The 72,089-nt window shown below is 42.5% G+C and overlaps 1 protein-coding gene across 2 annotated transcripts; it reads left to right on the forward strand.

The window, feature by feature from the left end:
* Positions 1-6,912: 6,912 nt before the first annotated feature.
* LOC309348605 (nardilysin-like) lies at positions 6,913-51,847 on the forward strand. Of its 2 annotated transcripts, none has more exons than XR_014159488.1 (31): positions 6,913-7,273; positions 8,381-8,735; positions 9,948-10,029; positions 12,002-12,155; positions 12,837-12,910; positions 15,959-16,054; positions 17,384-17,506; positions 22,464-22,521; positions 23,238-23,311; positions 24,328-24,397; positions 25,284-25,361; positions 26,978-27,098; positions 28,023-28,081; positions 29,670-29,724; positions 29,902-30,006; positions 30,228-30,351; positions 31,125-31,211; positions 31,972-32,091; positions 33,302-33,353; positions 34,302-34,452; positions 35,365-35,492; positions 36,092-36,254; positions 36,448-36,479; positions 37,648-37,786; positions 39,025-39,072; positions 40,376-40,428; positions 41,693-41,776; positions 43,821-43,911; positions 45,333-45,421; positions 46,491-46,580; positions 51,630-51,680. XR_014159488.1 is itself a non-coding variant. In XM_081874070.1 (31 exons), exons 1-31 carry the CDS (start codon positions 7,077-7,079, stop codon positions 51,822-51,824), a joined length of 3,375 nt encoding a protein of 1,124 aa, XP_081730196.1. In that variant the 5' UTR covers positions 6,913-7,076; the 3' UTR covers positions 51,825-51,847. The 2 variants fall into 2 exon arrangements, 1 of the variants encoding a protein (XP_081730196.1); XM_081874070.1 differs by having other exon boundaries at positions 45,333-45,449; positions 51,630-51,847.
* Positions 51,848-72,089: the final 20,242 nt, after the last annotated feature.

Here is a 72,089-nt window from a genome sequence, read left to right on the forward strand (position 1 = left end):
ATCTGGCCTCTGTTGAAATTCACCAGGCCTGAATTTCACACAAAGAAAACCTTAGATAATGTTAAAACATGTTTACCACTAACTTTCTTTCATCCTTAAGGAAAAAAGCTTGATAAAAACTTTTCTTTATCTACTCTTAACGCTTTGATTACATCTCTTGCACCCTGACCTACAAATAACTTAAGGTATAACACTATCACTAATATTCAGCATCCATAAACTGCATTTCAAAGCACAAATTGCCTAAGGAAGCATACTGAATGTTAAAATGTGCACTACATATAAATTATGATAGGGTTTAGGGACAACGCTGTCAAATAAGTAGTGGGATTTAACTCAGTTGGTTCCCATTGAAGGGCAATCAGATGTCATCCAAATACTGGGAGTTTAACTGGCTTATGGCTGCCACCCAAGACTACAATGTGTAATAACAGGTTGAAAGTATTGATTTTCTGAAAACAGCCACCTCTTTGATATCTGTGACCTTTCTCTTGCTCTCGCTAGCCACCTTTCAAGACATTTCACAAGGAAAGCAATAACTCCATGAATAGAAGGCATTAGAAAAACAATTAAAGTACATTCATGCTTTCAACTACAAGCACTGCAAAAGAGTTGCCATTTTGCACATGGGGAAACAGCCAGATCTAAGGGGCAAACCTGTCAAAAGAATTCACTCTGAGGGCTGGTGTTGACAGGTTGCCAACAGTGCTGGCTCTCATGGACTAGTCAAGGCTTGAATTAAATAGCTGCCCTCAACATACAGTAGATTTAATTAATAACATTGAGGGTAAAGGAGAAAGTTGAGAATCACCCCACAAGAAATGAAAGAGTGCCTTTTAGAAAATATTCAGAAATTTGTTCCGTTCAGTTATGGAGTCACTACTGATAATAATAATAATAATAATAATAATAATAATAATAATAATTTATTATTTGTACCCCGCCCATCTGGCTGGGTTTCCCCAGCCACTCTGGGCGGCTTCCAACAGAGATGAAAAATACACTAAAATGTCACATATTAAAAACTTCCCTGATCAGATGTTTTCTGAATGTCAGGTAGTTGTCCATCGCCTTGAAATCTGATGGGAGGGCATTCCACAGGGCGGGCGCCACCACCGAGAAGGCCCTCTGCCTGGTTCCCTGCAACTTGGCCTCTCGCAGTGAGGGAACCGCCAGAAGACCCTCGGAGCTGGACCTCAGGGGGAGGAGACGCTCCTTCAGATATACTGGACCGAGGCCATTTAGGGCTTTAAAGGTCAGCACCAACACTTTGAATTGTGACAACAACTTAGCTAGAGGCAACAAATATAATTTCTACCACAATCAGTTAGTAGGGTCATAGGAAGCTGCCTTCCATGGAGTCAGAAACTTGGTCCATCTAGCTTAGTATTGTCTACACTGACTGACAGGGTTCTAGGCAAGAGCCTCTCCCAGATTTACCTGCGGACACCTAGGACTGAACCTAGAACCTCCTGCATGCCAGACATGTGCTGTACAACTGAGCCACAGCCTTTCCTAATGTGATGGTGACAATGTGATCCAGCATTTCTCCAGAGCCAAATGATGTTGACAGCCATGTTCACAGACACTGACAAAGAAGTCTTTATCTCATTTCTGTCTCTCAAACTTCTTCCCAAAGGGTCTTCTCATGTTATCCTCCCTAACTCTGCTGAATCAAGCCAGTGGCACATCTAGTCCAACATCCTGGTCTCATGGTGGCCACCCAAATTCTTATGTTGAACCCACAAGCATTCTGGTGGCTTACTGTGGTTCTTAGATTCATCTGACTGCTCTCCCACTCCCTGCAGCTGGAACCTAGTATGTGGCTGAAAACCTTGGGCAAGGAAGGATTGTCTATATTTTCAGAGCACCTTCGGAACGTCTCCAATTATGCACTTTTTTTTTGTCTGGTAGTCTCAGCTACTTGCACTTTTCTTTTTAATATCTGTTAAGTGTTATTAACCGTCACAACTTTGCTTTCATGCCCATTTTACTGAAACCAAACACAACTGGATACAAACAGGATAGTCATCCAAAAACTATATAAAACAGTTTGTTTTGGTTTTTTTTAGGTTTGCATTAAAATGAACTTTGGCTCGGAGCACTGCATAATCCAGGCACTCATACTAAACTTTCAGAATGTAAGCAAAATATAATGTGATCCATTATAGATAAATCAGGTTTTAAATTGGATTATCTTTTCTATGGGAAGATGCATTAGGAATATAAATTACCCTGTAAACCTCATTCCTACTTCTTCAGTTGGCTCTTCCACAGCACTGCTTATTCTTTGACATAAGTAGAGGTGATAATGGCACTATAAACCTACAGCGATTCTTTGCCAATGCTTCTTACTGACCTTGCTTGCTCACTCTTGTTTTCCTTCTCTTCCAGAACTGATAGCAGAGAATCTGTTGCTATTCATCACGCAACTGTAACGTGCCTTTTTCTGTTTGCAAAGCAGATATTGTCATTTAAAAACACACACAATGCATTTCTGAGGCAAATAATAAACATGCTCCAATGGTCTGCAATAACTTCTTGCCAGTTACCAATATTGCCTGGTTCCATAGGTGGAGGTGGTGGACAGGGTTGTGGTGGAGCAACTTCAAGGGTTCATGGATGGTCAGGGAGGATTTGGAGGAGCAATGGACAGAAGAGGCAGAACAGGGGCTCGGGAATGCTGAAGAGTCCCACAACCACCCAGAGACAGAGGAAGCGGAAGAGAGAACAGAGAGTAGCCAGGGAGAGCAAGGGCTCAGGGATGCTGAAGAGCCCTGCAACCACCCAGAGGCTTGGAAAGGAAGCTCTTTGTTGGCGCAGGAATCATAGGAAGCCACTCCCCGAATCTGACTCAATGGGTTCGGACGCGTAGCTCTGAACTGTAGCTGTTTCTTGTACAGTGGTACCTCAGGTTAAGAACTTAATTCTTTCTGGAGGTCCATTCTTAACCTGAAACTGTTCTTAACCTGAGGTACCACTTTAGCTAATGGGGCCTCCTGCTGCCGCTGCGCGATTTCTGTTCTCATCCTGAAGCAAAGTTCTTAACCTGAGGTACTATTTCTGGGTTAGCGGAGTCTGTAACCTGAAGCATTTGTAACCCAAGCTACCACTGTGTATATGTAATAAAGACTGTAAATACCACACTGACTGTGCCGGAGTGTAACTGCGAAGGGGAAACACCACCTTTACAATGGATAACACTGATTATCTGGATCCACCTTAGTCTGACTTCAGGGCTGGGTTGAGGATAGAATCAGGTTTGATCACTCTGGTGGATGACCTTTATTGAGAGAGAGAAAGAGCAGTGCAACCCTGTTACTCTTACCATGTATAATCGTATAAATTTGTAATATGTCCTCCAGTTCGTTGTCTTCTTCTTCTTCTTCTTCTTTCTAATAACCTAACCAACACCAAGCATGGATGGCTAGAGAGATATACATGTTGAAACCTCTGACATTTGTGTGGCTGCACTGAAGCCTACTGTACAGAGATAAGAACCACATTTGTTGCTCTGCTCATCCCTGGCCATCAGCCCCCAGAAGGCAGACCACAAGGAAACATGACCCTTATGCTGAAGAATGGTTCCTCACTACTGTGTTAGGCAAAGGCTACAAAAGAATGGACCTTTTCTGTACAGGTGTCCAAATGGTGGAACTATCTCCAGAGCCATAGTTTTTCGGTGCCTTCATTGTTATCTTTCTTTTTGGAAAACGTATTTATTAGAACATATGACATGTAACAATCACACAAAATGGAAATAAAACAATGTCTCCCAATATACTAACAAAGTTACATCAAAGTGTATATACCAAAACCATCACAGTTTTAGCAGACTACGGTGGTACCTTAGGTTAAGTACTTAATTTGTTCCGGAGATCCGTTCTTAACCTGAAACTGTTCTTAACCTGAAGCAACACTTTAGCTAATGGGGCCTCCCGTTGCCACCGCACAATTTCTGTTCTCATCCTGAAGCAAAGTTCTTAACCCAAGGTACTATTTCTGGGTAAGTGGAGTCTGTAACCTGAAGCATATGTAACCTGAAGTGTATGTAACCCGAGGTACCACTGTGTATATGTAGGCAAGAGGAAGAAACAAAAAATAATAATTTTTTCCCATGCATGGCAAACTACGGGTACACGGCAATTTTTATGCAGTCTTGGGGTAGCTCCATTGATTACACAAATAATGAGGCATATTGTAAAACAGAATAATTTTTTAGATACCCTATGGTGCATGTCCTGTTCACTCAAGCTTTTAATAATATTTATGATCTTTATTCAGACAAATTTTTAGATGCCAACCTTTTATAGTAATTTCTACTGCTTGCTGCTACCTTGTGTACTAATTTTCCTGTCTGGTTTTATGTGATTTTGATTGTTGTTACCCACCCTTAGATTATTTCAGATGAAAGGCAAGATATAAGTTTTTAAAGTTAAATTTAGAAAAACCCAAATCTCTCTTGAAGTAACTTGAGTCCGCCCCCGCCACTTAATGGATCCAAATGGTTTCCAGAGAGTGGTAGGGGATGCTTTATCCCATGTTGATGGCCTTTCAGTTGATTCCCTGGTGGCCCGCTGGAATGTGGAGTTAACCAGGGCTATTGACTGTTTGGCTCCGAAGCGCCCTCTCCGATTGCATGGAGCCCGGAGAGCCCCGTGGTTTTCCACGGATCTGAGGGCAATGAAACAATCGTTGAGACGGCTAGAGCGCCGGTGGCGGATAACTCATTCTGAAGCTGACCGGACACAGGTTAGAGCTCAATGTCGAGCCTACCAAGTGGCGGTAGCGACGGCGAAGAAAACTTTCTTCGCCGCCTCTATTGCATCTGCAGAAAACAGCAGCAGGAGACTTTTTCAGGTGGTCCGCAATTTAGCGGAACCACCTGCTACATCGGGGCCCAGTACGGGCCACATGATCTCCTGCAATGATTTTGCAAAGTTTTTTGCAGATAAAGTCGCTCAGATTCGGGAAGAGGTAGACGCCACCGTGGGAGCAGGGCCGGGGCGGGAGAGTGCTAGAGTCCTGTCTAGTCAAATTGCATGGGATCAATTCCAATCTGTTACCACCGAGGATGTGGACAGGCTGCTTGGACGAGTGAAACCAACCACCTGTCTCCTTGATCCTTGCCCATCCTGGCTTATAAAAGCTAGCCGGGAAGGACTGGGTGATGGGCTTCGTGAGGTGGTGAATGCTTCCCTCCGTGAGGGAGCCTTCCCAGACCCACTGAAAGAGGCGGTTATCAAACCACTTCTTAAAAAACCATCTTTAGATGCGGCCACGATGGCCAACTATCGCCCAGTCTCAAATCTTCCATTCTTGGGCAAGGTGATTGAGCGAGTGGTTGCTGAACAACTCCAGGCACGCCTGGAAGAAGCGGACCATTTGGATCCCTTCCAGTCGGGATTCAGGCCTCATCATGGGACTGAAACTGCCTTGGTCGCACTGGTTGATGATCTCCGGCGGGCCAGGGACAAAGGTGAGAGCTGTTTCCTGGTTCTGCTGGATCTCTCAGCGGCGTTTGATACCATCGACCATAACATCCTCCTGGACCGTCTTGAGGGGCTGGGAGCTGGGGGCACTGTCATACAGTGGTTCCGCTCCTTCCTCCTGGGCCGTGTTCAGAAAGTGGTGGTGGGGGATGAGTGTTCAGACCCCTGGGCTCTCACTTGTGGGGTGCCTCAGGGTTCTGTCCTCTCCCCCATGCTTTTCAACATCTACATGCAGCCGCTGGGAGAGATCATCAGGGGGTTTGGGCTGGGTGTTCATCAGTATGCGGATGATACCCAGCTCTACCTCTCTTTCAAATCAGAACCAGTGAAGGCGGTGACAGTCCTGTGTGAGTGTCTGGAGGCGGTTGGAGGATGGATGGCGGCTAACAGATTGAGATTGAATCCTGACAAGACAGAAGTACTGTTTCTGGGGGACAGGAGGCGGGCAGGTGTGGAGGACTCCCTGGTCCTGAATGGGGTACCTGTGCCCCTGAAGGACCAGGTGTGCAGCCTGGGAGTCATTTTGGACTCACAGCTGTCCATGGAGGCACAAGTTAAATCCGTGTCCAGGGCAGCTGTGTACCAGCTCCATCTGGTACGCAGGCTGAGACCCTATCTGCCTGTGGACTGCCTCGCCAGAGTGGTGCATGCTCTGGTTATCTCCCGCTTGGACTACTGCAATGCACTCTACGTGGGGCTACCTTTGAAGGTGACCCGGAAACTACAACTAATCCAGAACGCAGCAGCCAGACTGGTGACAGGGAGCGGCCGCCGAGACCATATAACACCGGTCTTGAAAGACCTACATTGGCTCCCAGTACGTTTCCGAGCACAATTCAAAGTGTTGGTGCTGACCTTTAAAGCCCTAAACGGCCTCGGTCCAGTATACCTGAAGGAGCGTCTCCACCCCCATCATTCTACCCGGACACTGAGGTCCAGCACCGAGGGCCTTCTGGCGGTTCCCTCACTGCGAGAAGTCAAGTTACAGGGAACCAGGCAGAGGGCCTTCTCGGTAGTGGCGCCCTCCCTGTGGAATGCCCTCCCACCAGATGTCAAAGAGAACAACAACTACCAGACTTTTAGAAGACATCTGAAGGCAGCCCTGTTTAGGGATGCTTTTAATGTTTGATGTATCATAGTATTTTAATATTCTTTTGGAAGCCGCCCAGAGTGGCTGGGGAGGCCCAGCCAGATGGGCGGGGTATAAATAATAAATTATTATTATTATTATTGAGGGCTTTTTATAAGTAAAAAACAAACAAACCTGTTCTTAACAAACCAACCAATTTATACATAGGTGACTGAATGAATGAATTTGATGTGTTTAGTTTTCCCCATTTCTTGTCTTATTTCCCTCACTACCCCTCATGGAATCATGGCTTGTTCCTTTATCTATGTCATAAACAGATGCTATCTCTCAAGAATCCAAGCATCCAACGGGGTCTGGGATGGATTGTATAGTCCTGGCAAGGAGGCTGGTTTTGGTATGGAAGAACAGAAGTTTCTGCAAGACAGTAACTAGGTGGGAAATTCAAGTGCAGGGTAGCTGGCAAGCACCTCGCAAATCACCTCAGAGCCACAGCTATGTCTAGAGGGACAAAGCCCGATGTGACTGAGAACTGCCCAGTCTTACGCCCACCGCAGCAGGGGAGACGGCAGGGGTGTCGAAGGACCCAGGCACAACAGGAAGACTCTGACGAGGAAGGGCACAAGCGCCGGGCCAAGAAAAACGCAGGGGACCCCGATATTGTGAAGTCCCCCAGTGACCACAAAGAATACAGGTGAATAAAGGGTCTGGAGAAAAGAGCAACCCCCCTCAAGAGGCCAACAGAACTGTAAATGTCCCAGTGTGTCCCAAGTACGTAAATAACCTAAAAGTACAGACTCGGTCACATAGTAAGTTTAAAAATTAAGAAGCAATTAAGCAATATCAAGGCATTCCCACCAGCATACCTGGCTAGTAGTGGCAATTTATTTTTGTAATGCAATGGTGGGAACTTGACTCCCAGGAAATCTGCATGAATTCCTATTATTGGGAAGTGGGTAGGCTGTGCTTAACTCAGTGACAATAGGCGAAGGTTGCCTGTTGCGATCTCGTGGAGAATTGTTTCCCATGTTCTTTTTGAGATGCTTCACTGCTTGGAGCTTGTAAGGAGATGTTGACAAACTGGAGGACATAATAGAGATTTATACAATTATAGATCATGGAAAGGGAATATTTTCCGTCTCTTTCACGGCACTAGAATTCAGGGTAAATAGATGCAAAACAGACAAAAAAGGGAAGACATTTGAATGACATTTAATCACCTAGTGCAATTTGTTGCCGCAAGATCTGATTATAGACTCTGGATTAGATATAGTATTTAAAAGGAGGGTAGATAAATTTATGGAGGACAGATCAGTTTTACTTAGGATATTAGGTAACTGGAACATCAAGGTTCAGAGACAGGCAAGCAACTAATACCAGTTGATGGGGTGGGGCAACAAATGAGAGGGGAGTGACTGTTGTTCTCATGCTCTGCTGGGGAGTTCCTGTGATTGTCTGTTGACTTCTGTTGCAAGCAGGACATGGTGCTGGTTGGAGACTTGGGCTGTGCTCACACTGACCCATCCCATAGTGCAAAAAAAAAAAAAAAATGTAGTTTTTCTCAACCCAGAATCGTTCATACTCATCCTCAACAGGCTGCTTTCCACAAAGGGTGGGTTTAGTTACTGGATAGGCATTTGAAAACCCTCTCCTTGACCAGATTATCCTTGCATTTTTCTCCCTGCACATCCCCAGGTTAATAGAGAAGGGAGCGGTGACTGCCATCTTGGTAAATGCACGCCCACATTGGGCAAAAAGAGAAATAGAAACGATAAAAATGCTCATGGAATTGCTTTTGCAGGTACATAAAATTAAGCAATGGCCTAAACGCTCTGCTGATTTCTGACTTATATATGGATGACTGCAATTCTTCTGAGGCGTCAGAAGAGGAAGACATGTCCTCTGATACGGACGATGGGAAAGACAGCAGCTTTGAGGACGAGAAGTATGGGAATGTGGAAGATTTTGGAGAAGTACCTGGAGGAAAAGAGGCCACTATTGAAGGTTATGGTAGAGTTCTAAGTGGTCTTGGTAAAAAAAGTAAACAAAAAGAGCGTCGTGAAAGCAGAATCAAAGACGAGAACGATGACTATGAAATTTATGAACAGCTAGTCAAGAAAGAAGAGGAAAATAAGATGGACAGCACAGAAAAGCAGGTACGTTAGCAAGCAGCGCAGCTGCATGTTGACCAGGCAACCTTTTCCCGAAGCTAAATATTTGACACACAACAAAAAGGGAAACCTGTAAGGTATGTTCAACAGGGAGGAGCAACAAATCAGTGAGTATACCTGTACAATACACATCTCTATGCAAGCCTCTTTTAGCCACATTTTTAATTTTTGTAGGTGTATACCTATATATTATTTGAATTGGCTCATACGACAGTGGTTTTTAACCTTTATTAATATATATTTTCCATTTTTAACCTGCCCTTCAAAATGAAATCTTTCCAAAGGCAGTTTACAAAATGGATAAAAGCAATAGTGATGAACAAGGAAAAGGAATATCACAGCACGTTTCATGGAGGAAAGGGCTATCAAAGTCATGGCTATGCTCCACCTTCATGGTCAGATGCAGTAATGATTCTGAATACCAGTTTCTGGAAACCACAGGAGGAATAAGGTTTTGAGTCCTCTATGAAAGGGGGAGAATGAGCTATACTTCTGACTGGATTGGATGGAGGGGCACTGCACAGAAAATTTTTCATAGAACTAATACTTACTTACACAATATGGAAAATACAGGTGACTACAAAGAGAATTTTGGTGTCAACAACAACATATTATATTACTTATACACCACCCATCTGACTGGATTGCCCCAGCCACTCTGAGCGGCTTCCAACATAATAAAAACACAGCAAAATATCAAGCATTATCCCAATCCAGGGCTGCCTTCAGAAGTCTTCAGAAAGTTGTGTAGTTCTTTTATCTCCTTGACATCTGAAGGGAGGGCATTCCACGGGGCAGGCACCACTGCTGAGAAGGCCTTCTTCCTGGTTCCCTGTAACTTCTCTTTTTGCAGAGAAGGAACCACCAGAAGGCCCTTGGAGCTGGAGACACACCTCACCATACACTGAAAGCACATTATTGCCCCTCCAACAAATCCTGGGAACTGTAGTTCTAGGCTAAGCTACAGCTCCCAGTATTCTTTGGGGGAAATAATTTGCATTCAATGTGCTTTAAATTTATGGTGTGAATGCAGCCTAAGTCTTGATCTGTTTTCTTTAAGATGGGGAAGCATTGTGATGGAACTGGAATTCTTTTATATTGGGGAAACATGCTGCTTTCTTTGTGATATAATGTCTATCCTCCCTCCCCCCCCCCTCTCTCTCTCTCTCTCTCTATATATATATATATATATTACAGTCTGCAGCTGCCCTTGCTGTTGGTGTTGGCAGTTTCTGTGACCCTGATGATTTACCTGGACTAGCTCATTTTTTGGAGCACAGTACGTAGCTACTTCTATATGTCTTTCTACCAAAAAAGAAAGCCACGGAAAAGATAGTCTATAATTTATTGGCCTGGGAGGCAGTTTTCTGGAATCAAAACACAATTATCAATATTTTCTTTTACTCACAGCTTGAAACTGATTTATAGTTTTATTTTAAAAGTTGATGAAATCATGGTTGAAAAGAATTAATAGATTAATAATAAATAAACTTAGCAGTTAATGGCCCAAAGAAAGCAATGTCTTCCCATAATCTCATACCCTCCTCAGCTTGGTGTCTCCAGATATTTCGGACTCCAGAGCCCACTAGCTCCAGCCAGTATGCCCAATGGTCAGGGATGATGGGATGTATTCCAACATCACATTAGATCAGGGGTCACCAACCTTTCTTGGCCCGTGGGCACACACAGTTCATAACCAAGGACACACAGCAAACCCACACACAGTTCATAACCAAGGACACACAGCAAACTATCCTGAAGTACAAAGCTTCTTCTGAGCCTCATTTCAGAGGTCTGGGAGGGGAGAAAACTTCTGTGTGTACTCTGTGGCACTGCAGGGGGAGGTTAAAACAGCAGGCACTTTCCCAGATTCTGTTGCTGCCACCAGATAAACTCATGGCTGAGGGGAAAGGCAGTCTGGAGGGCCCAAACAATGCTTGTGGGTTCTGCTACAGCACCTGGATCTTAGGAGCTGCCCAAGGTTCCAAGTGCTGAGATTGGCCTTGGATTCAGAGCAGAGTCTGCTCTGCAGTGACAACATCGAGCCAACAGTAAATTACACCGAGCAAGTTGGAGATGACTATTAGCAAAAACAGGATCTGCACTAATGAGCACTGCTGAAGAAATGCAACCTGTGTCGTTAATAACAATTGTGCAACCCCATACAGCACATAGGTGGCAATTATTCACACAATTAATAAATAAAATAAAAATAACCTGTGCTGTTAATAATGATTGTGCAACCCATACAGCACATAGGCAGCAATTTTTCACACAATTAATAAATAAAATAAAAATAACCTGTGCTGTTAATAATGATTGTGCAACCCGTACCGCACATAGGCGGCAATTATTCACACAATTAATAAATAAAATAAAAATAATAAATATCTGACGCTGCAAGTTCACTTTATTTTAGATAGCTTATAAGTTTTCATGGCACTTTGTAAGTAGTTGTCATATTCTCACAAATTTGATAAATGGTGAAAAATTGTTTTTGAACAAGAATATTAATTGTGTGGATAATTGCTGCCTATGTGCTGTCTGGGTCGCACAGGCCTAATGAGCACAGCAACTCATCTCCGGCAGGTCTTGCCCCGTGAAGCAATTGCTGAGATGGAAGCTCCATGCCCCTCACCAGCTGCCTAAGTCCCCTTCTCTCCAGGGTTTTCCCAAGAAACTGGAGACTACGGCAGCATGAAACTGACTTCTCCTCCACTCTCTTCATGCCTCTCCTGGTTCTGGGAGATGTGAAGGAAGGGGAGCTTGTTGCAGCAGGAGGGGAAGACACCCTAACTTCTTCACCAGATTGATTCACTTCTGCCTCTTGGCCTCCCTCCTCCCCTGCTTCAACTTCTGACTCTGACTCTGCACATCTCTCTGCCACAGACTCTCCCTGCTCACGGAGCCCTGTGACCTCTTCAGCTTCAGACACTTCCTCCCAGGGCTCTGAAATTTCTTCCCTTGGGGGTTCCCAGCTGGTTCCTCCCACCATTCCTCTGTGTCCAGCCAGTGTGTGACAGTAGTGTAATGACCCCAGTGTTATAAAACCATCCCCCCAGCCTTTGAGGTTTGCCACAATCAAGTCTTGCACTCCTTCCAATGTATCGCGAAAGCTGTTTGGCTTAAAGCAAAAAGATTCAGCAAGAGATATGCATGGGGTTCATTGAAATGATCAGCAGCAGTACATGCTCTGAGCATATCCCAGGATTGGAAGGCATGCACCCAATTTTTTCAATGTTTTCTTTCAGTGGTGTTTATGGGTAGCCAGAAATACCCAGATGAGAATGGGTTCGATACATTCTTAAAGAAGCACGGAGGCTCAGACAATGCTTCGACAGACACAGAGCGGACAGTCTTCCATTTTGATATCCAGAAAAAATATTTTAGGGAAGCCCTCGACAGGTAACTTTGCAACACAAAACCAAATAACAACCAGGAAGATGTACACTAGAGGAGTGGGAGTGAGAAGCAATGTGCAAAGTTATTAATGGTCATGATATGCAGTTCCCACTATCTGAACACAATGCATTCTCAGGAAACAGTTTGCGAGTTGAGCATTCTTATAACAAGTAACAATTTCCACTGATTCTTATGGGGAACTTTGACCCCCAAATGATGGGGGAGAGCAGGGAAACTCCAGGAAACCCTATGAAACCTTGCAAAATGCAACCATGGAAGAAAAGAAAAATGCTCTTATTTGTCCTATCTCTTCTCTTTCCTCCCCCCCCCCCCATGATTTTTGGCAAAACGATTGCCATATATAAGCAGAACACAAGAAATAAGACTTATTTGAGGCTGTTTATTTACAGTACTAAACTCAGGTCTGGCTGTTTGGATATCTGAATCTGTGGGGGACGTATAGCAAGGTTTGGGTACTAATTCCTCATGTTTGGATAAGTGAAATTTTGTATAACAAGTGTTTGGATAGCAGGACCAGTGTGTACTGGTAATTTTAAATGGTCTACTCTGAGTAAGTTACTTGAACTGTATATCCCAAGGGACTGTATATGCACTTTTGAAAACAGAATATTATAGTTCTGCTTTTCAGCACAGCAGAAACCCGATTTTCAATTTCTCTTGTAGATGGGCACAATTTTTCATCCAGCCACTGATGATTAAGGATGCAATTGACCGAGAAGTTGAAGCTGTAGATAGTGGTAAAACAAATGGGTTTGATCTAAATTTTTTATTGTTGATATTCTTGCAATTCTTAAGAGAAACGATCTCATCAAGTTTAAGTAGCATTCCTATCATGAAATTTGGATGACCCGTGTTTTATGTAACCACTTTATAAAAGTAATATTTAGATACAATGGCCACAATCCAAATATTTAAGCCTCCTTAAGCCCTTTGAAATAATGGTCTTAAGAGTGTTTAACTTTATGTTGGATTGTGGTCAATAAATTTTGAGAGTGTAATTTTATCAGTTCCCAGAGCATACCGAACTAGGTAATTAACTGTAAGGCTGCATTTCTAAGCATATCTTCAGGAAATAAATCCCATTGAATTCAGTAGGACTTTAAATGCATTCAGGCTATAAGTTGTTATAAAATGTGGAGATATGTCACTTTCTGGTGTGAGTTCACAATGTGTGTTAATTGTGAGGATGACATGGGTGATGGGCTAAGAGGAAAAGAGTGACTACCTTTGTCTAACTCTAGTCTTTTATGTCTGAGGTTAAATACAAAGCTTCACAAAGCACAACAGACAATGTGGGTTTCTCACTGTAGGAAAAATTATTTTCCCTCCAACCCATGCATCCTGGATTTTTCAACTGTGCTTCCAAACTTTAGATCTAATCTTCAGCTGTCTGATTTTGTGGATATATTCTCTTTAATTTCCGAGTCCTCATTTGTAAAGCAGGACTATTAATGGCCTACCTCTTTAGTCTGATAGGATTTTAGACCTGTAATCCCATTTAAAATTGGCCTTGCACACTTTGTGAAATATTCAACAGGCTGCAGTACAATCAGAGCGTAGGACAGGATCTGGTGCTAGACATTGCTGCGCCAGGCTCAGTTCCAGACCCCAGATTTTGTCCTGCATTCATATCATACTGCAGAGCATTGAATCTGGCTCCCTTTTTTTGCAAACTATTTTACACTGCACATCTATGCCTGCCTTCTTGTAGGGATAGAGGAGAAATTAGATCCTGTTTGCATTTAAAGGTGAATCTATCCAATTTGCAATTTTCTGAAACAATATGAGAATTGAAACACAGCCATCCTTTGAAATTTGCCCTTCTCCCAATTTTGTGATGTGGTTCTCCCAACCAATCAATGTTTACAAGAATGCATATACTGAGGAGAGTGTGCCTAAAAATGAATACATTAGTGAAATACAAAAGCACATTGCATTAGGGGAAATTACTTTTTAAAATGTGCATCTTATTCTAAACTGCATACAAAAATGTTTTTATTAGGAGATGCAGAGAAATGGTCATACTGCAGGCTCTAGCAGTTAGGCAGTTAAGAGCATGGCAGGTGACAAGAACAGCCATTACATATGGAAAAAAGGCCCTGGTATGTCAAGAAATAGAAATTTGGACAGGGAGAGGGTAGAAAGGAGGAAGCTGCTCACAACCACCTTGGGGACAGCCTTTTCCTACATACAAAACATTGTATGCCAGCAAATGTGTACAGAATGCTCAAAGGATGGTGTTTGATGAATGGCTGGATGGACCACACTTTCCTGCTTAGGATATAGCTGCAGTTCAGCAATCCACGTTTAGCAATCCAGTACGTTTCCAAGCACAATTCAAAGTGTTGGTGCTGACCTTTAAAGTCTTGGTCCTGTATACCTGAAGGAGCATCTCCACCCCATCATTCAGCCTGGACACTGAGATCGGGTGCCGAGGGCCTTCTGGTGGTTCCCTCATTGCGAGAAGTGAAGTTACAGGGAACCAGACAGAGAGCCTTCTCTGTAGTGGCGCCCGCCCTGTGGAACGCCCTCCCATCAAGGAAATAAGCAGCTATCCCACTTTTAAAAGACGTCTGAAGGCAGCCCTGTTTAGGGAAGTTTTTAATATTTAAAGCTGTATTGTTTTTAACACTCGATTGGGAGCCGCCCAGAGTGCCTGGGGAAACTCAGCCAGATGGGTGGGGTATAAATAATAAATTATTATTATTATTATTATTATTATTATTATTATTATTATTATGCAAAAAAGGCAAACTGGAGGATAGGTCTGAGTCAAAGCAGTGCTATACAGATGCTGGTTATCAGATACACAAAAGTTAGTTTTTTGTACCATTCTTACCATTAGGGAGTGCACCATAGACAAGATACCAGTGTGGACAGCAGGGGCGTAGCATGGGGCTGCCAGGGGGAGGGTGGCCGCAAGTGCACAATTCTTGTGGGGGCACAAACCAGGCCACCCCATGCAGGCAAGCCAAGCCCAGCCTATTGCTCCTCTCCACACGGCTGAGGTCGGCCCCGCTTTGCTCCATTGCGGTCACTCTGGCAGCATCAGTGGTGAGGGCTGGGCTAGCACCCCTTTCCGCTGCTCAGTGCACACACTGGCTAGACGCCAACAACCAACGCTACATCACTGGTAGACAGCTTTAAAAGGGGACTCGACAAATGTATGGAGAATATGGTGACCAATAGCTGCTGGTCAATATATTACCTCCACTATCAGAGATGGCTGTATCTTGCCTCCATTATCAAAGGTAACTGCATACCAGTCGCTAGGGAACATGAGTAGGAAAACACTGTTGTGCTCGCATCCTGTTTGGGCATTTGGTTTGCCACTGTGGGAACAGAATGCTGAACTAGGTGGGCCTTTGGTCTGATCCAGCAAAGCTCTTCTTATGAATTAAAGGGCCACTGTGATCTCTTCCTTTCCTTGCCACCCTGCTCATCCCATGGCACCATGTTGACATGGACCTAAAGGAGGAGAAGGCAATTACCGCAGCTCCCACAGCTTCCATTTTCCTTGTGGTGCTGGCTATTTCTGTTCATTTAATGGGCAGTGCCTCCCTTCCCTGGTGCCCTGGGAACTCCATGATTCAGCCCATCAGATGTATGCAGCAGAATGGTTTGTCTCTTTCCATCCCTCTCATTGTAGATGAGGTAGGTAGGTCAGTTCATCCGCTGCTGCTTCGTGTATGTGTGTTATTAGGCTGTCTCCTTGTCTAAATGATCTTATCACTGAAAAAGGTACTCTCCCTTCTGCTGCTTAATGTGTTCTTCAAAACAAACAGAATATCAAATAGCCAGGCCCTCTGATGCTAACAGAAGAGAATTGCTCCTTGGAAGCCTTGCAAAACAAGGACATCCTATGAGAAAATTCTTTTGGGGTAAGTATAATGTTGCGAGGTTCAGTTTAAAGTGTGGGGTTTTAGTTTAAAAGCATTAGGGAATTCTTGAGCTGTTGTACTTGAACAAAAGCCCTTAATTCTGGTTCCTTCCAAAGATCTTTGGCTGGTGGTTGGTTGTTGTTTTTTTCCTGAATTGCTTCATTTCTGCTTAGTTTGGGATTTAACCCAGCATGGCCCTGAAACGCAAGCCCTGGCAAACAAATTTAGCAGATTATTTTTGACCAGCTGATTACATGAAGTTGGCCTGTCAGCCCTGCAGAATAGCAGGTCAGGCAGCCATTACTCCCAGCCCTGACTTCATAGTGCATATTAACTCAGTATACATAAGACAACAGAGTGATTGAGTAGTGGGGGCACATTGTTACTGTCTATAACAACAACCTGGCATTGAAGAACAAAAATACTGTTCCCATCATGCCAACCCTGGACCTGGATGACAGACTAAATCCTTCTCTCCCCTATCACCCATGGGCCAATGACATGAGGTGTCCCGTTTTTGCCCATGTAGATGATCAGCTGATGTCCTACCTTTACAAACCCCATTTGGTCCAGTTATATCTAGAATCAGGTGTTGAACAGGCAGACAAGACTTGGCCAAATGACCAGGTGGGCTAAATGTGGAGGCCTGGTGAGCCTAATTAGGCTTTTGGGCCAGAGGTTCCCAACCCCTGAAATAGGGGAAGAGCCATAGTTGGAACAGATGCTCTGCCTGAAAATGGTCTCAGGTTCAGTCATTGGTGTCTCCTTGAGAAGGTTATAAAGGACTCCTATCTGAAATCCTTGAGAGTTTCTGCCCTTGGATTGCTAAAAGGACTGATAATCTGATTTACTGTATTTACCGTACTCGAGTCCAATGTGCCATCGAATCTAATGAGCACCTCAATTTTCAGAACCTTGAAACCAAAAAAGGTATTTGCTGGCAAATGTAAATGTGCCATCGAATCTAATGCACACCTTAATTTTGGCAACGTAATTTGGCCCAAAAAGGTGAGCATTAAATTCGAGTGAATATGGTATTATAAGAGAGCTGCTTAGGTTCCTGAGACATCTGGAAATATCCATAATTTGCCATTATTTGGGTGAGACTTGTTTATTAGGTGGAACTTCTAACTGAATGCAGTGTAACTGTCAAGATTGATATTCATGACTTGGGCTAATCATGCTAAAATAAAAAATAAAAAATAGATGCATGATTGGTCCTGGAGAAGCTTTTTAGGACTAGGATATCTGATTCACGAACATGCAAACTTAAAACCCTCACTGATTTCAAAGTCAGAAAGCAAATCTCTTCCCGTTAAAAATTTGCAGGTAATGCGGAGACACTTAAACATTCGCCGAAAAAGAACAGAATTAACACCTATCAGAGGCTTAGGGATTTCAGGACGCGTCACTACTCAGCCCACTATATGAATCTAGTTGTCCAATCTAGAGGTATAAAAATCTCCCTGTGCTGAACTATAAGTTATATATATGTGAGTATGCATGTCTGTTATACAATGCTATGTTAAGTTGTTGGTTGGGGGGGTGCACGTATGTTTGGAAGAATTTTGTCATGGTTCGTACGAGATCGCATATCATGAACTGTTTTGCTGACAATGACCGCTCCCCACTTAAAACGGGGGGCGCCTTTTGCGTGGACGCGTGCAGCCCTGGATCTGGAGTGGCCCCATCAGCATAGGCTTTGCCTTCCCCCAGGTGGGATACCTGGAGGTCCCCGCCTACCCCAGCGAGTTGTCCAATCCCACCTGGGGGAAGTGTTGCCAGGGAAACCAGGCCAGGTAAGGGGAGGGATTACCTGCCCACACAATAGAGGGTGGATCTTAATTGTTAATCCTCACTTGGCTCCAGAGCTTCTCCCACCCTACCCACCCTCAGTTAATGTCTTCTTTTGCAGGTTAACTTTTTTTTTTTTTTTCATAGGTTTTGCAGGTTAACCTGTCTCCACAGGTATGCGGGCACTGCTACGATAAGGTCGCTGTTAAAGGGCCGGAAAGGAATTTCCCTGCATTGGCAGGTTTCGCCTTTCCCGTAGCAAAACGTCACAACTTTGGCGGTATCAGGCCTTGGGCGGAATCCTTTAGTCCATCTTCCTCTTTGCGGCGGCGATACCAGGGTTCCCCGTTAAAGGGGTTTTTGAAGGGAGGCTTTGGCCGTACGCCGAAAGGTCGTCATTGCTCTCCCCTGCGGCGGCGTAACGGGGGCGGCTATCTCTGCTTGAACATATGTTCTCCAGAGCCGGCCCATCCCCCCCACACACACTGGATAACCCTGATGCTCCCTAGGTCCCCGGCTGGGGACTAGGGAGGGAGAACGCCCAATGCCTGAGCCAAGGTCTACCCACATTTGAAATTTAATAAAGTTGTGGCCAATTTAATCCCATAGCACGTTGTCTAGAGTCGTTATTCCACATGACGGGGGGACCACTCGGGATCTGGGGACTCCGCCTGTCCACGCAATGCAGCACCCAAGATAAGTAACTTTATGACTGCAGGGGTCACCTATGCCAGTACAGTGGTACCTTGGGTTACAGACGCTTCAGGTTACAGACGCTTCAGGTTACAGACCCCACTAACCCAGAAATAGTACCTCGGGTTAAGAACTTTGGTTCAAGATGAGGACAGAAATTGCATGGCAGCGGCACAGTGGCAGTGGGAGGCCCCATTAGCTAAAGTGGTACCTCAGGTTAAGAACAGTTTCAGGTTAAGGACGGACCTCCAGAACAAATTAAATTATTAACCTGAGGTACCGCGGGTGGCGTTGTGGGTTAAACCACAGTACCTAGGACTTGCTGATCGAAAGGTCGGTGGTTCGAATCCCCGCGCGACGGGGTGAGTTCCCATCATTCAGTCCCAGCTCCTGCCCACCTAGCAGTTCAAAAGCACCCCAAAGTGCAAGTAGATAAATAGGGACTGCACTCCAGCGGGAAGGTAAACGGCGTTTCCGTGTGCTGCGCTGGTGCTGGCTCGCCAGCTGCGGCTTAGTCACACTGGCCACATGACCCGGAAGCTGTCTTCGGACAAGCGCCGGCTCCCGGCATCTTGAGCGAGATGAGCGTGCAACCCCAGAGTCGGTCATGACTGGACCTGTTGGTCAGGGGTACCTTTACCTTTACCACTGTACATCCTTTGGCACCCACGAAAAATATCTCAGTGAATGGGAGACTGTTTGCTCTTCCTGCTCAGTTCATATTCAGACTGACTCAGCCCCTCCTACAACAAATACTTGCTCTTAAATAAGCCCACATTTCTTGAGATGCCTGGATTGGAAACTGACCCTCTCTTCTGTTCTGAAAGGGAAGATAGAGATGCAAAGTGCTTTTCTCTGTGTATGAACATGGCAGTGGGTGAAATATGTAATTTTTCCCATTGATGGAGGGGCGCCCATCGACACTATTTTGTTGTCCAGTCTATTCTTCTACTTCTTTCAGTGTGGCAGCCATTTTATATGATTGAGACATGGTTCACCCCAGGCCTTCCTGGGTTTATGATGTAATTCACTTTGGTGTAATTCACCAAAACGATATTTAAGCAGCTTACAAAGACTTAAAGATATGGTACATAGATAGATATGCATATAGAATGTACATACAGTGGTACCTCGGGTTAAGAATTTAATTCGTTCTTGACTTCCGGGTTGGCGCCATCGCCGAATGGCGGACTCCCTCCGAGCTCCGGAGGGAGCCTGCTCGGCAGGGGCTGGGTTCTACCGTGTCGGCGTCGCAGGGACCCTCAAAAACCATGGGCGCTGAAGGAGCCTTTTTAAAGGCTGCGGAGCGGGTGCCGGGGGGGTGTGGTGCTATGAGTCCTCCGCTTCCCCTACCGAGCGAAGCCGCATGCCATTTGGCGGAGAGCGCTGACTTCTTCCATTGAAAATTCGGATTAAAAAGAACAACCTGTGAGTAATTGGAAACTGGACTTAAAAAGGGGGGGGAATTAAATTCGGAGCGAGCGGGGGAGGTGCAAAAAGGAAGTCCGTCTCCCCCCTGTCGTAGAGGATTTAAAGCAAAGGATTTAACAACTAACATCGAGTGCTACCTTAGTTTGATAAAGTTACTAATTTCACGATGGAAAATTATAAGACTGGGCTGGAGGAGAAAAGTAGAACGTGAGCTAAAATGCAACCCCCCCCCCCGGGAACTGGGAGCGATCCGCGAGAGCGCCGGGAGAGGAGAAACAGAGGCTTTGACAGCTGTCAAAGGAGCTGACAAAGCTGAAGAATAAAAAGAGAACTTTGTTATGAGGACTTTGCCGGTTACATTTGTTACAAATTAGATATAAATTGTTTAAAACAAGGAATAATAAGTTACTTTGACTGTTGGGTGCGATCTGGAAGGAAACTGAGTTACTATAATCCCTCTAGAGGGGCTGTGGGACACTACAAGTATTGCTGGCATGGAATTTGAATTGGACTTTTTATCTCCTGGGAAACTGCAGAAATGGAACACTATTTTGTCTACAGAGGTCTCTACACTAAAGGAGACAATAGATTTATCTATTGAAGAATGGAAGGGACTTGACGTAAAGTTTTGTTCCTGAATAACAAAGCCTCTGTAGGGGATTTAGAAGCTTTTGGAATTGGAACATTTTTGCAGGAGAGCAGGAGAAGAGACTAGAGGAAAGTGAGGAGACAGAATAATAAGAACAACATGAACAACAAGAATTGGACAAAGCTGGAAGTGGGAACATTTGGGACATCCAGATTTGAAAGGTCTAAAGAAACAAAATTGGAGTTTTTACTCTTAAATACAGAGATCTGGATGGAAAAAATGGACCTTTTTGAGATAGAGTTTTTCCAAGATTGGATGCTCGAAACTAAAGATGATCAAAAAGACGGCAAAGACTATTAAAAAGACGGCAAAGTGGACTTGTGAAGGATTTCGGTCTAGATGTGGGATCTCCAGGATGACAACAGGCATTGATGGACATTGGGGAACACAACCGGGAAAGGGGGGAGGGAAATTTGGAATCCAAAGGGTGTTAAATTATATTTTATTCCTTTTTCTATTTTCTTTTATTTTAATCTGTTCTGCATATTAAAGAGGGGAACTCATGGAAGGGAGCGGGGTCGATTGATGGAAAAACATTCTTAACATTGGGTTAATTATAATAAGTTTAAAATTTGGGGTAAGAACTTGCTGAATCTATTTGAAGGAATTGGAATACAAGAGGGGGTGGGGAAGTCCTGGAAAGATGCTAATGAAAATAAGGTTATAAAATGGATGTTTTATTTCTTTTCTTTTATCTGTTATATTTGAAAATGTTCAATAAATATTATTTTTTTAAAAAAGAATTTAATTCGTTCTTGAGGTCCGTTCTTAACCTGAAACTGTTCTTAACCTGAGGTACCACTTTAGCTAATGGGGCCTCCCCTTGCCTCTGCGCAATTTCTGTTCTCATCCTGAAGCAAAGTTCTTAATCTGAGGTACTACTTCTGGGTTAGTGGAGTCTGTAACCTGAAGTGTCTGTAACCCGATGTACCACTGTATTTCATTTTATAAGCATTTGCACAAAATAAAACAATAAAACTAAAACGCAACAGTACTATGTAATGCAATAAAGTTCTAGAAAGGTAAAAAGCATAGCATCACACTTTCAAAATATTATAAGAGTCAGGGAAAGTCTGCTGGAACAGACAAATCTTCAATTGCTTGAAGTGTTCTCATGTTTAGTGTCTCCTGAACTGCAAGTTTAGTGTGGATGTTTTCAGTGGGTATCTTTCAGGGTTCTTAATCACACAGGGAGATTCCACGCACAGAAAGGGTTCCCTGCTATATCAATGTTTTTCATTTGGTGAGTAATGCCTGAATAAGAATAACTGAGAATGTTGCTGGTCTGATACAAAAGGCAAATCATAGGGTGAAGGTTTATTAGGTATAATGTGACTAGGTAGTTCATTGAGGATGAACATCAAAACAAAGTGTGGAAAAATTTGGGAGCTCCGGCAACTTTGCCATTTAGTTGATGCAAACATCTATGCATTGTGGGTTGTAGCAAACAAATTAATTGCACATGTGGAAGGTCTTTCATTTGTACAATGGAAATCCCCATCCATTGCCTTCCCTATCACCCCTCACCTGAAATGTGCTCTTTAGGCTTGGGGAAAACCCCATTGCAGATTTGAGATGGTGTGGGTGACGCACAGGAGGAAGAGGAATGAGAAGTACCATTGATGAGTGGAATTTGTTCCATCAGTGCAATGACTTCTTTCTACAGCCCCGTGTGTTCATAATATTTAAGAATGCTGCTTCAATGTTATCACCTTAACTTTGTCCTTGTGAGAACATATTGCTTTCTTTCTCCTCCCCTCCTCCTCCTCCTCCTCCTCCTTCTTCTTCTTCTTCTCTCTCTCTCTCTATCTCTATCTCAATATCTCAATATTTCTTTATTAGAAACTCTGGACACTTTGGAGAAATGGGTGACGGAAATTTTCTCACAGATCCCAAATAAGTAAGAAATTTTGTTGTTGTTCTTTATCCTAAAACTGTTGATGGCTTGCAAAATCTGATACTTTGTGACATATCAATGACATATCAATTAGAAATATAAAAGAGAAAGAATACGGTCAAATATTACTATGCATTCCTAAGATATAATTGTAAGGTGAAGTTTATGTGTAGCGTTGTTGTTTTTTACCAGTTTTATCCTCTTTATCATAGACCTTTACTTTACCAGATCTGTTTTTGTTGAATTCTGCCAAGCCAGGGAAGAGAATCAAAGAATTATATTAAGGGGAAGAGAACTAGATATTTGAGAAATAGATGGAAGTACTAGTAAAAGGTACTGATCCTTGACTTCCTTTTAATTAGAGATACAATAGAGCAAGGACAAACATTAGATTGGAAATGCTGGGTCTTCCACCAAACTTGTAATCAGTGTCAAGGAAATAAATTCCGTTCTGAGAACCCACTAAAGCAAAGGCTCAGATGTAGTCACAGCATCCCATGAAAATAATGTGTAATTAACTATGCAGTCTTAGTTCAATGCAAACCTGTGCATATCTACTCAGAAGCAAATAACATTGAATTCAATAGGATTTAGTCCCTTGTAAGTGTCTGTTGGGTTGCCACCTAAATATATAAATATTTGGAGGAGAGAACTGAGAGCAGGAATCAGTGGGAATTGCAATTTATTTATTTATTTATTGTTTCTTTATTGTTTTTAAGTGGATTACCCAAACCAACTTTTGGTCATCTGCCACAGCCATTTGACACACCTGCATTTCACAAGCTTTACAAAGGTAATTAGTCTCAACCCAAAAAAATTTATCGTTGGGAAATCTCAAGGGATATTACTTACCAAACTGAGGACCCATCTACACTGTTCAGTTAAAACATTTAAAATGTGTTGTAAAAATGTGACACCAGAAGGCAATGTAGAGCAGCAATCCATTGTCAATGGAAAATTGCATCAGAGCTACATTGCTTTTTAAAAAAAACCTTTACTGTCCCAGGATGGGTTACAACTACAGCTAAAAAAACAAGAAAAGTGTAAAAATAATTTAAAACAGGTCTCTATATTTTTTATAAAAAAAACAATACAAACATTTAAAACAATTACATATGGTTTTAAATAGTTCAAATATAGATGCAATGTGGGGTTAATATCTCTACTGACAAGACATATTGGAAGAAGAAGTTCTCCACTCAAAGTCCACCTCAGCCACAAGGTCACAGTGTGACCTTAAGGCAAGCTACTATCTTAGCTTCAGCTGTCTCTAATATGTCTCTCCTGTTTTGGTTTCTTCAGCCACAGCAGGCTCTGTAACTCTCCAGTGCCAGTGTGGTCTAGTGGTTAAGAGCGATAGACTCGTAATCTGGTGAACTGGGTTCGATTCACTGCTCCTCCACATGCAGCTGCTGGGTGACCTTGGGCTAGTCACACTTCTTTTAAGTCTCTCAGCCTCACTCACCTCACAGAGTGTTTGTTGTGGGGGAAGAAGGGAAAGGAGAATGTGAGCCGCTTTGAGACTCCTTTGGGTAGTGATAAAGTGGGATATCAAATCCAAACTCTTCTTCTTCTTCTCCAGTTGTTTGACTATGCCCCTGAAGGTGCACTCTTCCATTGCCTCCTGAGACAAACGGATGCCAACTTTTGGTGTTTTTTTACATGGCCTTATAACCTTTGGAAGTAATATGTGTGCATGTTTATTCCTCTCACCACCTCTTTCGTTTCCCTTGCCCGTTTTCTCAATGTCTGCTGCAAGAATAACCACCCATGTGAATGTTTGAAATTGACTCATTTCTCCTGCCTCAGTTGTTCCAGTGAAAGAAATACATTCTCTGAGCATCTCTTGGAGTCTTCCCCCACAAGAAAAGAATTATCGGTAAGAGATCATTTTAAACCTACTTCCATTTATACAACGCAGTAGTCAGACTGAGTCCAAACCAAAGGCCAGGCAGAACAGCTCTGTCTTGCAGGCCCTGCAGAAAGATGTCAAGTCCCGCAGGGCCCAGTCTCTTGTGACAGAGCATTCCACCAAGTTGTGGGCAGTACTGAAAAGACCCTGGCCCTGGTTGAGACCAACCTAACCACCTTGTGACTTGGGACCTCCAAAATGTTGTCATTTGTGGACCTTAAGGTCCTCCGCGGGGCATACCAGGAGAGGCAGTCCCGTAGGTACGTTGGTCCTAGGCCGCATAGAGCTTTAAAGGTCAAAACCAGCACCTTAAACCTGTCCCTGTACTCCACCGGGCCACCTGGTTCTGTATCATCTCACTGGCAGGCAGTAGCTCTTCAGGATTTCAGACAGGAATCTCTCCCCACCCTAAGTGGAAATGCCAAGGATTGAACCTAAGACTTTCTGCATGCAAAGCAGATGCTCTACCATTGAGCTATGGTCCTTCCCTTTATTGTCTATGAAGCTATTCAGCATATAACCATGCAATCCAGTTTGCCAGAATTGCCCAAAGTGTTCCTCAGTGCATAGCTGACAAGTCCATTTTGGCAAAACCATGGAGTTCAAACCCACCAAGTCCCTAGTTCCATGATCTGCTGTGCAAAAGAAAAAGGGGAAAGGATCAAATAACTCTTGGGTAGTAGTGTCGCAGTGCAACGCCGAGGTTCAGTACAACATTATTAAAAGTTGAAGAATGGATTGGTTAAGTTAAAGACAGATGATTAAAGAAGAGGAGACAAGTGTTGGAGTTAGGAGTTTAGGGGCAAATGTCAAACTTATTTAACTTATTTAATGTTTCCCCCAATCTTTGTAGGACTAAGCCTCTTCATTACCTCTCCTGGCTGGTGGGACATGAAGGCAATGGCAGTGTGCTCTCGCTTCTGAGGAAAAAGTATGTCTTGAAGATTTTGCTTTGTCAAGTTTGCACTGAAATGGGGTAATCTTATGTTGCGTGATGAAACAGCTAAACATGTCAAATTACCGGTATCCCTTTTGAATATTGAGAGGCAGTAAGGTGACTTACAGGTTCTGAGACACTTTGAGCTGTTTTGAGTATGCATAAATCACCTCTTCTCTGCTTTATTTGCTTTTAAACTTTCATCAGTTTTTAGGTTGTATTTTTGTTTTAATGGGTATTGAATTTGAATAGATATTGGTTTTTATATTGGATTCATAATGGATGTTGCATCCAGCTCTGTCACTGAAACCACAGCTCAGTTTGATGACAAAGAGGGTCTTTTTTCCAGCTTTGGTCAGCAAGACAGCTACAGCTGTTCCTTGATCAGGGTAGCTTGACCACAGTTGTCCAAGGATTTGGTAATCTCATGGTTGGAGTATTGCAATGTTCTCTGAGTGGGGCTACCCTTGAGGTAGATCTGGAGTCTGAAGCTGGTACAGAACACAATTACTAGGTTGCTTGTGGGGGCAAACTACCGCCAGCATATATTTCCTGCATTGCAGGGGGGTTGGACTGTATGGACCTCGGGTCCCTTCCAACTCTACACTTCTATGATATCTTGCTTGTGGGATTTGACTAGCTGCCAGTTTGCTGCAGGGGCAAGTTTGAGGTTTTGGTACTAACATAAAAGGCCCAGAACCAGGTTACTTGAGACACTGTTTTAGCCCTTATATACCCAGTAGGTCACTGCAGTCTGCAAGAGAGCTTCTGCTGAACAGGGCAGAGATTTCAGTGTGGTTGCCCCATGGCTTGCAGTGTAGCTGCCCCTCTTCTGTGGAATAGCATTCATGTCAAGATACCACAGGCACAGACTTTCTGCATTTTCCGGAAGCAACTGAAGATAGTTTGGTTCTGACAAGCCTCTCTTGGTTGATTAATGAATCTCTGCCATGGATGTCTATTTATTTTGCTGTTGCTTTTTAAAACATAAATGCTTTTTGTGCTTTTGCCTATTTGCTTTTGTTTTTGCTGTTGCTATTTTTTATTGTACACCACCTTGAGATAGGTAGAATGTGATTACGAACAATAATGTACAATAATAGCTTAGGGGTTGTTGTTTTTTTACTTATCAAACAGTTTAGAAATGCTTTTAAATAAAATAGTAATCATCTCAAGTTACCCACCTTACTGCTTGGGTTGATTTCCTGATTCTACAAATGATTATGTCTTTGTTAAAAATCACAAAGTCATTCTAGATCAATGCATTGCAAATCATGTTTATCAAATGACAAAGTTTTCTAGTAGGACGGGCTGCTGTGTGTGTGTGTGTGTGTGTGAGAGAGAGAGAGAGAGAGAGAGGGAGAGAGGGAGAGAATTGCAAATAAATTTGCATTTTGCACCTATAAGTACCTTTTTTGAGGATATTCAAGGTCATGGAAGATCACTTACCCTTTTATGTTATTTTTGAAGTGGCACACATTTCTAAAAGCAAAGCATCCTTAATTCCACCTCTCTTCCCAGTTCATTGTAACAGTAATGAACTCAAAGGTAAGATGCTTTAAAATGCAATGTGGTTCATCTGCATAATCATGGTTTAAATTTTGCAATAGATTTTGGGCTCTTGCATTATTTGGAGGAAATGGTGAGACAGGATTTGAACAAAACTCTACTTACTCCATCTTCAGCATCTCTGTGACTTTGACTGATGAAGGTTTTGAACATTTTTATGAGGTAAATTTCCCTTGTTATTTATTTACTTTTATTATTTACAAAACATGATGCAGCCCTGAAACAGACAGGCATCAGTACAAACAGACAGTACTATCAGTACAAAGGACAGAGGCCTGTAGCCAGCTAACTTTTCCCCAGAGTAGTTCCATAGAAATGAATGGAACCTAAATTAATATGACTAACTTGAATATGATTATTAAGGGGGGGGTTACAGAGTATAGTAAAAACAATAATTATGAAAATATAATTTGTAGATATTAAATATATATTGAGCATATAATAGATTTTGAGCCATTGCCACTGCTGCCCTGGAAAGTGTAGACAATACTGAGTTGGATTAGGCCAATGGTCTGACTTGATATAAGTTTGCTTCCTATGTTCTCATGTGAACAGCTGTTTGCACCAGGCTAATCCACACTTCCATTTGCCCCACTGCTTTCTCCCAGGAAAACCTGTTGTTTAGCGCCGCTGAATCAGCTTTTCTGCAGGTTGCTGTTTGTTCTGATTTATCGCTAAAGAGTAGGTTTTCCTGGGGAAAGCAGCAGGGCAAAGGCAAAATCGCTTGGACCTGTGCCTAAAAAGCATGAGGTAAGTGGGAAACTGCTTGGACTCATGCTTTCTAGGCACAAGACATGCGAAAGTGTGGCCCAGCCCTTCTTCACTGCAGATGACCTTGTTATGGCATTGATGTTCAAAGACAGGGCCAGGGGCACATTCCTGCTGCCCAGTCGTCATTTGATGCCCCCTTCATGCAAGGAATGCCCAAAGTAGGATAGTAAAGTATCATAGATTAGGTCTTTCGTTACAGTGCTGCCTTACATTTAAATGTACTGGAAAACGTGGACCTTCTGCTAAATTCTGTGAAACATTTTCTTGTAGGTAAGGGTAACCAGATGATGAACCATTTTCTTTTTCTGTCTTCAGGTTATTCATATTATATTCCAGTACTTGAAGATGTTGAGAAAGCATGGACCTGTAGAAAGGTGATTTTTTAAAAAGAAGTGCTAGAACCAAAGAAAGCTACTAGACACATTATACTAATCAGCAAAACTTACTAGGCTTATGAAATAAGGGGACAATAGTTACTCTGTTTCTGATGAGCAACAAATACTTATTATCCAATATATAATACGCTGAAGACAACTCAGAAAACCATTATTAATAACAATACAACCACACAAAATCACTCTGGGTCAATCCACTCTGGGCCTGTTGCTTCATATGCAAAATATTATACATTTGAAAATAAATATTTGCATAACCTCCTAGACCAATATATAGGTGAATGCAATTTTTCTTAGATTTTATCAGGGGTTCACTGCTGCTACAATCAGTATGAATACGTTTCTTGTAATATGAACGGAATTGGGCTACCTCCCTGATTTTGCTCTGGGTGCTGTCTGATTTCAAATCAGACTGAAGAAATCTTAGCCAACTTCTGCACTGTTTGCATTCTTGGTCGAACCAAGTTTGATTCTTCCAGGTTAAAATCGCACAGGGAGGTTTCGTGAGTGAAGGAAGCAAGTAGGCTAGAATTTGCTGGAAAGTTGAGAAATGATTCACATTCATTGTTAACAGCTGAGCTTTCAAGGCTAGGATCTCAGGGGAATTTAGGAGGACTTTTATGTCTTGCTCCAGATAGGTATCCCACTTCTTACGTCCGGGGGCTAAGATCAGTGGGTCCTGGAGGTGGAGTGAGCTGGGAAGCCCCAGCTGTGTGTGGAGGAAGGAGATGGCGATTGGAAGGTGGTCACTTTCGGTTCTATTAAACACATTGAAACAATATGCCTTATCATTAAGTGCCAAGGAGGACCAGATGTAGTCTATAACGCTTGCCCCTCTCGATCCTAGAAAAGTATAGAATCCCCCGGACCAGTCTTTGGGTGTGCCATGCAAGCTGTGCAGCCCGCAGTTTATAGTAAACTCCAGTAGTATGATGCTACTCTGACTGGGTAGTGTGTCCTAGACCTGGACCTGTTTTAATTCTTTCATTACCTTTTTAACCTAATGTGCCGAGCCTATTTGGGGGCCATTATATGCTTTATAAACATCCGCATTCTAGATTCCCGGCCCCGGCAACTAAATCTTTACATTATTGTCTTAGGGTAATTTAAATGTCATAACCCCAGTAATATCGCTTTGAATTTTGTTTGGTTGCTTGTCTATAGCATTTTTGTTTTATCCTGCTATGGCTGTATGCTAATGCAATAAAGGTTTGATTGATTGATTGATTGATTGATTGAGTATGAATAGGTCCTTTGTATATACAACTGAAAAAAGCTTAAACGTTTGTATGTATGGAAATTGCATGCATGTAGAATCTGTTCAGATAGTAGACTTGAACATATATAGATCAGGGGGGACACAATTTCATCCTCCAATATGCATCCAGTCTTTGCAAACAGATAATTGCAGCAGTTTTTAACCAATGTGGTCCGGTAGTCCCATTTCAACAGTATGAATAGTTAATGCAGACAAAACACCTTCTGCATGATATCTTACCTAGAAATTCAGTTTGACTATTTTCTTGAGAGTTAAGGATTAATATGGACTCAACTTGTTCCCTCACAGAATATGGAAAGACATTCAGAAGATTGAAGGCAATGAATTTTGCTTTCAGGAGCAGGTATTATCTATTCAATTTTCCAGTATTTTCTTGTGTCTATACTAATATTTTCAATATGTGACTAGTTTTGCATACTGGTGTTCACACATCCCAAACCTCTCCTGTTTCAGGGACTGCTCTCTAAGAGAAATCCTAACATTGTGATGATTTCCAAATCATATTTTGCTCATTTCCCAGGTTGATCCACTTGAGTATGTAGAAAATATTTCTGAATATATGCACATATTTCAAAAGGAGGACTTTCTGATAGGAGACCAGCTACTGATTGAATATAATGCTGAAGTAAGTAATCTCCATCTGTCTTTAGGAGGAAAGCTGTTATGTAGAAGCCACTTTGAAATTCCCTCATAGGATTAAAAAATGTGTTGGTAACTAGAACATTTCCAGACCTTTTTCCCAGTGGAGAAATACTTGTTATCAAACGTTTGAATTGTGTACTTCCCTGCCCAGAAGTTAGGAATGACTAGTTGAAAACAAACTGATACGTTCTATTATGTTTATAGGTCATTGCTGATGCCCTTAACCATCTCATCCCTCAAAAGGCAAACTTCGTTTTATTTTCTCCTTACCATGGGGGGAAATGTCCCTTGAAGGAGAAATGGTTTGGGACACAATACAGCGCAACAGGTAAAACAATGTAAAGTTTCTGTGATTTAAAACATGCCTCTGAAGCTTTTCGAGCTAAGGATTTTCACAACAAGAACATGATGTAGCTCAGCAAAAGAGCATCTGCTTTTTGTATGCAGAAGCTTTCTGGTTCACTCCCTGCTGTTCCAGGTTGAACTGTGAACATCTCCTGTCTGAAACCCTGGAGAGCAGCTTTCAGTCAGCATGGACAATACTGAACTAGATGAGCAATGCTCTGGCTCAGTATAAGTAGTTGTATTAGGTGGTAGCGCTGCTCTGGTTCGCCAGAAGCAGCTTAGTCATGCTGGCCACATGACCCAGAAGCTCCCTCGGCCAATGAAGCGAGATGAGCGCCGCAACCCCAGAGTCGGTCATGACTGGACCTCATGGTCAGGGGTCCCCTTACCTTTACCTTTATTATTACCTTCAGCACCAGAGATCAGATGCCTCAGAATACCAGTTCCTGGGGTGTCATGAGTACTATTCTACTCATGTCCTGCTTGTGAGCTTCCCATAATAATCTGGTTGGCCACTGTAACAACAGAATGTTGGACAAGACAAGCCTTTGATCTGATTCGATAGGTTTCTTCTCATGTTCTTTTAGGTGCCTAAAGCTTGTGTCGGCTTGCAGAATTACGCCAGTCTGAATTTAGGCCCAGTGTTGATTCAGTGCAGCGTCCTGGCTGTTGAACCTGGTTAACACTTGGCTTGGATGTCCCTCCAACTTACATTTTGTGATAGCAGAATAATGCCATTTTATGTCATATCCACAGAAATCGATGCATACTGGAGCACATTGTGGGACACTGATTTCATGCTGCATCCAGATTTACACCTACCGGAAGAAAATCAATTTATAGGTAAGCAGTACAAGAAGAGGATCCTGTTCCAACTGCACATCCTGCCTGAAGACAGTCTTGCAATTGCCTGGGTTGAGAACAAGCTTTCCATTAATACTGTTGTACGCAGAGGACTCTTTCCAGACCTTACCCTGAGTACATTTTGGTTGACGTGTCAGTACACTGTCACCTACTCCTGTGTTTTCAGCCATGTTCATCCAGTCATTAGTTGTAGCCTCAGTAATGGACTTGTATGGACTTCCATGGACCAGTCACAGCTGAAAGAACTCATATCACCAAAGGTCTGTTCAAACACAATACATTTCAAATTCAGACCTTTGGCTAAGGGTCATTGAGTGCATGCTTGGAGGAGCAGTTGTTGTGGCAATGCAGAGCTGCCCTCCAGCATTGCTGCAGGATGGTGGTGATGTTGGCGCTGCAAGGATGCTCCATCAGAGTCATTCAGAAGTCTCCTTGCTTGAAGATTGTCCTCCACAGGTTGGAGAATAATGAGAACAGTGACAGGAGGTGGAACTGACACGGTGGTTCTCACTGCCTCCCTCATGTCTTTGTTTAACTTCCAATGATCATGAACAAAAGCACAAAAGCCAGATACTTATTGTTACAAGTGTGGATCAGTGCTTTATGTCTCTGAACATCTTCAAAGGCAGGTGTAACAAGCACATATGCAGCAGTAACATAAGAAACTACCTTTATATCCAAGTGTTATGGATGAATGGTGTTCACATTTAGCAATCTGTTATTGTATCTCCCATGCTAGCTACAGATTTCACTGTGAAGAAATCAACCGAGCACAAAACAGAATATCCACACAAAATATTGGATACCAAACAAGGTTGTCTGTGGTACAAGAAAGACAATAAATTTAGTGTCCCGAAAGGTAAAACTCAGTATATTGCATTTATAAAATGGGTACAACCGAGGCATGTGGTGCACACACATTTACAAGTTTAGGAGAGGACTAGCTAAATATCGCTAGAAAACTTTGAATTTGTTTACTGTTAAATGCAATCAGCACTCTGGAGAGTTCTTATCATTCAAAGATTGTTACCAATGTACCCTTTGGGGAAACTGACAAGAAAGGGGTTTAAAAGGAGTGCTTCACAAGAAGCTAACAAAAAGTGAAGCTGAATTTGGTGTCTGTCCTCCTGCACAGTTGATGTGAGGTTGACTTGAGGATACACTTGCTAGTTGAACCAGGTCCAGCATACAGCTAACATGGCACATGAGGGTTCAGTTCTGGGGATCCACTTGTAAACACAAAAATGCATAAATCCAGGAACTGCCCCCCACCTGCAAGATGGAGGTCTGCTTGCCCAGCTTTGGGAAGGAAACAGGAGGACTCAAGAGCCCTCACACCACTTCCTCAAAGCTAGGTAAGCTCCAATTGCAGCTTTGCGTGGTGGGGAGAGGGAAGGGATAAAGAAATTGCGAGGAGAATCTCCTATTTGTAGTTATCGCTTCCACTCACAGAGTTTCTGAACTTTGGACCCTTTCAGTAGCCAAACATCTCTGCACCTTTCATAGTGATAGAGTAGCCCTCAGAACTGGCCCCTCCTTCATTCCTAAGGTAGCGTCCTGCTTTCACATGCAACCGGAATTGGTATTTCCTACCTTTTGTCCAAATCCCTCTCACTCTCTAGAGAAAGCTCTGCACTCCCTTGATGTCTGGCTGGACCTGAAGGTCTACATTGCCAGGGCAAAGGAGTTTAGGTGCATGGCCGCCTCCTGTGTCGCCTTTCTCCCTACCCCATTACCCAAATGTGTTGTCATGCACACTGACCAGCTGGAGACTGTCCAGTGGATGTACATTTAGAATAGTGCTAATCACCACTTATTACCAAAACTTGGTGCTGATAGAAATTGTGCCCAAAGACGGCCACTGAAAAACAAAGAGGGTGTCATCAGCCTGCTCACTGGAGCACCAAAATGTGCAGGAATTGCATTTTTTTAAAGTACAACAGCCCAGAGGGGCAGAGGCAAAAAGTCTGAGGACTGTGTATTCCGCCCCCTCCTCCTGACTAAATCTCCTCGTTCATGAAATTTTGATTCTTCTGTTTTTCTCTGTTCCCCTTCTCCCTCCTGCCCAGCATTTATCTGTTTTTATCTGGTGACTCCAGTGATACAACAGTCTGCATTAAAGTAAGTAGTGATATATAATATATTGCATTAATTTAACTGGGAGATAGGAGGACATTTCTATTCAGATTACTTTCCATTTTTCCTAATTTGCTGTTGCCTGGATTGTATAAAGTGGCAAGTCGATATTACGGTGTTCAACGTTTATTTGTCTGCTTTTCTAGACACAGGATGTAGTGGAAAGTATCTGTGGCTTCTGAACATGGCTGGATTTGACCCTTTTGCTTCATAACAGTTTGTAGTTCCTACTATGAGAAGGCATCATCTAGGGAACTCCCATTAGGCTCTCATTTCCACCTCTTACAGTTAACTCTCATTTCACAGCAATGTCCTTAGCCTGAAAAAGTCAAAGACCAAAAATAAAGGAAAATAGAACAAGCCTCATTTGACACTTTCTCCCTATTGTGATGAGTAATGTACAGTAAGAAACTCTGAATACTGGAAAATATATCTAGATGAAATATAGTAATACAATACAATACTACGTGCTTTTTATAATAGTGCTATATTCTAACGTACTATGATTGATAGAGTGAGATTTTTTGAGTTTTATATGTGTGTGTGTGTTTATATTACTACTATTATTATTATTATTATTATTATTAATTGAATTTATATACTGCCCTATATCCGGAAGTCTCAGGACGGTTAATGCATGATTATATTGTATAGTCTTTACATATCTTTTAATAATTAAAAAAGAGCAACCGTCAAATGATGCCTTTTATGAAAATCCACAAAAATTAATTACATCTGCCTTTATATGATTGCTATCTTGATATTACAGTTGGTTCAAGAACATGTAAAGAGGATTTTTCATTGTTTGAAACTTTATCCTTTCTAAGTGTGATAAGACTGTACTAACACCCACTTTCATGTGTAGCATCTGAATTACTTCAGCTCCTTTGAGTCCACAGTTTTAAACATTTCCACTTATTCTTCTCCATCCAGTATGGTGCTTTTTGATACTTTTGTAAGCACACTTTCCCACAACCTTGCTGAACCAGCATATCAAGCAGATGTTGCTCAGATGGAATATAAAATCATAGCCAAAGAACATGGTCTGGTCATTCGAGTGAAAGGCTTTAACCATAAACTACCTGTGAGTAGTCCATATATTTTAGTCAATTTAGTCTGTGTCGGCCCCAGTGAACATGTACATGGTAATGTCATCATCAAATTGGGCAGCTTAAATAAGGTGAAAGAATAAGGAGTCCTTCCTGTAGTCCTTATGGTATCATATCTATTCTATGTCTGAGGTTGAAGAATTATTTGTGATGTTGGTCCAGAGAGCCAGAACAGGGATGTTGTTAGTGTAGCATCTATCCAGCTGTGCTACAGTCTCCCTAACTAAGCTGGTGGGGGTCCTCTTAGATGTGGTGTTGGAGAACCCTTTCATTGTGGTGTTAGGGGACTTCAGTATTCACGTCAAGGCTGCCTCAAATGGGCCAGCTCAGGACTTAAGGGCCTCCATGACAGCCATGGGGCCTTTCTCAGTATATCAGTGGTCCCACACACATGCATGGATGCATTCTCGACCTGGTCTTTGCCACAGAACTGATTGGTAATACTCCACTGATTGGAGGGGGCATCACTGTACATCCATTGCCATTGGCCATCCATTCCCTCATGACATTTGAGCTGAATGTAGCTACTCCACTCTTCAGGATGGCGTACAGCTTTTAGCAATAAAGATTCATTCACTCCACTGTTCAAGGCTGGGAGATCCATTAAGAGGTTCTGCCCTCAGAGATGGATGAGATCTGATGGGTTCCTGAATGATCTGGGGAGTTTCTGTCTGACATGACTGGTCCTTCTGTTGAGGGTTTTGTCTGACTATAGAATGGTGAGATGCGCATAGCCAATGACACAACATGAGGTGTCTGTTAGGTTACAACTGTGTGCCCACTTACCTGAAGACAATCCCCACAGAACTAGCATGTCTTACTTCTGAGTAAACGTTCATGTACCACGTATCTCTTCATTTGGTCAAATTTTCCTTTTTTCTTTGCAGTTGCTCTTTCAACTGATCATTGATCACTTGTCTAACCTCAGTGTCTCGCCTTCAGCTTTCCAGATGATAATTGAACAGCTAAAAAAGACATATTTTAACAATCTCCTCAAAACAGATTCGCTGGCAAAGTGAGTGTCTGCAGGGAGACTACATGGAAAGGCTCAGTGGTAGAAAATCGGCTTTGCTAAAGAAACTTTCACATATAGCCAAGAATAAGTCTAAGATCAGATTGATATGAGCCTTGTGTTGATTTTCCACTTGCAAGAATCAAAATGATTGCCAAACATTAAATGACTGCTCATATCACCATTTTTAAAAGACCCCTCAGCCTCGTGCAGAATCTCATGAGGAGTTGTAAGAAAAAGGAAGGCTCTGGCTACCCTGCCACCCCAAAGATGCAGCCCTGCCAGACACAGGTTCCTATGGCCATCTAACAAAGAAGGGAGTGAGGAAAACAGGTCCTTTAGCCATGGCAATTGGGGGTTGATGGGACTAGGGAGACCAACTATATATGAAGGGCCACAGGTTCCTCATTGCTGTCTTGGGAGTGTGGGGAGGCAACACAGCAAAATTATGTCACCAATCCCTCTTGCATTTGTTATTTTGATATATTTTAATTAGCTGAGGCTGCATTTCCAATTATTCTGAGTGTTGCCATTTTAGGGGTACTAAAAGCCCAAGATGGTGAAAAAATAAACTAACGTACATTTACTGATACATCTTACAGAGATCTTCGACTCTCGATTCTGGAGCATGGCAGGTGGTCTTTAGTAGAAAAATATCAAACTATTAGTAGTGGCATTACCGTAGAAGATCTACAAGCATTTGTGACAGCTTTCAAATCAAAACTGTGGGTAGAGGGACTTGTCCAAGGAAACTTTATGAGCAATGTGAGTATAGAATTGGACAGCTGAAATTTGGGTTCTGCCTGCAATGGAAGCAAACAAAATAGACATAGTTGTTGAATACTAAATATGATTTCCATGAATGCAAAAATGCCTTGTTCCGTTTATATTGTGTACGTATTTGGAAAATAGCCCCATTCATTTCAATAATGTTTGATCTTTTACCCTTATGTCCTAGGAAGCAAAGGACTTTATGAATTATATTGCTGGGTGAGTATCCTGGTTTGATTCTTACTATTAAGAAATATACATAGGGTTCTGAGAGAGGGAAGAGTGATGCATTTGGTCAGGTTTCTTTGTTTTGAACAGCCAGTTTTGAACACCCAGTTTATTATCAAATGAAAACTGCATTTCGATGAGCATTGCTGAATGCTATAAAATGTTTATTAACATTCATCCTTGATTTTCCTCCTAAATTTTTTAAAGAATGAAATACATTGTCATGGTTTGGATGTAACAACAAACCACGTTTTAGCATTACAAAGATGAGCTGCAGTGAACTTCAGGCTCTCAGGCTTCTCCTTCTTCAGTGCAGCCATGAGAAGAAAATTGGAGGGTCCCTCTCCTGTTTTAGATTAACTACATCTAATTGTTACATCTCAAATGTAAGCAATGATTACTCTTAAATATAATTTGTTCAAACAAACCAACTTCTTAAAGTACAAAATGAAATTGGGCTTTTTTCAAAAAACCACAGTGATATTAACCACAGTTTGTCAGGTTTGGATCGCACAGGAAATTGTGATTAATTTTTTAAAAAACAGCCAGTTTTGAACACCCTTCTGGGGGAGCAGAAGTTTCACAGTCATGCTTGAGTCATTCATCCTCAAATCACACAATACTTGCTACTCATTTAATATTGGTCATCCTATTGCACTCTCACACATCTGCCAATACACATGCATTCCTCTTACTAAGAAGTAGCCTCAGACATTTCTACACACATAAGTTGCACTCCACAAACAAACAAACAAACAAACAAACAAACCTTGAACAGGGACACTCTTATTGCCATCCCATCAGGGTTGTGTCTCAATGGTGCTGGTCTCCAAACATCTATGTAACTCTTTGTAGTAGTCAAGCCTAGCTGTTGCCAGAGTATTGGTAATTTATATTTGGTGCAAGTTTGCTGAAGTTCAAGTAACTGTGTCCAGGTCAGGAGGAGATAAAGGTCAGGAGGCAAACACTGGCTATTCATGGGAGCAGTCTACCACTTCAGGGTACACCTAAGGCTAAGTACTGGTGTGCATCGTATAGGTAGAAAGTACAAGTGTGAATATGAACATATCTGTGATGATTACTTCCTTCACAAATATGTTCATATGATGAAGATGAGAAACGGTGACTCCTCTTTCATTTTGCCCCTCTCTCTTTTCAGAAAATTACAGTTTGTTCCTCTCATACACCCATGCCCTATTCAGTTCCGGGTGATAGAACTGCCAAACACTCACATTCTGTGTAAAGTGAAATCCCTTCACGCAGGCGATCCAAACTCTGATGTGACGGTCTACTATCAGGTATTGTAGACTCGGACCTATTACAGTGCATCCTGAGTGCTACTGCTGAGAAGTAAGCTCCACTGAGTTCCATGGGACTTACTCCCTCAGAAACTGTTAAAGGATTGCTGCCTTTATGTTGGGTTTTGTATTCATTGGGGATGGTGGGGAATCCTGACTGGGAAAAGGATCAGAAATTGCTGGTGTTTGCTTATTTGTCCTATGTCCAGAATGGAAACCAGTCCAGCAAATAGGATTGATATTCACTTTCATAATTGATTCCATTTTCTCCCCATTTGCATTATGTTTCCATTACGTTTAAATGCTGCCCCCATCATTTGCATATCTCATTTGGGGCCCTGCCTGAGCTGTGGAGTTCTGAAGTCCAGCCCTACTATTTGCTATTCTAAAACATAGCAGTGCCTAGCTAGACTTTGGGGTGGGGGGAGCAGCATATGGCCACCATGCTAATTTCAGGGATGTGGGAATACAAGGAGAATGGGGTAAGAAAAGATGAGAGAGGGAGTGGCCACTACCAGGATGCAGGCCTGATCCCCACCCACTGATTAGCCCTGAAGAATTAACCCCCACCCTCTGACCTAAACAATTGCTATTTAACGCACATTCTCTTGCCTAAAGGCAAGAAAATTAAAGGAGATGGTTTAGCCAATGAATTTCAACCCTATTCCTTTCAGATCAATATAAGCTGGGGATGACTAGTTGCCCCTCGCATAATTTCAAGAAGTGGGGCTGGCACTGTCAGGCACCTCTGCTCCTTCAAATTCTCACCCCACACCAAATTGTGTCCTAACAGGCATTCATGCCATAGAAAATCCATGGAGAATGTTCCAAGAAAGTAATTGTCAAGCTCTGTTTCTAGGAAACGTGGGTTTCTAGGAAAAGAGGCCCAGATACTAGACTGGAAATTTTCATTGAGGAGAATGTCATGACAAAGAAGCTTCTATGAAAAATAGATTGTCAGCCATGACCAGCTGTCCCCCAGAATGCATTCCAAACCACACAGTTTGTGTGGGACAAAAGTCAAGTTCAGCTAGGTTGACTGGCAACTTTGTGTGACAGGACTTCTTTAGCAAAAATGGGGGGGGGGGTATGGTAAGGCTCCCTAAAGACAGGAAGTTAGAAAACTACTCATATTCTTCACTATTAAGAGACTTGAATGGAGCTCTCAGGTTCATAGAGAAATCACAGACCAGTTAATGACTCTGTTTCATTTTCTCTTTCTCTCTCTCTTGCTTAAGACTGGTGCAAAGAATTTAAAAGACTACTCCCTCACAGAACTGCTTGTGGTAAGCTTTTCTTAATGTGTATCCTCAGGTTTTCAGTGTATCCTTTGAAAAGTGTGAAATAAATGCAAAACAAAAAGGTGTATCATTCATATTGGTCATTGACGGACCTTGCCCACTGCACATTGGAATGCCCATTTTCTTCTTCCCCAGAATGCTGTCCAGTTGCTGATTATGTAAACACAATGTCCAAGGTTCAGGAACAAGCTAATGTAAAGTGCAGTTTGTTCAGTAGGTCTGTTGAATTAGCCTCATGGCAATGGGAGTTTTTGTTTAGTGGCAAGAAAAGAGGGATGTAATGTAAGGGAACCTAGTTGCATCTTATGTGTTCCAGTTCTCCAGAGTCTGGATCATCTCCAGTCCAGGTTTTACACTACCGGTAAGTTCACAAACTCTAGAGACTAGATCTGGAGTCAGTTGCAAAATAATAATAATAATAATAATAATAATAATAATAATAATAATAATAATAATACTGGTATGGCGCTGTGGGTTAAACCACAGAGCCTAGGACTTGCCTGCCGATCATACGGTTGGCGGTTCGAATCCCACAACAAGGTGAGCTCCCGTTGCTCGGTCCCTGCTCCTGCCAACCTAGCAGTTAGAAAGCACGTCAAAGTGCAAGTAGATAAATAGGTACCGCTCCTGCAGAAAGGTAAACGGCGTTTCCGTGCACTGCTCTGGTTCGCCAGAAGCAGCTTAGTCCTGCTGGCCACATGACCTGGAAGCTGTACGCCAGCTCCCTCGGCCAATAAAGTGAGATGAGCGCCGCAACCCCAGAGTCGTTCATGACTGGACCTAAGGGTCAGGGGTCCCTTTACCTTTACCTTTACTTTTCACTTTTCTCATGTTTAATGTGTATTAAGAGTTTGTTCTCAGTGAAGTGGTTTGTTCACCATCTTTTGTGGTTTCGACACCATCCTACATAATACCATGTAGATGTTTGCCACAATAATCCAAGCCCTGATGGGATCCAGGGTACAACAGCTCCCCAGTTGAAGTCTTCCCTCCCTCCCCTTTTCCTTTATTGTACTTCACTGGGCTGCAGCATCATATGGCTGCCAAAAAGTTGGCGTGGCATAAAATATTGTGTGAACTCCTTGATGATGGAATCATTTCTTTTTAAATGCACCCTATTATACTCTCAAATGATGAGTGTCGGCCAAGGTAAGTTTTCAATACCTGGTAACTTTTTAAAAGGGGGTGGGAAGAGTCACACGTGTTGAGGTTTATTGTTTCTTGTATTTTGAATATTTGTTTCTGGGGTCAAAGAAAATATCCCTGCAAATATCATGTTCCATTTTAGATGCATATGGAGGAGCCATGCTTTGACTTCTTGCGAACAAAGAATACCCTGGGGTGAGTTTGCCATCTGAAGAAAGGCTTTGCAGTAAATATCGCTTCATATACAAGAATTTCAGAGTACTTGATTTCTCTGAGTTCTTCCTGCTATTTAATAATAGATAGAAATATGGAATGTGTTTAAGCCAGGGGTCACCAAATTCTGTATTCTTGGAGGCCCCCTCATTCACCAGTCCAGACATGTCATAGGGAAGGGAGAGAGTCAAAAATTCAAAACTCAGAGATGTTCAGGCTCTATAATACAGCTGGTATCCCCTAACCCAGGGATGGTTAATGTGGTATCCAGCACATATTGTTGGACCCTAGCTTCCATCAGCCCCAGGGATAATGGGAGTTGTAGTCCAGCCCCAGGGAGTTGGAGATGACCCTACTATTCTATTATTCCAGCAATAAAGGTTTTACAGATATACACCATGTACGCTTGTAAAGTCACTAATGAAGTGTAAATGAGCTTGCAAAAAAGAAGCCCCAAATAAGAAAATCACCAGTGGCCCTTTCCAAAATGCACATTAGGCAACAGTACAAGAAGACTTGGATGATATTGCATCCAAAAGCTCTGTGAGTAATGTCCTAGTCATTATCAGAGTAAACCCACTGAAATTTAGGGAATAAAGTTACTCTAAATATGAGTAATGCTGGATATCATCTTCCAATGGATGACTCTAAGAGCTAACCCTTTATTACATCTAATTCAAATCTGGTATTAAAGAAATAGTAGTGGCAGGAGGAAGTTAAATAAAGATGCTTCAGGGGCCAACTCCAGCCCATTCTAGGTTTTGTCTGCATGCGAAATTTCTCATGATCCCATTACCAAGAACCAGGGACCAAAACCTTTCAAGTCCTGCCTCTCCAGCTGTTCAGCAATTTCAGTTTTGGTGGAGACACAATGCAAACACAAAATCCCCAAAGCAGTTTAATACATGGTGCCATGCTGTAGTCACAAATGTCACAACTGTTACGGTAAGGCATACAGAATTAGCCCAAAAAAAGTACAACTCACGTAGTTAGAACAAATCTTGAAATGTGCCTTCCATTTAGGCAGCTGGCACATTGAAAGGCAGTAATGAAATCACTGGTTTAAAGCACTAATTCTAATGATGCAATCTGAACCATCTACCAAGTATTGCTTCCATGCACTTTAATTGAGCGTGTGGGAGAACTGGTTTTGATGGATAGCTCCCATATACTAGTTAGTACTTGTTAATGATCAGAATAAAATGACTTGTGCTTGTGGAATGTTATTCTTTTCCTTTGATTTAAGCTACCATGTCTACCCTTCCACAAGAAATACATCTGGGATCCTGGGTTTCTCTGTTACCGTAACAACACAGGCAACCAAATATAAGTAAGTCGCCTATTAATATTTTTTCAAGAGCAGTTAAATTTAATATTATTGTTTCCATCCTAGGGCTCTGAACATTCTAGGGCTCTGCATAGGCCTGCACTTTTCCAAAACAGATATGACATGTTTAGAGTATAAACTGCAGCCAAGGTGCATTGTATGTCCCATAATTCCCCATTAATAATGTTTCTACTGCTCTCTTCCAAAGCGCTTGAGAATCTTAGTGTCTTTTGCAAGATGCATTTGCTTATGTTTACATTATGTGTTTCCTTGTATAAGCTTTTCTACATGAATTGTCTGTGGCCTGGAGGCAGGTACAATTAATCACGCTAAAAACTAAAGGAACAATGAGTTTGGCCAGGATATCTCAAGATTCGGCTGGCTGTGCCTATGCCAAAGAAATGGACAATGTCACAACAAAGTGACATTTGGGTCCGCCATCTTGATTCAAACTGGTGGTGAGCACCCAAACATCAACAACAAACACCACTTCAGGAGTCCTTGTGACAAGCTTGGTGACGATATCTTGAGAGGTTGCCCAACCTATAGAAAACAAACAGGCACACAAACCGTTTTTCAAGGCTGGTAGAATGAAAACATCCTGGCTTGTTTGTTCAGATAGGTGATGGGAACAGTGAAATGGCTGCATGAGGGGACACCAGAAGTTCAGGTGTTATTGGTCCAACACAGCCATTGTGGTTAACGTAAGTCCAATTGCCTTAATAGCACATTGGACTTTAGCCAGATTGGGAGCTGTCTAATAAAGGTAGACTTTATAAGACTATATAGTTCATAAAATCCTTTATTTCATATGTTGCTTTGAAACAAATGTAGAAGAGCTCAGACTTAATGGTGGGGAAATAATAAGAAAATGTTGCCTCCCCTACATTCAGTGGAAGCAACCTTCCATGGCATAGAAGGATCTTGAAAGGCAAAGGCTGAATCTAACCTAAAGGACCCAGTGTTTTTCAAGCAAAAAAGCTAGAAAAACGAAATCCTGGATTCCACACCACAACCCCCCGGCTTGATTGCCTGTCCTGGTCTTATTGCAGCGTGTTAAAAACCAAGTTTCAGTTTCCAAATGTGTACAGCTGTCACCCCCAGAATTTAAAACACCTGTTTCTTCTATGTGCTGTAAATACGATTCTTAGATTTTAAAGTCTCAATTGAGTAGCTGTCATAATTAATCAATTAGCTGAACCAAGATCACCAGCCATCACTGTTGCTTTCTTTTTTTTTTTATGAAGCTCTTGCTTGTGAAAATATGCTCATTGCTGGTAATATAAAGAACCTGAGAATGTTTATATTCAGGCAGTGCATTTGAGATGAATCTTCAAGCAACAAATGAGTTCCCTATTGTTTGCCTGAGAGAAACTGTTATCTTAATTAACCAGCTGTAAAAGATTACCTTTGTTGAATGCAATACATTCCACATAAGTGCTACTATTATTTTTCATTTGAGGCCTGTCAGATTCAGTCTCCCCAGGCTTAGCAGGTGCATGATATACCAAAAGCTTCAGGACACTCTGGTTTCTTGTTGGTCCCTTTGCTTCCTTTTTGGGATGCTTGCTGCGGAATTCAATCTTTGTGAATTCCTATGTGAAATTTTATTTCCTCTAACAAAATGCATGCACCGCTTCCTAAAACAAAGGACCATACAGAAACTTCAGTTATTGAGTGGTATATAAATAACTTAATTAAATAAAGACACGTTACATTTTTAAAAAAGCCATTAATATAAAAACAATGTTACCGACTAAAAAACTACATGTTAATATGGCATGCAAAAATTATGCACTTACGGAAAAGAAAATGTTACTAGCGGGCATGGAAAACATACAGTGAAGACAGTTAATTGCCTGCTATCAATGGGAAGGGAGTTCCCAAGAGTGGCACCTGCCATGCCCTCAATTTGTTGCAGAATGTACATATATCATGTGGCACGTGTAAAAGTGCCAGTTATGCAAATCTAAGAGGTCATGTGGGCACATAAGGGGTTAGGTCAATAACAACTAAACTTCTTCTTGATGCCCTTGATAACTTTTAGCACTGAATTTGTTGATAAAAAAATAGAAGAGTTCTTTGTGCACTTTGAAGAAAAACTCCGGAAATTAACTGAAGATGAGTTCTCTGCTCAGGTAAGACTTGTGGCTTGTTTTACGTTGTGCATTGCATCCAGACTGGTTTAGGCACCTGAGCATTTATCTTGGACATCTTGTGGGACATCTTCAAGAGAAAATAAGGCAAAGGAGTAAACCCTACGCAAATCTGGAGTGGAGTCCCTAAGAGAGTTGGATGGCACCTTGTACACCTCCTTCCGGCAACTCCTGCAGCCAAGCTGGTGCCAGACGTATTGCTCTGATTTCCTTTGACCACATAAGTGAGGCCAAGGTGGGAGATTGTCGTCTGGGCAGCCCAGGACCTCTAAACACACACTGCCCAGGCTTGCACTCTAGGGGGGTCACTTTGGTGCTGCTAACATAGCAGTTTGACTTCACCCTCGGAGGCATACTCCATTGTCTCTCAAGACAGATGGATGCCAGCAACCAACAAAGGATCATATACACTACACTTGTCCCTTGCCTTGAATTATGGATCCAAGAGGTTGTCTGCTTGTCCTGTGCTTTCTATTCCTGGGTCCGAGCTGTTTTCCATTTCCCCACCACTTTCCCTTGGAAAGCCTGCTCTTTACCACTGAATTGGCGCAAACATCAATCTGCTGGATACCTGGTATGGCGATCACACAGGGTCCCCAGATGTTTCACCATCTATTGATCCCTGTGCCACCACTTTATTTCTCGCTGCCACCACCCAGGCCCTACCTGGTACAATACTGAGTCCAGCCAGGGTTAAATTGGAAGATAAACTTCTGTTTATTTGTTGCAGTCCAACAAGCGTGTGGTTTCATAAACGGTATCCGTCAATTACAAATGTGGGGTGCCTATCCAGACCTATAACTTCCACTACCTGCTCTCACTCACTAAACCACCTCTCAGATATTTACTTGTCTTCCTACCCCTAACTGTTCCTGACTCAGCTTATTTCACTACACTAACTCAACCTACCCACAAACTCTATCCCAATTCACTCCCACTCCATCTAACCTCCCAACGAACTCCTCCCTTTGCCCCTCCCAGAGCTTATTTTATAGTCCCTCTGACTCCACCCCATGGGTCCTGATTGGGTAACATGTTTAACTATTTCACCTCCAGCACTCTCATATGTTAACATCATACCTGGTTTGCTCTAATTCAGTGCTAAAGTGTAGGTTTTCCTGGGGGAAAGCACTGAGACAAGCAGAAGAATGGACAAGCCCTAAGTTCAGCTATAAAGGTCAAATAGATTGCTGCCACACCATAATTTTGCTGTTTCTCTGTGCCTATCCATTGCTGCATGGAGCCACATATTTTGCCTGCCTGTTCATTGGATCAGAGCATAAAAAGGAGTGCACGCCTTGGAACGAGAAACAAACATTCATGGCAATGGGCAAGTTTTGCTTTTTGGAAACAGAACTTTGTCAAAAGCAGAGACATTCCTACAGGAGCCACATGTTTTACAGGTCTCAGCTCTCATAAAGCTTAAGCAAACTGACGATGCCCATCTTGGGGAAGAGGTGGACAGGAACTGGAACGAAGTGCTTACTCAGCAGTACGTGTTTGACAGACTTGCCCGAGAGGTAGTAAATAGTAAAACGCTACCCGTCTTCGTCTCTTGTTAATTGTTTGTTGTAATCGTTAAGTGGCTTTGCTCCTGGTCCATAAAATGGAGGGGGGTGGTTTATTGCCTTTGTGGGACTGGGCTGACTGTGTGTGATTGCCTACATGGTGCTGACAAGGCCAAAAGGGGAGACCTGAGATCTAGGCTTCCTAACTGAATTATGCTATGGCAAAACAAAGCAAAAAAAAAAAAAAAAATTAACACACAGCTCTTCACAAGTGAAAATGAACAGCTCGTTTACTACTTGAATGTTCTCTCAGTGTTTGTCATGTGTGAGGCAGCTGTGCCTTGAGATCTTCAAGATCCCAAAATGTGGTTACAGGGGGAAATTTCTTAAATTGGTGTCAGATTTTCTCTCACTTGTAGGAATCAACATCTAGCTTGCCTCCCATCTGCCCCAAGCTGGGGTGACTGTTCTGCTAAGCTTGCTAATGTGAGTTTATACATTGTGACGAGTGTATGGGACTGTTGGAACAGTTGCGCTGGGCGGATTCCAAAATGAGAATCCTTGTAAACAGCCGAACTGATGTGTAGCATATCCCTTATATTTTTCTTAATAAATCCAGATCAAGCCTTTCAACTGGCATTCTTTCCAAGTCAATGGGCATAGGACTGCAAGATAAACTATCCCGTATAAGATGGTTCAAGGTTTATCTCTACTTTGGGGAAAGGGAGAAGAAACTATGGAGGGATTTATGTAATGGTGCTCATTTATAATGCTCATACACTCCTCCTAGGGCAATATCTGCATTTTGTTTTAGGTCTATATCAGGGGTGGTGAGCCTCAGTTCCAGGGTCCAAAATGTGGTCCTCTGGGTCTCTCTGTCTTGCCCTTCCCAACCAAGCTAAGCCTCCTCCTTGGCCACAGTCCTACTTTGCACCCTTCTTGAGAGTTTTTGCCTGTCTGGTATGTGTCTGATAATGTCTCTTGCTTGTTGGATGGAGGACACAAAGGAGTGTGTATCTGTCCTAAGAAGCTCTCTTTCTTTATGGCTTATAGATTGTAGCCCTGAAGAGCTTTAGAAAATCCCATTTGCTTGACTGGTTCCTAGGATTCAGGGGCAAGAACAAACGAGTGCTGAGCACCCATGTGAGTATACCTGAAATCAGAGTATGTGTGCTCTCTCTCAGATAGATATGGAACCTATGGGAGGGAGTATCAATGGATGCCATATATATATATATATATATATATATATATATATATATATGCTTTCGTAGATTTTCACGGGTACAGGAATGCAGGTTTTGGTGTCCTCGGGTGTCTTCCCGTGTAAAAGTTGGGGTGTCTAGGCGACGTTTCGACGAGGTCTCACTCGTCATCTTCAGGCTGGTGCTTTCGGCTTCTTGTTACTGGAACAGAGCAGGATCTCAGTGTTTGAGTTCCTATAAATACTGTAGAGGGGGTGTGGTGTATAGCCTCCAATGTTCTGGGCAGAGAGGAAGTTCCCAGGCTAGTGTGCCTTTTCTTCTTTTGTTCCTTAATTACTTGAGAGATATCTTGAGTGATTTCTTGAGTGATATCCTGAGTACCACTTAGGTGGGTCATTAGGTGTGGATTAGTTGCTAAAGTCTTTGTGTCTTGACCTCTTGAACTTTGTGAAGAGTTTTCATGAGAAGATGGCTGTACTGTACTTAGTTGTGCTCTGGCTTGGCTTCGTGTATAGGGGCGAGCTGTGGTTTTGTGGCTTGTGTCAGCCAGATCTGTGTAGGGATTGCAGGGGGGTGCAGCATCCGGAGGTGCCACCATGGATTGGCTACTGGATGGTGTCTGTAATTCATCTGTGGAGAGGGTCTGGGTTTGGGTCTGGTGTGGTTGATTGGTGTTGGCGTTCTGTGTGCCTCTGGATCTGGTGTCAGTTTTTGTGGGGAGGGCTAATTTCCAGATGTCTGACAAGCGGGATGTGTCGTCACGCTTGTTCATGTTGTGAGGGTGTTTCTCTATCTCGATGGCTTCCATGATTATTCTCTTGTGGTGATGTTCCGTGTTAAAGAGCAATTTGGAATCTGCAAAATTAATTTCGTGTCCTGTTTCTTTCATGTGTTGGAAAAGAGAGGAAGTTTTTTCTTCTTTTTTGACGGCATTCTTGTGTTCTGCGATACGTGCATTTATTCGTCTGTTTGTTTGTCCAATGTACGTGGCTGGGCAGACTTTGCAGGGTATTTCATAGATCCCTTGGTTTTCCAACTGGATTTTATCCTTGGGGTTTCTGAGGATATTGGCTATTTTTTGGTTGGTGCAAAAGGCTGTTTTGATATTGTGTTTATGGAGGATTTTGCTAATTTTATCTGTAGTGCCCTTGATATAAGGAAGGAGGGCACACAGATCCAGAGGCACACAGAACGCCAACACCAATCAACCACACCAGACCCAAACCCAGACCCTCTCCACAGATGAATTACAGACACCATCCAGTAGCCAATCCATGGTGGCACCTCCGGATGCTGCACCCCCCTGCAATCCCTACACAGATCTGGCTGACACAAGCCACAAAACCACAGCTCGCCCCTATACACGAAGCCAAGCCAGAGCACAACTAAGTACAGTACAGCCATCTTCTCATGAAAACTCTTCACAAAGTTCAAGAGGTCAAGACACAAAGACTTTAGCAACTAATCCACACCTAATGACCCACCTAAGTGGTACTCAGGATATCACTCAAGAAATCACTCAAGATATCTCTCAAGTAATTAAGGAACAAAAGAAGAAAAGGCACACTAGTCTGGGAACTTCCTCTCTGCCCAGAACATTGGAGGCTATACACCACACCCCCTCTACAGTATTTATAGGAACTCAAACACTGAGATCCTGCTCTGTTCCAGTAACAAGAAGCCGAAAGCACCAGCCTGAAGATGACGAGTGAGACCTCGTCGAAACGTCGCCTAGACACCCCAACTTTTACACGGGAAGACACCCGAGGACACCAAAACCTGCATATATATATATATATATATATATATATATATATATATATATGCTTTCGTAGATTTTCACGGGTACAGGAATGCAGGTTTTGGTGTCCTCGGGTGTCTTCCCGTGTACACGGGAAGACACCCGAGGACACCAAAACCTGCATATATATATATATATATATATATATCAGGGATGGGGAACTGAAGTCCTGGGGGTCGAACGCCTCTCTGTCTGGCCCTTGGACTCCTCCCCCCTCATTTCTCACTCAAACCTGTTTCATGCCTTCCTTGAATGCTTTGGACTACCTAGAATGTGGCCTAGGTAAGGCCTTCTGCTTACCTAGTTGGAGAGGCATTTGTGTGTTTGAGTGATTGTAGAAACCCCTGGCTTTAGCATGGCTGGAATGTAGCTTACTATAAAATGGTAAGAGCAACATCCATTGTCCCTCTCTTGCTTTTGCCTATAGATGGATAGAAACAGTGGCATTCTAGTCCCTTATTATACCTTGGCCCTTGAGTCCAGGCTTCCCTCAATAACTTACTGTGTGCTACTGATTTACAGAGAGCAGTAGGAAGACTCTCCTTTTATTTACTTGTCTGTGTCATTCAAAGCCAGCACAGGGGACGATGCCCTAACCCAGGGATAGCCAACAGGTGCCTTGCAGATGTTGCTAGACTACAACTTCCATCATCCTTAACCATCAGCCAAGCTGGCTGGCTCTGACGGGAAATGGAGGGCACCACATCGGCTTCCCCTGTCTAATCTAAAATCCTCCAGATCTAGGACACATTCAATAATTGAAAATGTGTATTTGTGGAAAAGAACAGCAAGAGCAACTTGTTTGGTAAAGAACTAACAAATAGCAGTTATAAGATACCTGACATCCCTCTTTATCACCTGTCCTAACTCCCCATCTTTTTACCTGCGTCTTCATTGTCTCTGATAACTCTCCATCTTCTTCCTACTCTTCCTTCAACTTTGTCCAACTATCTAGCTCCCTAACTGTCATTGTTAGGCAAAGTCTTGGTCCGCCTGTCACTCAGTCACCACCCACCATTCCATCACACTCCCCTGCTGCCAATCCTTCTCTCACACATTCTTCTGTTACACTAAGAATGAAACATCTGCTAACCGCTTGACAGCAGAACCTGTAATTCTAGACTTATGGAATCTTGCCCCCTTTGTAGCTTTGAGCCTCTGGTATGGTGACCTGGAAGCATCATTATGAGATGTACTTCCTGTTCTCTTGCACAATTTCACACTTATGCTTCCTGTTTTGTAATATCAGAAGAAGAAGAACTTGCACATTTCCCTTGTGGGGAGGACGCATGTCTCCCTGCCTGTGGAAGCATGGGGAGATTAGTACTGTAGGTTCTGCTTTGGATATTTAGAAGAACAGAGATTGCAACTCATTAACACAGACACACACCACACTAAAATTCACAACTCTGGACCATAAGAAAATCCCTTATGCCAAGTCAGACCCCTGATCCATCTAGCTCAGCATTGTCGACACTGGCTGGCAGCAGCCCTTTAGGATTTTAAACAGGAGCCTCTCCCAGCCCTGCCTGGAGATGCCAAAGATTCTTCTGCATGGAAAGCAGGTGTCCTGTCTCTGAGCTATGACACATACGCCACGCTCACACACACAAATAAAAATCAACAAATATTCCATACTACCTACTCAAAATCCTTATGTTTGCAGTCAGAGCTGTACAACACTGATTTGGTTATTTTTGAGATTTGATCAATGTTTCTTCCATCTCATGACCTTTGGCTTTCTTAAAAACCACAGTCATCTGAACTCATTAAGGAAATGCTCCTTACTTTTACAGGTTTGCTATCTTCTCAGCTGTTTGTTTGTTTCATGGGGATTTAATTGTCTTAAATCCAAACAAAAGTGATGAGATCTTCATTTTTCTCTCAATAAGGTCTGCAGTGTATTAGAAGTCAATCTCAAATATTAAAGTTCCTACATTTAACATGCTATCTCAAGGTTTGCCAAGTGGTTCCCTCTAGATGTTGCCACACTTCACCTCCCATTAAAAAGCACTGAGATAGCTCAGTTGGTAGAGCTGACAATGCCAAGGTTGCAGGTTCAATTCCTGTATGGGACAGCTGCATATTCCTGTGTTGCAGAGGGTTGGACTAGATGATTCTCAGGGTCCCTTCCAACTCTACAGTTCTATGATTAGCTCCAGCCAGTGTGGCCAGCGTAGAGGGACAACTGGACATGTAGATGAGCCACACCTGGAGGGCACAATTTTGACTATTAGGGTTCTACATTACAGTGGTACCTCTGGTTGCAAACAGGATCCATTCCGGAGCCCCGTTCACAACATGAGCAGAATGCAACCTGCATCTGCGCGTGCGTGGGTCGTGACTTGCTGCTTCTGCGCATGCACGTGATGTCATTTTGAGCGTCTGCACATGCACAAGCAGTGAAACCCGGAAGTAACCCTTTCCGGTACTTCCAGGTCGCCACGGGACACAACCTGAAAAGATTTAAGCCGAAGCGTCTTTAACCCAAGGTATGACTGTACTAGATAAAGTTTGGAGGTGGAGTTTGTTTTAGGGATTTTGCACTGTGCTGCTTGCCATCTGAAGTGAAATCCGATACATTCATCTCCAAATTGACTTCAAGCACCCAATATTACCCAAGCAGCAACTTTCTGTTTACAGTGGTACCTCGGGTTAAGTAATTCATTCCGGAGGTCCGTTCTTAACCTGAAACTGTTCTTAACCTGAAGAACCACTTTAGCCAGTGGCGCCTCCTGCTGCTGCTGTGCTGCCGGAGCACAATTTCTGTTCTCATCCTGAAGCAAAGTTCTTAATCCGAGGTACTATTTCTGGGTTAGCGGAGTCTGTAACCTGAAGTGTCTGGAACCTGAAGCATATGTAACCTGAGGTACCACTGTATAAGATAATGTGCAACGCTGCTTGCCAAAACAAACCTATGCCACCATCTCCCCTGCAAGCTTGCTGTCTGCTTACTGAATTTGTACAGCAGGAAACCATTTTGCAGTAACCCAGATGTTTGTGCCAAGTTTGTCATATGCAAAAGTGTGCCTACAGTTAGTTCACGTATCATCGGTTGATAGGAAACCTGTCAGAAATGACATAATTAACATGATGTCGGGATTGTGCTTGCAGGAGACCAGACTCTGAACTTTTAGACCCCAGGTGTTTGCTGCTTTGGTAACTGCTTGGCCTTTGAATTCACAGGTGGTTGGCTATGGCAAACAGGAAGGGAACACGGATTTCTCACGCACCTACAGCGTTCAGGGGAATTTCTTTGGCAAAACAGCTGAACTAACATTCCTCCCCTCCTCCCCTCTGCTGAATCTCCCTTCTGTTATGGACATACGGGCCTTCACCTCAACGCTTAACGTTCTTCCTTACCACAAGATACTAAAATAAACCATCATCAGCTTTAGCCTCAAGGTTGCATATGTGTCGTGCTTTCATAGTGCTGCACCTGTGGCTCTCCACATTCTGCTGAAACCAGATCATTAGCTGCGCTGGCTAAAAATGATGGGAGATGGAAGTCCATCAACATCTGGAAGTCCACCAACATCTGGAAGTCCACCTTTGCCATATTGTCTCTTATTTTGTCTCCACCTTGTTCAGTATGCAGAGCGTTTTGTGGGGGGAAGTGTGAAAAGGGCTCAGGTAGCAAAATGACTGGGAAATCTCTGAGAAAACTCTAAGAACAGCACAGTGCCCCCAGTACGGGCAACACCCAATGTACACACATCCAACTGACGCACAGCCAGGCACACACACATCATGCTGAACCAGGAAGTGACTTTAAAAATATAAGGGGGGGGGAGTCATGAAAACAGAAAACCCATGAACCTTTGCAAATACAATCCCAGGAGCCCTTGCACTGACCATTGAGGCCTGTGGGGAATTGGGAGTTTGAAAGGAGCGATTGTGGCGGAGTTTGATGTCTGGTAAGTTGAAATATATTCGAAGTCGAGAGTGGATTTCATGCTCTTTATTCAGCTCATAGTGGTGAGGAGGAATGGAAGTTCCCCCAGAATGTCTGCTTTGTATACATTATTTACACAATGCCCCCCCCCCCGTGATTCGCTAATTCCGGGATTCACCTGTAGGCCAATCTGGTTGCGGATTCACTTCCACCTGGAGCTGGATTGGGCGGCTCCTGTGGACCAATCAGACTGTTTTATTCTGGACCCTATTGTTCTAGGACCAATCTGACTGCTGCATTCTGAATCCTATTGTTCTAGGACCAATCAGACTGCTGCCTTTTGGATCCTATTCAACTCAGTACATAACACAGTGCTGCTGGTATTTTTAAAGAGTTTTCCAAGGCTTTCCAGAGGTTTAGAAGGTGTTTGCAGATTTTTCCAATAGTGTTTCAAATGTACGTGGTTTCACTTGGAACTTGCCTTGGGACTCAACCCCCATGTAAATGGGGAGTTGCCTGCATTTCCATATAGAATGCTTTGAGGACCTTCTCTGAATATATTACCTTCTCGGTGGTGACCCCCTTGCTGTAGAATGCTCTTGACAAGGTTATTTATCTACCCCTATTATCTGTTTAAACTATGAGTTCCATCCAACACTTGTCTGTCTGCTAGCACAAGGGGCCTTGCATTGGTGGAGATCTACTAACATAAGGCAATAATCACCAACATGGTGCCCTCCAGATGATGTTTATCTGTGTGTGTCCAATCATCAGTGCTGACCAAACACCCAGGATTATACAGCCCTTTTTAATATATATTTTTTAAAAAACAAACCTCTTAGTCTACTCTTTTTTATGTAGCAGAGAATAAAAAGCCTGAACCCCGTGGTCCTATCCCTCAGCTGGAGCCCACTGGTACCTCAGGGTTTGTGATTAAAAGTAAACCAGTTCATGGTTCAACTCTGGAATAGCTTTCGTTTCTGTAAATGATCATTTTCACTCAGCCACCCAGAGCAACACAATAGCTTGGAGTGTTGCAATCAGCGATCCTAAGGAAATCTGAGAAGAGATGAGAAAAGTGTGATGCAATTTCTCGTCCTCTGCTGTAAACTGTACTTGAAAAAGAACACATTTGTGCCAAGGGTTCATGCGCTACAGGCCATGGGGAATTTGCAAATTAAAGCACTTTCAAAGTACTTTTTCCAACTCCAGTTTCCCCAGTGTACTATTACTACTTAAGAAGGACTGATAGGATATTGCCATTCCAAGTTATTTCTCACAGAGCATAACCGAAAAGATGGCACTTAGCCTCCTAAGGTGGAAAGCAGACATATTGGCCACAATCCAAATATCAACTTTTAAGCATGCCCAAGTGTGATTTTTGTTTTAGTGGAGAAGATTTTTGCCTTCCCCTCCTGCCCTTTGAATAGCAGGCCCCTAAGAACATGCTTTTCAAAGTGCATAGAGGTCACCTCTAGATGTATTTTTGCAACAGGGATTCAAAGGCATGCCAGAAATACTGTGAAATTAAAGTGGATTAAAGCACTCTGTTGCCCTAGTGCAACAAACCCTCCTTTAAATAAATAAACTTTATGTGATGGAGCTCCACAACCTGGAACTAGCACACTTTGGGAAACCACTGCTCTACGAGAGTCAGGGTAGTGTAGTGGTTAAAGTTTTGTATTAGGACCTGGGATAAAGTAAAGGTAAAGGGACCCCTGACCATTAGGTCCAGTCGTGACCGACTCTGGGGTTGCGGCATTCATCTTGCTTTATTGGCCAAGGGAGCCGGCGTACAGCTTCTGGGTCATGTGGCCAGCATGACTAAGCCGCTTCTGGCGAACCAGAGCAGCACACAGAAACGCTGTTTACCTTCCCACCGGAGCAGTACCGTTCTATCTACTTGCAGTTTGACGTGCTTTTGAACTGGTACGTTGGCAGGAGCTCACCTCGTCGCGGGGATTCGAACCACCGACCTTCTGATTGGCAAGTCCTAGGCTCTGTGGTTTAACCCACAGCGCCACCCGCATCCCTAGGACCTGGGATACCAGGGTTTTAATCCCCACTGAGTGAGCTTGGGCCAGTCACAGCCTCACAGCCTATCTTAACACACAAGGGTGTTGTGAGGATAAAATGGGGGGTGGGAGAGAGAGACGACTAAATACACCACCTTGAGTCCCTTGGAGGACAGGTGGGATATAAATGCAATTAATGAATGAGAGAATGAATTAATAGCATGCTGCTAGGGGTATTTAAGTAGCAACTCTGAAGGATCTGGCAAACATAAATGCTTAAAGTAAGGTTACAAACCTATGGTGTGTGTGTGGGAGCATTTCATGGTTTCCACCATGACCTGTGTGTGTCTGTGTATTTTACACTGGTGCTTTAAGAGACATCTGTCTGAAACCTTTCTCCCTGAACCTTCATTTCAATGTCCATTTAGCAAAACAGCGAGAAAAACAAATATTTTGTTTTAGCACAATGCTTCTCCTTCAGCTCAGTGAGAAATAATCCCTAAAGAGGGTAAGATTTCAATTATAAGTCAGCCCGCTAATAAATCCTCCCCATTATTTGCACTAGGCTGCAACACCCTCTGCGGTCTGAGCAGGCCATTGCTTTGCTTGTAACACAAGCTAGCACATTAGCGCCACATTCCTCCAATTTTGTGAAGCATTCCGCTGCAGACTTAGCACTCATTTGATCTGATTAGTTCCCTGCTCTTTCGGTTAGGCCATTTCACTGTTTTCTGAACGCGGTGCTAAGTCAGCCACTAAAGAAATGAACTCTTGTTTTCCTTAGCACCCTCGTACGCCTTGATCACCACGCAGAGCCTAAAATCTGCACCTGTTTCCTCTTGTGCACATCAACACGAGATAGCACAAGCTATGGACGGGGCCTTTGATCCATGAATCATTCGTTTCTGAGAATTCCCTTCCTTCTCAGCCTCACCCCCATTGTCTCCAGAGACTGATGGCTTCCAACAGGATATAAATAGTAGAAAGTTGGTGCACATTCAATATACAATGCTACGTTCATGGAAGGGATCAGTATAGGGCTCAATGAATCTTGCTTCCATCCATTCACTTTCCTAGTTGGCCCTTGGATGTTTATACCTGCTGCTGCTTGTACGTCACTCAGAATGAACAGCTTGTGGGCCAGAACCAGAGAGGGGCAGCTGTAGGGTTGCTTATGGAAGGAGTGGACTGGCTTCCTATTGCAAGTAATGGCCATTGTGGAGCCAGAGAAGGAAGGAAGACCATATCCCACTTCTGCCCAAGATGGTGTTTCACACCCTTGTTACATATATATGTATGTATTGGGAAATGTTGCTTATCACAATGGTAGCTGTGTATAACTGATGCTTATGCCATTCTAAATGCACTCCACCCATTGTGATTTTTCACATTTTTTTTAAAAAAAGAGAAAACAGAGTGAGAAATTTCACATGAAGAATGAGCCAACATCTTTTTATGTTTATATGCATGTCAATTTTATTGATCAACTTGCAGAAATACAGGTTAAATCCACATCTAACATTTAAAGCACTTGGCGTCCCCCAAACTGTAGTTTAGCCTTCGCAGAGCTGCAGTTCCCAGTACCTTTAATAGAGTGAAATTACCAGGATTCCTTGGGGGAAGCTGTGAACATGCTTTATCATCATCATCATCATCATCATCACCACCACAGTTAAAACAATGCTCAAGGTGGCTTACAAAACGAAAAGATTTACATAGTTATAAACATAGCAAAGTAGTCATAAAAATAAACAAGACACATCAAAAACTTCATAACCAAACTGAACAAGTTCCACATAAAAATAAAGATACAAAAAATTAATATCAATAACAGCAAAAACTCCCGACAAAACTTCCCCCAAAATACACAAGTCCTTGCTGGGCAGCAGCAGTTTTTATGAGGCCAGTCAGGTCCCGCCCTAGGCCAGGTGGAGAGAGGCAGGAACAGCAGGGGAGCAGGGGAGTCCTCCTGGGCAGCAACAGCAGCAGTTCTTATGAAATGCATGGTGAGGATGTGGCCATAGCCATTGCCTACAAACCCCATGGAAATGGATATGCTAGGGAGCAAAGGCACAAAACAACTCACTCTGTGATCTCCTTTGCTGGAGGTCTTTAAGCAAAGACTGCTAGCGAAAGACAGTGTGGAACCTGAGCATTTGCATTCTTTTCACCAATACAGTGGTACCTCTGGTTGCAAACAGGATCCGTTCCAGAGCACCGTTCGTAACATGAGCAGAACACAACCCGGAAGTAACCCTTTCTGGTACTTCCAGGTCGCCGCGGGACACAACCTGAAAAGATTTAACCTGAAGCAAATGTAACAAGAGGTATGACTGTGCTCCAATGTTTGATAAAAGGTTTTACAACCTCTATTTTGACCATGACCTATAAAACAGGTGTTGACCAGACTCACCCATATTCCTACCACAGTTTCCCTCTCTCCCTCTCTCTCCCACATACACACAAGCTTAATCTATGTACTTGTTGGATGCCTAACACTCGTGCCGCTTCTCAGAACATTAAATCAATCTTGCCTGTGCTTTATTAAATTCATTGGTCATTTGCTGTCACTTTCTTGCCAAGGCTGATAATGGCATGCAAATCTGCATTGCTTCTTTCCTACTATATTGGTCTACTGGAAGTACAGCTGTGTGTCTGCCCACTTCTGTTATTAGTTACTTACAAAAGTCCCCTAGTGACTGAACCTCGCCTCACAAATTCATCCAGTCTGTGAATACTGCTTGAGTGATGGCATATGGCAGGCATAGGGCAACCTTTGGCCCTCCAGATGTTTTGGCCTACAACTCCCATGATCCCTAGCTAACAGGACCAGTGGTCAGGAATGATGGGAATTGTAGTCCAAAACATCTGGAGGGCCAAAGGTTGCCTATGCCTGGCGTATGGGGCTCATATGATTTGGGTATATTTCATTATCTCTCCCCCCCCCTCCATCATTTTATTTCATTTTATTTGTATGCCGCCTTTCCACAGTTAAAAACAACTGTGGAGCTTACAACATGACAAGATTTACATAATTACAAAAGTCATAAACAATAAATAAACCACATCAAAAAATATACAACCAAATGGAAAACAATATAAATCTAAATCTAAAACTAAGAATACAGCATTAATATCACAGTTCAAAATGACATAGGTAAAAAATAACAGCAATTTAAAAAACAAAAAACAAAAATGGAGCCCTCTCAGCCAGCAGCAGCAGCGGCAGCAGTCCTTTATGGAGCCCGTCAGGCCCCACCCTAGGCCGGGTGGTGAGTGGCAGGACTGGGGCCCTCAGGCACTGAGCAGGGGAGTCCTCTGTGCAAGTGACACACAGTGGGGTCCATCTCAAAACCAGGGGTGCAAGGATTGCAGGGATAGTTCACTGCGATACATACAAATGTACATGCATATCCCCAATCTGACACACAGTGCCATGTCTACAGTAAGATACACACATGAAAGCCAGCATCCAACACAGGGCCGGCCTACTCGTGAGGCAAGCTGAGGCAACTAGCTCAGGTGTCAGGATTCACAGGGGCAGCAGATCCCAATGTCCATCTTTCTCCAACCCCCAACCACCATCCCTGAAGCTCAACATCAAAAAAACTAAGATCATGGCCACTGGTCCCATCACCTCCTGGCAAATAGAAGGGGGAGAAATGGAGGCAGTGAGAGATTTTACTTTCTTGGGCTCTATGATCACCGCAGATGGTGACAGCAGCCGTGAAATTAAAAGACGCCTGCTTCTTGGGAGAAAAGCGATGACAAACCTAGACAGCATCTTAAAAAGCAGAGTCATCACCTTGCTGACAAAGGTCCATATAGTTAAAGCTATGGTTTTCCCAGTAGTAATACTTCTTCCTTCTCTGGCTGCACAATGGCCATTACTTGCAATAGGAAGCCAGTCCGTATAGTAAAAGCTATGGTTTTCCCAGTAGTGATGTATGGAAGTGAAAGCTGGACCATAAAGAAGGCTGATCGCCGAAGAATTGATGCTTTTGAATTCTGGTGCTGGAGGAGACTCTTGAGAGTCCCATGGACTGCAAGATCAAACCTATCCATTCTTAAGGAAATCAGCCCTGAGTGCTCACTGGAAGGACAGATCCTAAAGCTGAGACTCCAATACTTTGGCCACCTCATGAGAAGAGAAGACTCCCTGGAAAAGACCCTGATGTTGGGAAAGATGGAGGGCACAAGGAGAAGGGGACGACAGAGGACGAGATGGTTGGACAGTGTTCTTGAAGCTACAAACATGAGTCTGACCAAACTGCGGGAGCCAGTGGAAGACAGGAGTGCCTGGTGTGCTCTGATCCAGGGGGTCACAAAGAGTCGGACATGACTAAACAACTAAACAACAACAATCTGTCAAGTGTGGAGCTGCATTTTACCATTGACCCACAAATGAGCATCTCTTACCTCCATTTTATTCTCCTTTTTCTCCATCCAAGGACTTGCAGATCTTAACATCTGCTACCAGGCCAGGTTTGAAGTTCTTTTATTAATTCACAAAGCTCTAAATTACTTGGGCCAAAGTACTTCAAGGACCTCCTGATTCTTTATTCCTTGAACGCCAAAGTCTTCTGATGGGGCATATGCCCCTGGTTGGCCTTTACCAGGTGCCAAGCCTTCAGTGTGATGGGCTCTGCCCTGTGGAACTCCTTGCCAATGAAGGTTCAGCAGGAATCGTCCCTGCTTGCTTTTAGACATCTTCTAAAAATTGTATTATTCAGACAGGCCTTTCAGATCTGAGATCCAGTGCCAACCAGTTCTAACTGATGTGTTCTTACTGTTCTTACTGATGTGTTTGACATTTATATTGATTTTTATTGTAAGATTGTGTTTTTAGTGTGTATACCACCTTGTAATATTTTAGAGGAAAGGATTGTTTATAAAAATTTAAACCAAATAAATTAAATTAAACATCTGGATAAAGCAATGCAAAGTACCATAATTACTGGCTTGCTGGGTCAGACTAAAAGTCCATCTAGCCTTTTTCTCCAAAACAGCTATTCCAGAGCCTTAAGGATGTTGAAATATAACTTAAGATGGAGGTCCCCTGTTTTTTTTTTTCCAGCACATGGCTCTGATTATGAAGGCTGGGTTTTTAGCAGCCAAGACCTTTCCCAGGCCCACCTAACCTTTTAAAAGCCATATCGTGGCAATGAGTTCCATGAATATTGTATGCTTTGTCCTATTTGTGTTTATGGTATACAAGCTGATCTGTGTTGGGCTTATCTCACCTTGGAGGTTTTGGTATGTGAACAGCATATGTTCCAAGGCATATCTTTCTAGAAGTCTCTCTTCTTTGGAGGTATGGAGTTTAAGACTGGCTTATCCTACCCCAGCCTTAAAAAAAAGCAGTTATTAACAATTCAAATGTAATTTTAGTTATCATACATCTGGAATGGATCAAAGTGGCTGCGGTTAAAAGAATGCAAGCAATCAAACCCAGATGTTTCAATACGGCAGTGTCTTGCAGACTCACTGGATCTCAATGGGTAACAAATGAAAGATAAATGTTTTAACATTAAAGGGCTAAGTGGGTTTAAATTTAGGTGGCTTGAAGGTGGCAGAGATGGTGAATGACTTTATATCCAGATAGGTGTGAGGTCTTAAGGAATTCTAAGGCTCCAATCAAAGCCTGCTTATTTAAAAATAATCATAATCTTAACCTACAAAGTCAGCACATTTAGGAAGCTTTTGTGGTAGGACAACAGAAGTTCTTGCATAGCATCTCTGTTTTTTAATTTTATTTTTTTATTATTTAATTAGCAGAGAACGATAAATTCCTCTTCTTCCAATGTATGTGTAGGGTTCCCTGCCCTTCCCAATTTCCCAATTTTATCCTCACATTAACCCTATTCAGTGAATTAGCTGAGAGCTTCCAATTGACTCAATGTCATCCAATCTGCTCCACGGCCAACTGGGGACTTTGAACCCAACATTGCATCTTCCATGTCAGGAGCATGCAGAGTTCAGACTTACCGGGTCAAATTTATATTTTTCCTACAACATCAAGCTCTACCAAGCAATCAGCAAACTGGGTGCCTCTGAGCACATTCTGAGCCTAGGAATTCATTTTTCAGTAGAAGAACTGATCTGAACACCATTCTTTTGCACAAAACTCCACTCCTTATTAGTTTGCTTTATTTCAGATGCCTAATTTAGGTGGTAAAGTCATTTTGTTGTCACTGTTAAGCGGTTTGGAGTTGGCAGTTATTGCCAGTGTACTACAAATCACTACCAGTAGATCTGATCTCCCATCTGCCCAGCATCTGAATCACATTTGGAAAGGTCTTTTAGTACTCAAGGGAAATAATCCATCCTAAGGATTAGGGTGCTCATTTGGATTTGTAACTGGCTGAATGACCGAACCCAAAGGGTGCTCATCAATGGTTCCTCTTCATCCTGGAGAAGAGTGACTAGTGGGGTGCCACAGGGTTCTGTCTTGGGCCCGGTCTTATTCAACATCTTTATCAACGACTTGGATGATGGACTCAAGGGCATCCTGATCAAATTTGCAGATGACACCAAACTGGGAGGGGTGGCTAACACCCCAGAGGACAGGATCACACTTCAAAACAACCTTGACAGATTAGAGAACTGGGCCAAAACAAACAAGATGAATTTTAACAGGGAGAAATGTAAAGTATTGCACTTGGGCAAAAAAAAAATGAGAGGCACAAATACAAGATGGGTGACACCTGGCTTGAGAGCAGTACATGTGAAAAGGATCTAGGAGTCTTGGTTGACCACAAACTTGACATGAGCCAACAGTGTGACGCGGCAGCTAAAAAAGCCAATGCAATTCTGGGCTGCACCAATAGGAGTATAGCATCTAGATCAAGGGAAGTAATAGTGCCACTGTATTCTGCTCTGGTCAGACCTCACCTGGAGTACTGTGTCCAGTTCTGGGCACCACAGTTCAAGAAGGACACTGACAAACTGGAACGTGTCCAGAGGAGGGCAACCAAAATGGTCAAAGGCCTGGAAACGATGCCTTATGAGGAACGGCTAAGGGAGCTGGGCATGTTTAGCCTGGAGAAGAGGAGGTTAAGGGGTGATATGATAGCCATGTTCAAATATATAAAAGGATGTCACATAGAGGAGGGAGAAAGGTTGTTTTCTGCTGCTCCAGAGAAGCGGACACGGAGCAATGGTTCCAAACTACAAGAAAGAAGATTCCACCTAAACATTAGGAAGAACTTCCTGACAGTAAGAGCTGTTCGACAGTGGAATTTGCTGCCAAGGAGTGTGGTGGAGTCTCCTTCTTTGGAGGTCTTTAAGCAGAGGCTTGACAACCATATGTCAGGAGTGCTCTGATGGTGTTTCCTGCTTAGCAGGGGGTTGGACTCGATGGCCCTTGTGGTCTCTTCCAACTCTATAATTCTATGATTCTATGATTCTATGTTTCTTGGAGGGCAGTTGGTTTTTTTACATTCCGTATCATGGTCTCATCTGGATCAGAAAGAGAGCAGTCTTTGCAGAACGTTTACAGCTAATCCTATCTTTCCCACACTTTTGTGGAACACCCTTTTCTTCTGCTTTGATGTGGACGGCAGGTGCGAATCCATAAAGACAACAACCCAATTCACTCAGTCACCCATCCAATTACTCTTCTCTTATTTACAAGTAGTTTTTCCTAGCATCATACCATGCAGTCCTGACCACCCACACAACCAGCTTTTTGGTTGGACGTGGAGTGTAAATTCTGGTACCTGGAAAGTTTCTGCTTTTGTTAGTTGCTGATTAGGGCAGCTAAAATGTTAAAGCACATCTTTGCTAACATGTCTTGGCTTTAGGTATTTCCACCATTGCATCACTGGCACCACCAGCAGCTCTGAAGTGGTCCGCTAGTAGGAATGACCACCAATCAAATGTGTGGCAAACAAGGGGTGGTGCTGGGAATCTCCATCTCTACCAGAAAGTGGTTACTGACTAGCTAGATGCCCTCATGCCCATCTCCATCCCACCACACCTGTGCAGGGAGCAGCCGGCCAGTTAGCAACCACCAGTAACCACCTCCCAGCAGTCTTTGGAAAGAATCAGTAGAAGACCAACATTATACTTCTGGTTCACCAGGAAGGTACTTGATGAGCTAAGCCAAGGATTGGAACCAGCACTGACCTGGATATGAAGACTTCTTCAGGTCCCTGAATAACCCTCACTCCCTAATAATAATATGGAAAAAAAGACCATCAAATGCTTCAGGTTCACTGCAACACCTAAATGCTTATGATGCTGTGAAAGCAAGAGTTTGATGGTGTTTTGTGGGGATGGCAAGCCAAAATATATCATATTAATGCAGCAAGCAGCTAAAAGTATAAGTATGTCAATTTAGGGGGGATATGACAACTTTGGTCTTCTGATTCAGGGGTTCACATGGAATTGGCAACCCCAAGGGTCCTAATAAACTTACTTTAAAATATCTAATAAAACTTCCAAAGTAGGGCTGGGGGGGGGGAGCGTCATGACAAATGTAAGATCAAATGTTATCTGCTATCTGATTTGGACCAGAACACACAGAGGATAAATTTCAAATTAGATTATAAACTTGATCCACATTGCAGGAAATTTGAAACCAGCATATTATAAAGCAAGCAAATCAATCATGGCAACACAAATAAAACAGAAATGCCCTGAACAAAGCTTGTGTCCACAAGCATTATTAATATGTATATACATATATAAATGCTTTTTTAAAAACACCAATACTAATGATCTAACACAAACTGACAAACCAAGATAATGGAGAGATATGCTTTTTAAAAAAAATAAAATGCAGGGTAACCTCACTTTGTTGTTTTAAACCTCTTGGAATGGCAAGTGATTTTATATGACTGACGATGTGATGTTTTAGGCATGAGAAATCTTGTATGGGACAGGAATCAGAGCTGAAGGCTTGAATTTCCTTTTTAAGGATAGAGTTACACTTTCTGTGCCAAAGCACTATATTTAAAAAGCATGTGGTAGGATATCAGAATTTCTTCTCATTGCATAACTCTGCAGTAAGCAATACAACCAGCAGAGCTTAAACCCCAAAGCCCCCAATGCATAGACCAATAGATGTCCCTACTTTGTAAGAAGCTGATTGTAAAAAAGAATAAATAAATCCTTTTGAGGGGTTCACTCCTTTCAGGAATAATAAAGAAATCAAATGAGCTGAACAAGTTCATGGGAAGAGCAATGAAGAGCCTGTTTTGACCTTTCTTCTACCTTTTGGCCTCTGTGAATGTGTCCTTCTAAATTCTGTTTATCTCATTCACAAGGCCTTATGAGTCAGTGTCTTGTGCTTGACTTAAACCAGAGTCTTGTGCTAAAATCCCCAATCAACCATCAAGCTTGCTCGGAGGTATTGGGCCAGTCTCTCTCTCCTCTTAACCTACCACTGTAGATTGTTGCGGGGGTAAAATGGCAGAAGAAAACATGTACCCCATCATCATAATCATCATTTATTATTTGTACCCCGCCCATCTGGCTGGGTTTCCCCAGCCACTCTGGGCAGCTTCCAACAAAGATTAAAAATACATTAAAATGTCACACATTAAAAACTGCCTTCAGGTGTCTTCTAAAGGACTGCCTTCAGATGTCTTCTAAATGTCAGGTAGTTGTTTATCTCTTTGACATCTGATGGGAGGGTGTTCCACAGGCTGGGCGCCACTACAGAGAAGGCCCTCTGTCTGGTTCCCTGTAGCTTTGCTTCTCGCAGTGAGTGAACCGACAGAAGGCCCTCAGTGCTGGACCTCAGTGTCCGGGCAGAACGGTGGAGATGCTCCTTCAGGTATACTGGACCGAGGCCATTTAGGGCTTTAAAGGTCAACACCAACACTTTGAATTGTGCTCAGAAACGTAAGCTCCTTGGAAGAAGAGTAGGATCAAAATATAATAGCATAGTAATATTTTTGTATTGTAACAAAAGTTGAATAGCAGTAGCAAGATTCCAGGGGGTTCCAGGCACTTACCCAGGGTCTATACTCCTTTGGAGAATTGAATACATGGCAAAAACATCATAGCTTTAAGGAACTGACACATAATGAATTGAAAAAAAAATGTTTTAAAGTACTTTCCCCACCCCCCAAACCAGAGTCCTTTCTGTTGGGGATAATTCAGACTGAAATTCCCAGGTGTCAAAAAAGGATATTTATGTAAGCCACTAATACGGCCCGTGTTTTGTTAGTCCCAAAATGGAAAACAAGCGAGGTCCCAACCAAAGAAGAATGGCAACTTAAGTTTGCAGAATTTGTGCAGCTTGCAGACTTAACGTATAGAATAAGAGAACAAGAAGAACATACATTTAGAGAAGATTGGAAAACGTTTATTGATTATATGGGAAATATCTCTGTACAGCTGAAAACGCTGGCAGCATTAAGATAAATTCAACAGTGTAAATAAGTTTTGATGGGTGTAATAATAGAATACTGAATGGTATAGTTTTTGTAAAATATGCAAAGATTTATGATATGTAAAATGAGCCATGGAAAGAGAAGAGGAGTCATCAATATTTTAAGGATGTAAAAATGAGTACTTTAAATTGTAAAACAGAAAATTTAATAATTTTTATATATGGAATATGATTTATTCACATATCACACCTTCAGTCTGCATGGAGGAACTCCATCTCAAGAAGGACTTCTTTCCCACAGCAGTGCACTCAAGAGCATTTCTCTGAGCCTGCCTGCCTGCAGCTAGACTGCCGAAAACGGATCTGTCTTTGTTCTCATCCTTGTTCTCCCCGGTCTACCTCACTAAAAAGACTCTTCTCCTTTCACCTCACAAACATGCACCATCTTGGCCACCTCCATCTGCCCAAGCCCAAGATTCCTTTTAGATGGGTCACCTACACCTTTGTCATGTTAACACCTTAGTCCTATGGGAGGCCCTGGCCTGGAAAGGGTGCTTAGCTTGCATTTTTCCACTGGCCTGCAATTCTCCCTTCAGTGCCCCAAATAATCATAATCCTACCATTTATTAATTTCAACTATAGTAATATTAAGCAATTCATATACTCTTCTTGTTTCCACAGGCTTAGGTTGTTGCTGCTGTTTTAAATAGTCTGCTGTTCTCAGCTGACTTCCTGATTATTCGTGATTTTGGTGAAGCTTTCAAGTTGTGTTTTTATTATGGTTTTAATTAAATTATTTTATTAGTTTTCTTTGCCTTATCCCAGCTAGGTTTGGGGGCAGCTGTGGAAACAGGTTTATATAGGACTGGGCCAAAGTACCCTGCCACTAATTACACAGTCCCGCTTATAAGCTGTGAAACTGGATGACTCAAAGAAAACAAGTCAGCAACCACTTCTAGATAGGCCCCCATTCCCCTTCTATCAAAGGCTACTCATCTAGAGAATTCGATGGAGCAGGAGTTACTTGTTTCCTTTTCCCATCTGCCAAAAGCCGAACAAACAGAGATAACGAACAGACTAGATGAGTTATTACTCTATCTTCGCAACTCTGAAGACCTAGCGCCCACAAATGAGGCAAATACTCCACTTAACTTGGAGCGAAAAATGGGATATGAAACTCCTCAGGTCACGTCAGAACACACACCCCTACTCTGCCCAACTGAAATCCACACTGAAATCTCTGTGGCGCCCCTAATCACATTACCGAAGACTTCACCATCCAATGGATGCATCTTCCACGACTCTGGGAAAGCACTAGATGCTATTGAAGAGACAAAATGACACTCACCTCTATTACTATCCTGGAACGTTGCTGGATGGCAATCAAAAACAATGGACAAAGACGTTCTAACCTACGTATCACAGTTTAAGATCATCCTGCTCCAAGAAACCTGGATGCAAAATCCTTTTGATAGGCTTCCCTAAACAAAACTGTGTTAAGCAGGCTTTATGTCCATTAATACATAGGTATTTTTATACAGTTATTTGCTTTGTTGTATGTATCTATTTGTGTGTTGCTACTTTAGGAAACCTGGAGCATCTATGCATATAATATAAGCATATCTTAATGTGTGTAAGAATGCATATGATATGCAAGAGATGTTTGCATTTTTGTGTAGCTGGTAAAATAATAACTGTCTTCACATCAAGATCAAGGAGAAATATGAGAATGGGGGGGGGGCGGGGGGAATCTGAGGACATCCCTGCTGCAGGTTCACCAACTCACCGATTTCAACCTTCTGCACAAACAAAGCTCCCAATTCGAAACATGTGCAGAACCTAAATCAATTTTAGCAACTGTGGGAGCTCTTTACCATCCAACGTGTTTGAATGGGCATATGCAACATTGGAATCTGTGTTGGGTTATTTGACCCTTCTTGTTATTACACACACACAAATCACAGAGCACTATATTTAAACAGCATATGTTGAATAAAGTAGCCAAAGTTTTCAAAGGGAACATGCTCGGACCGCCTCCTCACTCCCACCCACATAACCATGTTTTACTCCAAAGGCACCTAGTTTTTTCCTCTTCCTTAAAAAATGCCATAAATTTTGCCCTTCGAAAGATAAAGCTTTGCTTCAAACAAAGTTAATGGTCCGTGAGTAACATTCAGTCAAAATACAGCTGGAGACATACCCAGTTCCTCATGGGAAAGTGAATTAACCCATGGTTTAAGGTAAATATGTTTGATATTTCCAAAGACAAAACATCAAAGGAAAAAATAATAAACGACCCCCCAAAGCACATTGGAATCTTGAGGAAGGGACCCCAATCCCCCCTTTTTTTTAGTTCCTTATTTTTAAAAATATGTCTATGCCACCTTTCAGGGCAAATCTACCCCCACCCTGTACACTTTACATTTAAAACACAAACAGACTTTCCATTCGATATCTCGTTCCAATAAAGTACAGTTATTTTAAAAAGAAGTTTAAAATATTTCACAATCCAGGAACTCATATAATACCAGCTGACACAATTTTTAAGTTGTTTAGTGTTTAGAGAAAGCATTTTTATTTTAAAGAGCAGCAATACAAATCATTACAACTCAGAAACTCAGCTAAAAGCAGCTGGAAACATAAATGAGTTTCAAAGCTGGTAGTGATGGAGCCAAATATATTTCCCTTTGGAAGGAGTTCCACAGATATGCTCAACAATGAATACAATGGCCAGCTAGAGCAGAACATTTTCTCATTGGTTGACAGCTGATTACTTTACCCATGAAGTTATCTTGATGTAAAAAACTCACTTCCAGCCCTCTCTATCAAAGGGGTAAATCAAAAGTTGGTTTCTGTTGAAAGAAAAGCAGTTAACCTGAGTAAAATCAGTGGCTCTAAGATGAACAAATTGTCCCCACTTCCCTTATTTTATTGTTTTCTGGACTCACTTGGACCTGTTTTCCAATACTGAATACCAGCTTAACTAAGAAAAATTCTAAATTCAAAAACTGAAATAGGAACTGTTTACTGGAGCTTTCCATTAATTTGCATATTTCTCCCCATTATTTTTATGTCACATATGTGCACACTTATAAAAGACTGGCACAAAACATGTTTGATCTTATCATGGTACAATTGAATTAATATTCTTTTCTCACAGTGTTTTACTGCCATATAATATTCTCCTGCTATTTGATAAAACACTACGCAAAAAGAATCTCAATACAATTGCATCAAGATTCCCTTTCCCTTTCCCTTTCCCTTTCCCTTTCCCTTTCCCTTTCCCTTTCCCTTTCCCTTTCCCTTTCTCTTGCAGTATTGTATCAGTGCACTGAACATCCACTTCAATAACTTATAAGGTTGGGAAAATAAAAACATAAATGAATTGGAGGAACCAAAAATGGGAGCAAATTGTAGATGAGCAGCGCTTTCTACAAAATTCAGAAAAACGAACACTGGGCTATTTCTGATGCATGAAAAGCAAACAACCTCTAAAGCAAAGATATTGTGAAGACACAGACTTAAAGCCTAGATCTCAGAAAGCAGACAGAACATGAATGCTACACCAGCCCAGAAAAGCAGCAGAGACTTGTTAAAAGCGAACAGAAAAGTTTCTAGCGTGGTAAATACATAAAGCCCCATCAGAACCGATGAGCCTTCGGGCTAGTTCCCTGGATGTGTCCTTCATCCCAAGGATGTGTCTATCTGCATGCTAAAGGCAAACACAGATGTATCAGATTAATACTACTCAAGCATGTAAGCATTAGATCATGTAAGTAGGGGTGTTTGCCAATGATTGGCTAGGCTCAAAGTGAGAACATAAGGCTCACATTAGTCCAATCATCCTCACTAAAAAAATAAATACACATCTAGGATGTGATATATATATATATCTTAGACATCACAACTTCTTCATTATTAAAATGAGAAGGTCTGCCACCAGCTCCATCCCAACAGGCAGCAAAAAGTCCCATGGGAAACAGTTATTGATGAAGGAGTGAGCACCATTTTGCAAATGTACTTGTAACCATCTTCCATGCTCATGAGTTGATCTTGATGCTCAGTTATACAGCCTGCATGTTTATGTATCAGCACCAATGTCTAGACAGCTGGCTGGGGATTCATGCTTTTTAGATCTCACACCTCATGTCTGTGAAATTGGTTAATTCAATTGTGTGCATGCAGAAAGGCAAACACTAAAGTGAGACTGGATCCGACTCTCCGGCCTCTTTGGTTCTCCCTCTTCAACGGCATCTTCTCAAAAGCCAAGGAAGGGAAGATTAGCTGGGGGCATTCTGGCAACTGCCCTGCCAGCTGTATGCCAGGATCTCAATCTGCAACAATTTACATGCTTTTGGCTTCTGTTTGCTCCTGTGGAACTATTGATGGGTCAGTGATTTCACAATCATTGCCCACATTCCAAGCTGGCTACCTACCATGATATATGAAAGAAAGGTGTTCTGCCTGTGGACAAAATGTGGACAAAGTGTGATCAGGTTGGACCATTTCCATGCGAAAAAGGAGCTGGGTCTCCTCCATTACTAACGTCACTCCTGACAGACTGGAGGCTGTCCAAAGGTCTGGAACTATTTAATTCACTTTGCAAATCAGTGTTTCAAGCATCAACCAGCACTGGACAACAGCGATGGATGAATCTGTCAATTTTGCTTCTCTAGGTCCTCATTTCCCCCCATCTTCAACTCGGGTTCTCCACATTTCCACAGGAATTTGTGGTTTTGTATTTTTAATCCTCGTGAAAATCCATCAGATTTTTATGTGCATTTCTCCTAAGAAGCACATTTCAAATTTGACTAATATAATAATATTTTTCTATGTTGCTTTCACTAATATTTGCATTTTTGTGCATATTGTTCGAGTGGAGAACTATACGACAAAATTCAGAGAAGCGTGAATTTTGAAGGGCTGTGCTGCCATTTGCATACTGTTTCAGAAATTGTGAATTAGGCAATTTCTGTTTCCGTTCAGTCTCAGAGATAGGGTCTTCTTGCTGGTGTTGCTCTGATTTCAAAATGCTATTCCCAAAGAGATTTGCCTTTTCTTGAGCCTTTTAGGCACATTTTAAAAATCTTCCTTGTTGTTCTTATGTTGGTCTTGAGAACTTGTCATATTTGTAGTCCATTAGGCTTGTGTATTTATATTTTAATTGTTTTGTCATCTTTTTATGCAAACTATCCTGGAAATATGATTGAATGTAGTATAAAATGCTACATAATAATTAATTAAATACAGATAATTAAATACAGTTGTTGTTGTTGTTGTTGTTGTTTTATTTTAAAAAGTTGAAAATCGAGCCATCCAAGTTATGAACAAACTAGCTGTTGGAACTGGATATTATTAGGTTGCTTCAAACAGCCAATCTTCCCTTGTGTGATTTGAAACCTCAAAGCTGTGATGTGCAAGGAGGACTGTATAAATCTAAAGTGAAATCAGAGCATCTTTGAGAATATTTTGGGGTTTAAAGAAACTACATTTCACAGCAAAACATTTTTTCCTGGTGCTGTTCATTTCTTGACCCCAGTATAATGTTTCAGATGATAAAGATCTTCTGCGATGAAGGCCACTAGGACAGTAATAAAACACTTGGCCCATCAAGGGAGATGAAAGACCAGAAGCTGTAATTACATTAGATTCTATTTGTAGGCTTGAGGCTTGAGACAACAAACAACTGATGAGTAGCTTCAGAAGGTGAGGGCTTGAAAGAGATCTAAGCCATCCCAACATTTACAGCACCGGACAAAAGACTTACAGGAAAACACAAAAGAGTCAACAGCGTGCTTCGCTCCCTCTTGAGATTGGTCTTCTGTCTTTCTGTTTATTTGGTTAAGGCTTCCCCCCACCCCCCGAAAGAGAAAGAGGACAGTGAGAAAAGAAGAAGAGCAGAAGAAAGAAAAGAAGAACTGTAATTACAAAGGATGAAAAAATAAAAGTGGATCTCTTGTTGCTCGTGGATATTACAAGACTAGATGGGCCATTGCAAAGCTCTTTTTATTACAGATAGGTAGTCGTGTTGGTCTGCCATAGTCAAAACAAAAAATTCCTTCCAGTAGCACCTTAAAGACCAACTAAGTTAGTTCTAGGTATGAGCTTTCGTGTGCATGCACACTTCTTCAGTATCTGTGTGCATGCACACGAAAGCTCATACCTAGAACTAACTTAGTTGGTCTTTAAGGTGCTACTGGAAGGAATTTTTTGTTTTAGCTCTTTTTATGTTACTAACATTCTCACGTATTGAATACTCCAGCATCTCCTTTACCACCAGCATCTTTCTCTCTGATTCCTTTCTTTCTCCCATTCTCTAGCCTGAAAGCTTTCTCACTGCTTTGCCATTTTAATTGCTTCTAATAAGGGAATTGTGCAACAGTGTCTGCTTGGGTTTTTCTAAAGGACTCATGTGGCTGCCATATGTTTTGCCCTTCGGTGAACACTGTAAGACTTCTGAGTAGTTCTTCATAAGTTCGGGCTGAATGGTTCTGCTTAGGTGTGACTAATGCCTTCTGTTTTCAGACCATTGGGTTGAATCCAGAGATCCTTGGAACACACTCACAGAATACTCGCACTTATGGCAACGAAGAAAAGTGATAACAATAAACAATAAAGGGCCATTGAGGACCACTGGCAATGCAAGAGAACCACCCTTCCCCGCTGCCCTGAGGTGTGAACAGAGACAGGAGATTTGGGAGGTTGCCAGGGTAACTGGGTGTGATATCACAGGAAGAGTTTGGAGTCTTTGGCGTGAGGCTTGGAATAGCTGAGAAAATACCAGAATGATCTGGGCTGGCTGGTTTGTAAAAGGTGGGGAGAGATGCCTTGGACTCCAGCGCTGCACTGCTGTGGAGAGCAATTCCCTCCTGAGGTGATCATACTGTAAGATCTGTAAAAGGTAAAGGAGCCCTGGATGGTTAAGTCCAGTCGAAGGCGACTATGGGGTTGCAGTTCTCATTTCACTTTCGGGCCAAGGGAGCTGGCATTTGTCCACAGACAGCTTTCCACTTCTGGAGCAACGGAATACCATAACGGATACCAAAGTACACGGAAACACTGTTTACCTTCCAACCGCAGCGGTACCTAAGTATCTACGTGCACTGGCGTGCTTTTGAATTGCTAGGTTGGCAGGAGCTGAGATAGAGCAATGGGAGCTCATCCCGTTGTGGGGATTCATAGAATCATAGAATCATAGAATCATAGAGTTGGAAGAGACCACAAGGGCCATCGAGTCCAACCCCCTGCCAAGCAGGAAACACCATCAGAGCACTCCTGACATATGGTTGTTAAGCCTCTGCTTAAAGACCTCCAAAGAAGGAGACTCCACCACAGTCCTTGGCAGCAAATTCCACTGTCGAACAGCTCTCACTGTCAGGAAGTTCTTCCTA

This window comes from Podarcis erhardii (assembly GCF_964252035.2).
Source record: "Podarcis erhardii genome assembly, chromosome: 8".
Classification (NCBI taxonomy): Eukaryota; Metazoa; Chordata; class Lepidosauria; order Squamata; family Lacertidae; genus Podarcis; species Podarcis erhardii.

Excerpts from the sequence above, each read along its gene's own strand:
- LOC309348605 (XM_081874070.1), top strand. The coding sequence starts at position 7,077 with ATGTCTAGAGGGACAAAGCCCGATGTGACTGAGAACTGCCCAGTCTTA. Across the intron at positions 36,480-37,647 it reads TTTATGAATTATATTGCTGG|AAAATTACAGTTTGTTCCTC; the intron begins GTGAGTATCCTG and ends CTCTCTTTTCAG. Across the intron at positions 37,787-39,024 it reads ATGTGACGGTCTACTATCAG|ACTGGTGCAAAGAATTTAAA; the intron begins GTATTGTAGACT and ends CTCTTGCTTAAG.